Below are 62,500 nucleotides of genomic sequence, written 5' to 3'. Positions count from 1 at the left end.
ACACACATTTTATAAGATCAAAATAAAACGCTCCCTCTCTGAATTCAATTCAACTAAATGAGCCTTATTGACATGGAAAAAAGTTAGTTTATTTTAAATTTTTATTTCAACTTTTTTTTTTTATTAGTATTTTTTTGTATTTATTCATTTATATATATATATATATATATATATATATATATATGTTACTACTTATATTTTACTGCTCAGGCAGATCAGTGTAAACATTGTACTTAAGAAAAAATAAAAATAAAAAAAATTATATATATATATATATATACTATGTGTATATACACTCTTATAACCATGGAAAGTTTCCTTTAAACATTGCTGTTCAACAGTCTCCCTCTCCCTCCTTCAGAGTCAGTACCGCTTTGTGTGCGAGGCCATCCTGAAGGTGTACGAAGAAGGTCTGGTGAAGCCGCTCCGGACCAGCCTCTACCAGCAGAGAGAGAGAGACAGGGAGGAGGAGGGGGGAGGAGGGGGAGGAGGGGGGGGAGGACGTGGACGACAAGAAGAGCAAGAAGAGAGAGAGAGAGCAGCCGGGCGACCGAGAGGGAGCACCGGCGGAGGAGGAGGAGGAGGAAGAGGACGAGGAGGAAGCGGGCGGTGCATCCAGCGCGGAGATGGTGGACGTCCACCTGAGCGAGGTGGACGACGACGACGAGGACGTGGAGGTATTGGACGTAGGGGAAGTGGTGGACGAGGAAGAGGAGGAGGAGGAGGAGGAAGAGGAGGAGGAGGAGGAGGAGCTCGAGGAGCCGAGTGTTGCCAGCGCTACCAGTGTGACCAGCGAGACCAGCTTGAACCCTGAACCCCGACCGGAGCCGGAACCGGAGCCCCAACCCGCCCCTGCTGAGCCTTGACCTCTGACCTCCACGGCCGTTCGGAAGTGGCCCGGAGGAGAGAGAGAGGGAGGGAGAGAGAGAGAGAGAGCGAGAGAGAGAACAAAATGCACTGTTGCACTTTACGCCGATTTAAAAAAATATATATATAAAAAATAAAAAAAATAAAAAGGAAAAAAAATAAAGAAAATTTTAAAAAAGGTAAAAAAAAAAAAAACTGACACGAAAAGGACAAAAAAACACAAAGGAGCGGATGAGTGAGAAGTGATGGACGAATAATAATAAAGAGAAAACAAGAAATCTAGCTGTGTTGAATAGGTACCATTAGGGGAAGTTGTGTGTTCAGGGTAAACTTAAAAAAATAAAATTTAAAAAATACCAAGTACAGAGAATGAATTAAAAGAAAAGAGAGGACGTAGCGGAGGTGGAGGTGGAGTTGCTGCAGTGCCATACGTGCGGAGGGGAAGGGTCGGCCCCGCCCCTTCCGAGCGACTCAGAAGGACTTGCCTTTTTCTACTCTGATAAAGAGATAAATCTTATCTTTTTTTGGGGGGGGGGGGGGTTTCTTTCTTCCTTTCTTTCCATCTCCAAGAGTATTTATTGTTTTTATTATTTTTTTTTTATTTCCGTCTGAACAAAAGATGTTGTGCGTCTTAGAGTCCAGCTTCCCTGGTGAAACCTTTAGCGTTTTGAAAACCAGCGTGGTTCCTCCTCTTAAACTTCATTTCTTTTAGTCCTTAGCGAGGAAGGAAAAAAAAAAACCACAGGTGGTTTAATTTATTGTTCTTGGTTTTTTTGTAATTATTATTATTATTATTATTATTATTATTATACATTTTTTATTTTTATTTTTTACCTTCTTTTTTTTTTGGCTTTTCTCACCTAGATTCCCGACCGACCGACAGACGCACTTTGTGTCTCATCTCGTTCCTCGCTAGATTCTCGCCCTCCTGCTGTCGTCCACAAATCCACAGCGGCCGACGCTTGGCGTTCGGTTCCAAATCGACCGGTTTCGCTCTCTTCGCTCGGGACGTTGAAACGAGAACAACAAAAAAAACAAAACAGAACTTAAAAAAAAAAAAAAGGATTCAATAAAATCACAGAACAAGAAAAGGTCACGCTGCTTAGTACGCGTCGGGGCGTGGAATCGAGTGTGGTTCAGTTTTACATGCGCAGTCCCATTTGCATTCTAGAAATAAGGGGTGGGGTGGGGACACTTTTTATAAAAAATATTATTATTTTATTTTAATTTTTTTTAAGAACAGACTTGGAAGGCTGGGTGCATCGAGGGTTAACCCCGAACCGGCCCCGCCTGGTTATGATCACACACGCTCTTTAAATGGCTCTCTGAAACGCTCTTATTTGCATATTATTTGCATATGACAACACCTCAAGTCATTCTGTGATTTTGTTTTTTATTTTACTTATTGTGGGAATCTCCGATGGAGAACCCTAACCCTGCAGCACCCGGCAAGGATCCTTAGTCAATAGTCGGGTTGGAATCCCTCCCATTGAGCGGTACCTTCTGATTGGAAATCTTTCTATTTCTTTTTTTTTTTTTTTTTTTGAAGACGGTAGATTGGAATCTGCCAAATCAGCTTCAGTTTGAGTCTTTTATTTTCTCCTATTTTAAATACGGAATGAGTTTCTCATACGCAGCTTTTAGTGAACGCAGTCTCTGGTTCCTCCAAGGCACTCATCCTACTGAACAAACCTACTGCCACCGTGTGTGTGTGCGTGTGCGTGTGCGAGTGTGTGTGCGAGCGAGCGTGCGTGTGTGTGAGCGTGTGCGTGAGCGAGTGTGTGTGAGTGCGCTTTTGTTTTTTTTTTTTTTTTTTTTTTGCATCCTCCTCATCTCCTCATCATTTAGTGAGTCAGCCACTGATCCATGAACTGGAATGAAAAGATTGTTGTGTCACAGAGATCCTCAAACTCCTGGAGATGAAAGTGAATCTCTCTCTCTCCCCCCCCCCCCCCCCCCTCTCTCTCTCTCTCTCTCTCTCTCTCTCTGTCTCTCTCTCTCTCTAACCAGAGACTTATCTCATCCATCTCCTAAATCTCCTCTTTGTGCTTGGCCCTCCGCGCGCAGACGCGCCCGGGCCCCGGCCCCAGCCCCGCCCCGCTCTCTTCCCCTCGGGACGCTTTACACCGATCCCGCTCTCGCAGTTCAGCTTGGGCCCAGCCCGCCGGCACGTGACGCGTCCCCAAACCCCACACAAATAAGAATACAGACGCGACAACTTTTCAGCAGATTGAAGTGAGCCACATGATTCTTGATTGACAATTTCAAAAACACGTTTCACGTTTTTTGTTTTTTTTTGTTTTTTTTTTGTTTTTTTTTAAGATGGAATCCCTCATGAACAAAACACAATCTGTCCTCGAACCTTTCATTGTGGCTCCTCTTATTATTAGTATAATTAGTGTTAGTATTGTAATATTGTTTTGTTTTTTTCCCCCCAAAATTTGGCACTAGAGCCTTTCAACCATGTTTTATTTTATTACAAGGCCTTGAAAACCTTGAGGGCAGTGATTGTGTTAAAGATCATCACAAACAGGAAGGATAAGAACGACATTACAGAAACGCTTGAAATCAAATCAAATCCAATCAAAGGGGTCTGAAAGGGGGACGCGGTGCTTGTGGAGGTTTAGATCCCCCCCCCTTGTGTTCCAGGTTGTTTTTCCCAGGTCGTGTCTGAGCTCCCAGGTACTGAGTGCTGCTTCGGGTTTTCCCAGTTGTATTTTTTTAACAATGAAAGCGCGCTCCAGCCGCATAGGGACGGGACAGCACTTTGGCAGGTAGTGCTACTGAATAAAAAAAAAAAAAACTCGAGACATAAAGTGGTGTTGAAATGGGTTGTATTTTTTATTTATCATTTTTTTTTATTATTATTTTTTTTTTATTTTATGTTTGTTTTTAAAGAGACACCTGTAGGGAACAAGAAAAGAAAAAAAAACCTCCTAACTACACAGTGCCACTTGTTAATTTTGTGTAAATAATACTAGACAATGTAAATACAATGTTGTATATGAAAAAAATCTTTAAAATAAAAGGGAAAATCATTTGTGAGTTGAAACATTTTGTTTAGAATTTATGTTTTGGGATCCCCCCCCTTTGTGGATGATTTTAATGTGACACAGTGGTGTGTATCTCTTAAAAAAAAAAATCTTTGGAAGAGGTTTTATTTTAGGCTGAATCTATTACGGCGCGTGTATATACGATGGAACTGGGTTTACTCCTCTACCTGTGTCATGGAAGAATCCTTTGTCTCCGGTTGCTTTGTTTTCCTGCTCCCGTGGTCGTCCCCCCGGTGCTTTGGACATGTCTCGAAGCTTGATTGTGGACAATTAAAGCTTGTCTGTCAAAGCATGCACACGTGGCTTCAGATCCCCTTGCTGTTCCACCACGGTGAAGCTCCGCAGGACAAAGGGGGTCGTCGTCGTCCCCCCCCCCCCAAAAAAAGGGCCTCGCTGGAAGTTCAGGAAGAACCCTGTAATAATTTGGAGAAATGCAAGGACTCCAACAGCTGGAGGCAGAAGGCTTTCTTTTTATTATTATTATTTTTTTCACCATTTAAAATGCTCATGTGAACTTCTAAATCAGCTATTGGAGGCTATAATACAGCGCTTATTGATTTTACTGCTACCATGACAAATCACTTTTGGGAGGTTATGAGGGAGGGGGAAATTAATATCAGTCACGGACAAAAATGGAGGAATTACTGGATAGCACATTGCACAAAATGATATTTATCTTAGAAGACACGAGTATGTATTGAAAAGCATTGCTACCACTTTAATACCTATTCAGCCCCCACAATAATCCTGCAGAAACCTTTTAATTGCAAAGGAAAATTGTCTGAGAGCTCCAGACAATACGGGCGAGAGATAACTCGAACTTGCCTTAATCGTAGCCTATATTCTGCTTCCTTTTGGAGGTGTGTTTGACCTGCTTGAACTCATGGGTGATGATTTCTCATTGACTCATACACGGAGGTCGGTGTGTGGCTCTACCTGGAACCTGCAGTTCTCCAGCCGACCAGTGGGGGGGGGGGAGCAGCAGCTGAATGCATTGTGGACGACAACGTCGTGGGCGAACTCGAAACCGATTCAAGTTTTTCGCTGGGAAGTTAAGAAAATCCGAAGCTTTCGAAGGACGCGTCGAACGAGCAATCGCTGTCGTGGTGATTGGCATTGATTTGTATCTCAGGAGAAACGGCAGGAGCCGTTCCGTGACCTCTTAACCCCTATTCCCCGGTCAGGTTATACTGGACGCCATTCGGGAAAATTTGAAATTAATCAAAAAAAAAAAAATAAATACTTGCAATAATAAAATGTGACAAAATCGATCATTTAAATACATACCTAATAATAATAATACAAATAAAAAACAGATAAACGCCATATTGTCCCTTTAAAAATGCTAATCACGCCTTGTTGGGGATTTGGCGTGACGTCACGTCCGGAGGGAACCCCGCCTCCCACTCCTTGTTGGTGGACTTGAGGCTGGAGCTGCGGTTTGCGTCTGGAAAGCCACCAAAGTCCTTCCAAAAATGGGGATTTGAAGCGCTTTCCCTCCAGCCCGGGACCATGCAAGAGGACGTGCTGCTGCTGTGATTCCACCCACCGCTGTGCGCTTTTTTTGTGAGTATTAATCCGGGAGTTTTGTGTGGGGGGGGGGGGGGGGGGGGATCTACAAGTGGGAACTACGTACTGCGGAGCCTTCTCGTCATCAGCGGCAGCTTGGAGGCTACGGGGTGCGCTCGTTTTGTCAGGCCGGGGCGCCTCGCGGCGGTCACGTCGTCGATGTCGAGCCCGGCACCGCCCCGCCGCCGGCGTCCGGGTGCAACAAAGCAGGCGCTCAGCAAGTCGGCGCAACCTGTTGCCGCTCCGAGGCCGGTTTGATGCCTCGTCAATGGGCGGAAAGATGGATGGAAAGTTCGATGAATGGATGAATAAATAGATAAATGGGTAAATAGATGGATGGATGGATGGAAAGATCGATCGATAGATGTATGGATGGATGGATGGCTTGATAGATATGCACACACGTTATTTATCCCGGGAAGGAAATAAAGCTAACGGTGTTACTGCAGCACACATCAAAACACCAGGCAATAATAATAATAAAGTAGTCACAATATAAAATGGAAATATGTGATGAACCTAAGAGACAAAAATGAAATGAAGAACGGAAATAGTTGGCAATATGCAATACTTAATGAAGTTAAATATACAGTACATATAAACTTGTATAAAGTACATACTAGCTAGTACTACGAGTAGCTTTAGCTTTCCAACGGGTTGCCTCAAGATTCAAAGTTTTATTTGTCGGTGCTTAACAATAGAGGAAGCATCGTGATGGGAATGAAACTTGTAATTAGGTAATAGAAACACAAGTTGCCCTGGGGAATCAAGCTAAAGTGACTACAACCAAGTTAAATAGGCTCAATTGAGTTCAAGCAAAATACACAAGTTGAATGTTAACATACATGAAGAAAACAACTACATCCAAATCGGTCTATCGCTTTTTTCCATCTCTTTATCGCTTTTTTCCATCTCTTTATTGAGAACCGTTGTCTCAAAAAGGATTTTGGACCATTCTAAAAGGATTGAAGTTTAGTGCGGGTCGAGAACAGGGCTGGGCAATATTTCAATATTTTTATATGGAACTAGATAGTGACACAGCTTTAGTTTTTTGTAATATTGTGAATTTTTAGGTGTTGTCGTTAAGGGTGTTTTACAGTGACTTATTACATTTTTTTCAACTACATAGACTGTTCTAGCTGTCCCAACCAACGCGCCTGGTCTTAATATCCGCATTACTCATGAGCGTATACCTCTCCTTTGCAGGTACGGTAGCGTGACTCCCCCTCCTCACCCCCTCCCACAGTCAACATGCTGAGTTTCCTGCGCAGGACACTGGGGCGGCGCTCCATCCGGAAACACGCAGAGAAGAGCCGCCTGCGGGAAGCCCAGCGCGCTACCACGCACATCCCTGCCGCCGGGGACGCCACGTCCGTCATCACCTGCCGCGTGTCTCTGCTGGACGGGTCGGACGTCAGCGTCGACCTGCCGGTAAGGGAGCCATGACTCCTGTCCGGGGGGGAGGGGTTCTACGTATCTGGACATGCTTGGAGTGCTGGCTTTGCAAAAAAGCCAGCCAGATCTGATCATAACACCCCCGAGACCAGATCTAGGGGTGTTATGATTTCAGTTTAAGCTTCTCTCAATTGAGATGCTATTGGACAAGAGTAGAGGAACTGTTTACATTGGCCCATCAGTGGGAGTGGGAGGGGTCGAGATCCACAAACGTAGAAAGAATGGAGTGAAGTGAGTTTAAGTTGAATTAATGGAACTACTGAGTGAAGTTTCAACTAGGGCCGGCCGATAGTGTCAAGAACAATATTTTACCTTCATGCCTCGATATTGATATTTATTAAAATATTTACACACAAGAAATTTCTGAAAAACAAGACCACTACTATGACTACTACTCCTAATAATAACTTAGAAGAAACCCATGGGCACTTTGCAAAGAAAAAAAAATAAAAAGTCATTCGTAGCGTGGATATTATAACAAGCAGATAAGTACTGGTTAGAACAGCTAGAAAAGTCCATGAATTTGAAAAAATGTAATTTCTTTAATCTAATGCAGTCTTAAAGACGACGTTTAACTAGATCACAATATTACAACAACCGAAATCCAAGACGATATCGAGACTCGTTTCATAATGTTGTTACTAGCCCTACTTGCAACAGGTAGACTTGAGCTGCAAGATACCCTTCTTCATCAAGTTCACAGCTCATTCCGATGTGATTTGTGTCACAAATGCAATTGGAATATTTTTGTCTACTGCCTTGAAACCATTTTATGTGGTGTATGCGTTTCAGAGTAGAACCCATTTTCAGCACTAAAATGTGGCCTCTGTAGTATAATGAGTAGGGGCTGTCATGATTCTCCAAATCCACTACTTGATTTGATTTTCGATTTAAACACAGATTTTTTTCAGCACTGACATCTATACCATTGTTCGACTGTCGAGTCTTGATTTTTAAAGGAAAACACTTGTTTCTCAATAGGCAACTTTTATTTGAATATTATAAATTATAACAAAAATAGGATATTTAAACAACACACCTAAACCATTAAGAGCTTTTGGAAAACAAGATTTGTAATAATAAACAATAAGTTACTTATTACACTACTTTTAATTACCTCGCGGTCCCGGCACGGTTTGCGAGCCGGTGGTTGAGAACCTCTACACTAGAGGACATTCCATCGGTGATGGTCGGGTTTATCTCGCACTTTCATCGCCACGTCTTTGGAATTACTGGACATTCTGGTCAAAGGCGAACTCTCCCTTGTACACACAGTGAAATGCCGGAAGAGAGGGAAATGCGCTGGTGCACTGACTTCACACACCATTACCGGGAATATCTCTCTCTAATGTGCGTTCACTGTGCAACAAGATGGAAGAACTTATATTGACTTCCGTGTGTGTGTGTGTGTGTGTGTGTGTGTGTGTGTGTGTGTGTGTGTGTGTGTGTGTGTGTGTGTGTGTGTGTGTGTGTGTGTGTGTGTGTGTGTGTGTGTGTGTGTGTGTGTTAAGATGTCACTATGAGTACTGCTGATCACCTGTAATTCCATAATCCCCTCTGGGAACACACATGGTCACATGACACGTCGGGTGCATGGCCAAGTCACCTTTTTTTCCTTATTTATAAAGCATGTTTAAAAGTCACTGGTGGAGACCAACATGCTACCAAGCTTCAGATTTTAGCTATAGTGATTGAATGAATTAATTAAAATACAATTCTGAGTTAAACCTAAGTGACAATTAGATAAATAAGGGTAAAACACAGGGAGGTACACAAAGCTAGAAGTACCTGGCTACGGCAGACCTCGATCCATTTCAAATGCCAAAGAGAAAAAATGGGATTTCATCTTTCATAATTTTGGGGTTCTAATATAAAGGTGTGAACAGAATTACAGTTTCTCTTACTTTTTCCTATGACTATTTTACTTTCCATTTTCCTGTGCTCTTCCTGTCTTCCCTTTCTGCTGCTTTCTCTCTATTATAGTCCTTCTAACAACTGTGTGATGGTATAACATATCTGCTTCATTTATTTTTTTCTTCCTCGTTGTACTCCACTATCCGATTTGCTGGGTTGGAATTTGTCTGAAATTCCACTTGTCAAACCTTCCAACATTCCAGCAAGGCCAATATCCTTCTGGTATTTCACTTTCCTGTAGGACAACTTTGAGCCTTTTGAATTTAGCCAACTGAAACACATCTAATTTTGATATAGAGAGTGGTTCTCTGCTCTGTTTTGATAACATTACAAATATTGTTGGAATTGCAATAGCACTAGGTATAAGTGATTCTTTATCGGATAATCAGTAGTTACTTATTGTTTTACTCTAGATGCTAGCTGGATATGATTATTTTTTTTTTTTTATGGATTTCTAAACGTGTGACTAAATACATTGATGTCTACACTGTTGACACAGGATTTTACAAGTGATTTCCAAACTCAAGTCTAAAAGTTTGTTATCAAACATAATATTACAGCAAGTGTTTTCATGTGGGCAATGAAAAGCTTATACTTTTTGTTAATTCTCAACAGTGTGAATGTATTATTAGTTGCAAAACAAGTGTACTAACTTAAAACAACATAAACAAGGTAAAGAAGTTACATTAAGTAAAAAAAAGAAATGGTATTGGCTCAAATAATGGTGAAATTAGAATATACAAATCTAAGCGAAATGTACAAAAAACAAAGCTTTAAGAACAGCAAAATTTAGCAGCCACAAGCAGAGAGAATTAATTTGAGATAAAACTGAACAGCAAAGTGAATGCTTAAGTGTAAACATAGATGGGGGGCGTGTGTGTGCGTGCGTGCGTGTGATTTAACGCACAGTACATTAAGTTATGGTACATCAAATTGACTTTTCTTCTTCTATGAGCCAGAAAATTCAGATGAAACCTTACTCCTCTTATGTCTCCGGGATGTTTTTCTCCCATGCACTCGCTTCTTCCTCAAAGAGCTTTTGTAATTTCCAAGTCTATCCATCATGTTTATTGTTGGTTGGTCGGTGAGATTTACAGGCTCTTAAACAGAGTTGGCCGCTGTGAAGTTTTAACGCTGCATTATACTGACAGTGTTAATTGTTCTTGACGAGCACCATTTAAGGACACAGCGCCTCTATGCTTTAAACTCTGACAGCACATGTCTGTGTTTGATTAACAATAATGTCTGAATACATTTTGAAGGCCCTGTGTGCAGTTATATTTGGTCACCTGTGATCATCTTGATTCTCACCTCCGGCTGAAAATATATCATGATTCCACTTAATTTACGTAAAATGTTCCTAAAATATCCATCTTTAGTTTTAGCTCAATGATGTGCATGTGCAGTTTGTGTAGAATGTGCTGATTGGTGGGCCTTGTTGGCCACTCTGTTTTTGCAGTTGCATCACCATTTAAAAAAAGAAGAAAAAAAAAAAGTTTCAGTCTTTGATGTTTTGGTTCTCCTGAGATCCATGTCTAGTAAGCAAAGCAAGGAGTAAAGAAAATAAAACAAACATGGGTAAGTTATATCCTATTTGACGCCCAAAGGGCCTTGTTTTTGACAAGTGGAAGTTTTCTGGCCTGTATTTTTGTGACTGTGTGTGTGATCTCTTACATGAAAAACAGCACCAAAAGTTTCCACGTTTACCCCCAAATAATCTGCCAACACTAACCTCTAACGATCAAGGTGGAAATCTGAAGTTGGATTCAGGCAATATGTCCTTTTTTAATTTTGATTTTTGAACTTGAAATAATTTTTAACCTTTGCCTGTAGCTGAAAGCATAGAAACAGTCGAGGCACCAATTGAGCGTCTAATTGGTTAAAAGTTGAAGAACCTTGTGGCATTTGTCCACCCATAGGGAATCTTGGTTTCCTTTGTTCAACTATTCTGTGTGATCTGCTCCAAAATGCTTTCTTGTCTGGGAACCAAGCTACACTGAAGTATACCAGAACAGTGTGAACACAAAGCAGCATGAACACAAAGCGGGGCAACCCCACTGGTTAATAGAAAGAAGCTGAGATGGCGCAGACCTCCTCCTCTATCAGCTTCAGCCAAACTTATCATTTAGATAAACAGTCTGTGGAACTGCTGGTAAACTTAGCGCAGTGCTGGCTGTCACTGACCCTTTGCCTGATATGGAGGCATGTCACTGTCTGTGGTCATCAATTACAGTCAGAATGAAATGTATTCGCAAAGTGTGGTTCACATACAATTATTTAACTCATTACAACGGTGCTCAAAGGTTAAATAGTCATGGGACTCTTATATAATAATGAATGTACATTCCAGGATTAATGACCAGATATATGAATATACATGACATGGCTATGCTAAGATGTGTATTCTCAGAATAGTCCAGTATTGCATGCATGAAAAGAGCAAAATAAAAAAACTAGGAGTTCTGACGAGTCTTGAACCAGTTACAAACTGGTCAAATTATTAGTGTAGAGTAGCGTTGCGTCCCTTGCTTGGAACAATCAACACAAAAAAATTTAGAACTATTAGAAAAAATTGAAATAACATTACAAATAATACAAAATAATGCCAAGTGTCACACACAAAGGGTAACTAAACAAGTAACTAAGGTATAACCTGAAATCGGATGAATTGGGGAAATTATGAGATATTCAGACAAATACGTGGCAAGTCACATAGACCACACTGTGGTCAACCATGACAGCCTAGGATCATTTGATTGGTGGGTTGGGACCTGAATTTTATGAACCAATAGTGGAACCGCCTCAGATCATCCTCTCTTTGACCTCTGCTTGTCATTGGTCAGGTTGTGGCTCATTTCCCCCTTCGGAAACCAATCATTGGTCATATCTTGTGCAGTCTGCCTGCTCCTGTGTTGTAGTTGGATCCGGTTATAAATACAAAGACATGGTTATCAGCCAAGAATGTGTTGGTTTTTTTGGCTGAAGCGCTGTGGCTGACCACACAGTGCAGCCTGTTTCAAAAGATGTTGAGGTGGTTGTAAATAACCAGACATGGACTGAAGCTGAATAGAACTCATTGACGTGTGTGTGTGTGTGTGTGTGTGTGTGAGACCCTTTCTGGTATGTGTGGCTATTGGCCACCCGGGGCTGTTTCCCTGGGAAACCTCTGTGATGCAGCAGCCATGTCCACACATAGTCTTGTGATATACCTCCTGTATCACACATGCATCCATGTACCTTTTTTTTTTTTTTTCTTAATTTGTTTTATCCTCTGGAACTCCCTCCCCTGCTTTTACAGTCCCCACCTACTCACTCCTTCCTCCCATGCTCTAATCTGAAATTCAATGTAACACTCTCACACAGTGCCAACCAAGTGCCTTGTCTGTTGCCTTAAGGATACATATTTCTCCTTAGGTGCAGTTAAGTGTGTGCAGTTAATCCGTTGACATGCATGCTGCAGGGTTTTCCAGGTAACCATGAGCTGGCAGATGGGCTGATGTTCAAACCTCCAAAAATTTAACAGTGGGATAAAACCTACAAGCGCTGCCCAAAATAATACTTATCCATTTAACAAGGTATGTTTTCCAGGAATTGTTTTCAAATCCAGGAACATATTGACCTGAATTTGCCCCCAGGGGTTACTGCAGTTATAGCTCGTGGACATGTAGTAGTTGGTGGACAGATTGCCAGAAGAGGTTTAGCATTTGGGGTTTGAGTTGGTAGTTTCTCAAAATGGCATATCTAGTCATACACATGTACACTCAACAGGGTGTGTGTATGCATGTGTATGATTTGGCTCTGTGCAGCAATATGCCTTTTTTTTTTTTCAGTCTGAATGGTTTTCCACCCCTGAACTACATGTACACCTGCTGAACCTGGCTACTAAAATTGGCTGTTAAAGTAAATTATTTTGAATAAAATCATCAGATTTTAGAAAGAGAACATCTAGAGACTGAGATGTAGCCTGCATTGACTGACAGAAAGACAGGCTGGCGGAGAGAGAAACCGTTCTTCTGAATGAAGTATGGCTGCAAACATCAGGGGAACAAATATTGCAAGAACCATTACAAGGCCTTGGGTGCAGCAAAACACAAACACTACACCACACACACATACAAGCACACAATGAGTCCTTTGTACTCCCTCTCCCAGGATGCATTGTCAGCCATGCCAGCTAGCATGGGGCCGGCCTCCCCGGGCTCCCCAGGAGAGAGGGGGGGAGAGAGAGGTTGTGTTTTTGCTGGGTTGTGACTGCTTATGTGGAATCGACCTAGGAAAGGTCTAGGTCTTCATTCTGCTCAGCTCTGCTCCATCAATCTGGGCTCTGTCACTCCTTTTAAGTTTTTGTATTTCTTATTCTAAGCATTGCGGTATATCACTGGACTTTTGCATGCATCATTGGTATAGTTCCCAGCAGGTGGAGTTGTGTAAATGTCCTGTGGGCTCAGGTTCACAAACAACATTATAGGCAAACGTGTTGGATGTGGGGTGGAAACAGTCACTCCCACAAGTTGAGTGCAAAGAAAAGGCTGCCAAAGAAGGGTTGATTTGGTCAGTTGATGAGGGGAAAAAGGAGAGTTGGACAGGCCCTTAGCACTTCTGATGTGTCTCAGCCCTGAAGAATGTCTTTGATATGTAAGGATGGTCAATCGGATTCATACTGAAGAAATTAAAACTGCTTTGCATGCCCCCAACCCTCTTTTCACATAAAAAGTGGTCACAAACTGCGTTTTTGATCAATCTGATCGAGAATATTTATCATAAATCACACTCCTTCAGAGTGAGGTTAGAAAGAAAAAATATAAACTATTAAGAAAATTATAATTTTAATGTATTGAAAGTATTAATCCCCCTTGTTCAGCCCTCTGTTGAACCACCTCTTGCAATTAATACAGCCAGTAGTTTTTTTTGTCAAAGTCTCTTTTTCACATTGTGATGGAGCAAGATCTGCCCATTCCTCATTGCAAAATTGTTCAAGCTGTGCCAGGTTTGTTGGGGAGCAATTTTGAAGTCTTCCCTCAGGTGTCCACTGGGGTTAAGGTCAGGACTCTGACTGAGCCACTCAAGAACATCAATTTTTTTTCATTTGAAGCTACTCCAGCACTGCTCTGGCAGTGAGCTTTGGGTCATTGTCTTGCTGAAAGACAAAATTCCTCCCCAATCGAAGCTTTCTGGCAGAAGGGAGCAGGCTTTACCCAGGATCCCTCTGTATTGTGCACCACTCCTCTTCCTATCAGTCCTGACCAGACCAGCAGTCCGTGTTGCTGAAAGCCATTCCCATTAACATGGTGCTTCCACCATACTTTACAGTGAGCAGGGTTAAATCTGCTGATGTCAGAGTTGCCCCTTACATACTACTTGGTGTTCAAGCCAAAAAGTTCCACATAAGGCGTTGTCGCATCGAACAGTTCTGGGGACTCCCTTAGGGGATCTGCACTGGAACTCTTAAATGATGCTGAAGTGACGTAAGCCATTAGGCTTTCAGCGTGAGTTCTGTGTTGATTTAACTCTGTAACTTTTACTTATTTCACCTTATTAATTCACCAAAATCTGTTTCTGAACATATTTGAGGCGAGAAACAAGCAATCCAGTTGCTGAATCTTCACTCATATTAAATCTACAAGACGTAATTTAAAAGTTTGCTTCGACTTTGGTAAGGCTAGGGCACATATTGGAGCAGAGCAGAGAGATTTTGTTTCATTCAATTAATGTTGGAAAATAAATTAAATACATCTACAAAAAATATATACAATTTTTACTGGCTTTAATTTTTATTGGTTATTTTTTATTACCACTGAGTGTACATGGGCTGGTCTGCACCCAGAGCTATGCTACTCGATCGGGCAGACTGTCCTTTGTGCGCCGGGGGTGAGGGACCGTGGACAGAATTGTCTGGACCAATCGCCGTGCACTTAAATCACTGAAGGTTCCTCTTTTGCCAGTTAGGCCCTGGAGTAGGAGCTAAAATAGTCCCCTCAAAATGCAGTTCTAAGAACTACAAACATTCCTAGTTCCTGCAGTGCGGACACAAAAAAAAGGGACGGTTCCTCCAAACGTTCTTAAAACTATGAAAAAGTTCCTGCGGTGTGAAAACACTTATGTGTCATCAGACCACAAGACTTTCTGCCACATTGTAGTATTTTCCAAGTGGCTTCTTCCATGCAACTCCTTCATAAAGGCCCTTTTTGTGCAGTGTCTTGGAGAATGCTGAGCCACTAATATCATGCTCAATTTCACGAAGGGACTGCACTGAGCTCAGAAGCATGTTTCACGCCTTTTGAGATGGTCTGTACCCTTGCGCACCAAAATCTAGGAGTGCATTTCTGTGAAATTTGTATGTATTTCCACTGCGGTTAGCTGTCAACAAGGCTGCTCCGTTTACTCTAGCAGTGATATGTAGTAAAATGCTTATGAAGTGTTATGGCGGTGGAGATGGAAACATTAAAACAGATCAGTGGATAAAATGGTGTATTTCAGCAACTTTTTTTTCAATTTTGTGTTCTCAATGTGTCTTCTTTTGTGTTTTTGTATGAACACGATTAGAATCTAAGTATTCCACAGCCAAAGCAACAATTTATGCACTACTTTGTGTGTGGAAGGACATTGTGCCAAGCTGATGTTTTGGAATATGAAAACATGTTTGGAAAGGATTCTGTTTGTGATTGTGACGACGATAAAGATTGCAGATGAAACCGTGAAGAGAACTAGAGTGGGGATGGAAAGAAAGCCAGCAGGACTTTGGTTCCTGGCTAACAGCTTGTACCAGGCCCAGCAGACCAGAGGGTCACATGGTGTACGACTGTCTCTCTCTCTCACACACACACACACACACACACACACACACACACACACACACACACACACACACACCTCTCCTCTCCACCCTGCTCAACTGACGGGCGTCTGGGGCACTTCAACCCCCCTCTGTTACCACGGCAACCCCATTGCTGTGCCTCTTGCTGGGGCTTGGAAGTGTGGGTGTGTGGGGGTGGGGGTGCAAGCGAGTGAGATCTCCCAGTGCTGAGTGAAGGCCCGGCAGAGACTGGTACAGTGTGGCAAGACAGAGGAAACACCCAATCACACCTGGATCACTTCTCCTCTTCCTCCTCCCCCTCCTCTTCCAAACGTCTCCGGGAGTATCTCATTTAAATGGGTTGTCTCTTAATCGGAAGGTTGCTGGTTCAATCCCTGGCTCCTCCTCACAGCGTGCTGTAGTGTCCTTGAGCAATACACTTCACCCCTAATTCAGTGGTACTCAACCTTTATCAGCTCAGGAGCCACATTAACAAAAAATATTTAGCAAGAGCCAAATTTCTGAAACATCCCTTTCCTCCATCAAACCATTGTTCATTTTGCATAATGCAAATAAGGCTACAAGTAATATGTTATTAAGGAATGAAAAGCAAGATGTATGCAATCATTAGAATTTATTATTACCATTACCAATTTATTATTACCATGTTTTTATTACCATTGCAACCACAAATGTATTATGATACACAAATTATTATAATACACATTTGTATAATTATATATTATTATACAAACCGGAAATAAAGTAGAGAAAGCGATGAGCTAACTCTACTGCACATGTCTGCTGCGGCTGCTGAGTTTTTTCCCTGCAGTGGTAGATGCCATGTTCTGTGGAATATCGCACTTAAATTAAGTTAAATGGCTTAAATAAAATACGTTAATTGATCTAAAAAGTTTTTTTTATTTTCCAACCGGCTGTTGTGGCGCTTGTAGCGTGGAAGTCGATGAAGGATTTGGACACGTTGGTCTCGCGTGGTGCGGTTGGTCCAGTGATAAGTTGATCCAGGTGATTACTTATATCTGGTAATAACATAATTAAATTTAAATGATTAATAATAAAATTGACACTGGAAACCAGGTGATCAGCCATTGATCACTCCCAGATCTGTGTCTAATGGGAAATTCAGTTTTAAATACTACAATGTCTCCCAAATGTATTGAAATACTCTTTTAGAATTATTTTTATTTAATTTTAATTAACACTTTAAAAGAGTCACAACTTGTTATAAAAGAGGCGTATGTATGCTGCTCACAAGCCGCGAGCAGCATACATACGCCCTAATTGCTCTTGATGGCTGCGTTCATCAGTGTATGTATAATTGTAAGTTGCTTTGGAGAAAAGCGTCTGCTAAATGATGACGTTAAGAAAAAACAACTTAATGTTTTGAGTCAGTCATAGGCTTTTGACTAGACATGGCCCCCATCCCATAACAGCAAAAAATACAGTAAGAAAAATGTAAGTAAGAATGGATCCTCTGGCAAATCTTGTGATATGGTTGGTTATATTTTTGTGAAAGTTTTTTATTCCTGAAAAAAATGGTTCTGTACAAGTTGTGTTGTTGGCAATATATTTGTTCCTCTAGCTATTTGAGGTATTTGAGCATTATACTTTTAGATGACATCGAGTGCATCAATAAAAATAGCTTGACTCGTTTATTACAAACAATGCTATGCTATTGAATCCAAGGCAGAAAGAAAGATCACAGAAGATTAACTTTTTTTTTTTTTTTTGTCCGTCCTGTTCAGAAAAAAGCCAAAGGTGAGGAGTTGTTTGAACAGATCATGTATCATCTGGACATCGTGGAGAAGGACTATTTTGGACTACGGTTTATGGACTCTGCACAAGTGCCGGTAAGTAGGGAACTGTCATCATCTAATCCAAACTCGCCTTTGTTTGCTGTTTGCTGCTGACCATTGTGTGAGTGCACATTGACCCCCATTGAATGAATGTATTGACATATTACAATGCATTACATATGGCAAAAGTCATTGGTGTAGTATTTTAGTTTTTTCTGTTTTTAGTCATTATCTAATCAGCACAGTCTGGTGACAGATTCTGTACGATATCCAAGTCCCAAACGCTGTTCAGCCATTTTGACGTGAGACGTCAGACTGAGCAGCTGGTGGTTAACGGCCCTAAAGCGATTGGTTCTGGGTCTGTTGTCGGCAGGGGAGTCAGACTGAGCTCTGAGAGGCAAAACCCTTTCTACCCGGTCGGCCTGCCAGCGTCCCAGTCAGATCACACTGATACTCTGTGAAGGCCGAGGAGGGAGAGGGAGAAGGGGGGGGATTAAGGAATGTGGGGGAGTGTGTGTGTCTGTCTGTGTGCACACTTGTCTCTTTACAGTAGTTTGGAAGCACAATGTGTCTCAAGTCAAAAAGCAGGTGGCATAAACACGGTTATAAAGTAGACAAAATTCCTCTGTTGGATTGGTTTGATTCTCTTTCGTGAAATGTTGATCATTCTATTTGGATGTTTGGAAAAAGACAAAAATTACCATTTTTATCCTGTGTGTTTCAGCATTGGCTCGACGTGACAAAAAGCATCAAGAAACAAGTAAAAAGTAAGTGGACGCGAGCTCGTGTGGACTGTATACATTTACTTGAGTTGTGTTATTGGTAATTTTAATTCAGTTGTGGCACGCGTTGGGGCTGGGGACCCACAGGGGTCCCTCAAGAGGTTCCAGGGGGGCCCCCAGCAAAATGATTAATAGTTAAACCTCCCGTGATTTCATTTATCAAGACATTATAGAAAGGATAATAATGATTCATAGTTTCACTGTTCTCTCTCTAACTTTAGTATAGGCAGGTATGGAGGTTTGGACTGAATCATATCTTATAATAATAAAAACCTTCTCTGATCGGGGTCCCAGTGACTAAATCTTATCAGATGGGGTTCGTGGCCTAATGAGTATCAAATTGAGGGTCCTTGATATGAAGAAGGATGAGACCCACTGGTCCAAATGAATAAGAAAATATGGCTTCTAGAAAGATTTCTTACAATAAGAAGTTCGAAGCATTTTGCGGAGCTTTTATTTTAAAACTAGCACTTTGATCAGATTGAATGTACATGATGAAACCGCCTCTGGATTTTTAAACATAAAGTTAGTGTCACTTACTCTGGTTCTTGTTCTGTCTAGTTGGTCCTCCGTACTGCCTCCACATGAGGGTCAAGTTCTACTCCTCTGAGCCCAACAACCTGCACGAGGAGCTCACCAGGTGGACAGACACACACTCTTACAGCCACAAGAGAACATTTATACTTTTTGTTTGTTTGATTTTGTTGTTTTTTTACACTTGTGGGTCTTTTCAGATTTTCATATCCCTATACAGTAGGTTTTATAATCAAATTTGTTTTTATTATTATTTTTTTTAACCTGTGCTGTCATCATGCGGGGTATACAACAAAGAGCATTTGTATGCCATTGCATCTAGGACAGAGTTAGTCGGCAAGTGGAGTTCAAGTTCTCAACCTGCAATGCAACTCTTTATTAATTCTTGAATCATCATAGTTTTTATAATCTTGCAAACCAGTAACAAATACGCTGTATTAATAATATATATTTTTTTATTTCCGTTTAATTGGAAATGGAAGTCATCGTCTATGATTTTTTTTTTTGTCTTAAGTAGGCTAAGCCTTCAGAGATTTGAAGAGCAGGTACAACTTTTTCATTGCCAATTTACGAGTTTTGTTTTTAAGTGTGGGATGATTATTGACCCGCTTCCATTACTTCTGCTGAACCATATTGACTTAAAAAGTTACTTAAGCTGCTTTCACACGTGAACTCCAGACAATGCCCGGATAATCAGGTCTGGACATTGTCCGGAGTTGCCCTTTCACACATGTAGTACACAACCAGAGATTGTCCCTGTCAGACGTGTTTACACCTACTGGAAATACTCAGTTTGGGTTGGGAGGGGGGAGGAGCCTGGGTGGAGCGTGCCGAGGCAGTACGCGCCGCTTGATGCTGCAGAGTTTTACAGCACACCCAAGATGGTGGAGGAAGCGACCAACTTATCAGTAATTGTGACTTTTTTTGCATTGATACTCCATGTATTTGGATGTATCCACAATATAAGCTGAAGAGTGCAGAGGAATACAAAGGAAAGGAATACGGAGCTGCTACGCTCCGTGCACAGAGATCCCACCGGAGAAAGAAAGCTGCAGCGTTGTGGATCCGCCACTTGGCATGATAGAGACGTTATCAACACGCGATTAAACTCTGTTTAATGTCCGGTCCAACTGATTCGGACATTTACATTCACACATACAACTCCTCTGGATAATTTCAGGGTTGCAGTGGATGCAGCTTTTAGAAAGTTACATCCAACATTCTTCTATGTGCCAAAAAACATTAAATAAAGTCTAATTTTTATGAATATTTCAGGTTTTCCTTTTCCAAATGTTTCCTCTTACTTCATAGAAAGATGATTTCATTGACAATTGGTGTCCGTTATGACAATTGTTGATTCCGTGGTGTGAATGTCTCATGTTTTATTATTTCTCTTCCAGATATCTCTTTGTATTACAGCTAAAACAGGACGTCCTCAGTGGCAAGTGAGTAGCTGTTGTGTCAGACCTATTACTTTTATACAAACTTACAATCAATATTCAAATATTTCAATGTAATATTTAAACACTGATATTTGAGCGAATAATGGACATGCATTCCTGCTAACTTCCATTAAGACACATTGTGCATACAAGAAGGAAAAAAAACTATTTTAACTATTTAACTATTTAACTATTTTAATATATATATATATATATATATATATATATATATATATATATATATATATATATATATATAAAATGGGAAACTTATCATTAAAGTTATTCCTCAATTTGGATGTCTAGCCATATGTTAACAAAGTTTAAATTTAATGATTTATTTATTTATTTTTAGGCTAGAGTGTCCGTTTGAGACCGTCGTGGAACTTGCTGCCTTCTCGTTACAAGGTAAGCATTCTTGAATTTTTTATATATTTTTTTACTTGTGGACCATGAACTTCCTGCAGTTATCTCAAGCCTTGAGCTAATCAGTTGGTACTTCCCAGACTGTATGCCAAAATCTGTACATTCTGAATGGAGTTGGAGTTTCTTGAGTGTTCGCTGACGTAGCGTTGTCCTAGAATGTTTCGGAAACTACGGGAGCGTTACTTGTTTTTTGGGAGTCTGCTTAAGGTCAGACCCTGCCAACAAGCGATTGGTGCTGTCCCCATAGCAACAATAAGGAATGTGCTAGTTGGCTCTACTTACTTAGTGGTGCACATCACTGTTTTACAACACGTTGAACACACAGCGGTAGCAGCCTGACCGTCAACAGGAACATCTATCTATCTCTCTGTCTGTAATGAAATTATCTCTGTGCATCTTTTTTAGCTGCTAACGATCTGCATGTTTACCTCTTAAGAGTGTGATCTCTCCTCGTATTGTACTGTGTCCAAATTACTGAATGTTCCGTGTTTTCAGCTGAATTGGGCGACTGCGATCCAGCAGAACACGGTCTGGACCTGGTGTCAGAGTTTCGCTTCATCCCTGAGCAGACTGAGGACATGGAGTTAGCTATTTACAACACATGGAAGGAGTGCAGGTAAAAATCCCACTCTGGGTCTCTCCTCCCTGAAATCCAGAAATGTTTCTCACCAACGGAATAAATTGAACTGTCAGCCGGCTCACCCCATGTGGTCCCACAGTATTTCCAGCCCTAGAAACAGAACGGTCTCTTCTAATCAGACAATCTAAAGTGGACTTTTAGACAGGATCCATCTGGAACATATCTGATAAATTTACTCTGCTGCTTCTCTTTATGGGAGCACGAATGTTGAATTTGGATCACGCGATTGTGTGAACTTTAAAATGATTCAGAGACGATCGTCTGTGAAGCCAAGAATGTCTGATTTCTCTCAATTATTATCTTAAACTTTGAAGATTTTTTAAGGCAATTCATCCCTTGTTAGGTTGCTTAGTTGAGGTTGACGCTCTAATGAAAGTGTTTCTTATCATTCTGGTGGTTTCATCCTGGAGTGGATGACACTCTCAAGGCGAGGCTTAAAGTTCTTGGGTTCTGTGCTGCTGTATACCAACCGTGTAACCCGTTTTCATTTAGTTACCAAAGTAAGACAGTTGCATTAAGAAGAGATGCTTTGAAAACTGTGGCTTATGAACCCGGTGGGAGTCTTAACTGACACCATTCAGGATCTTGTTTTTCACTGATGTCTTTGCAGCGGATGCGTTTGATTTTCTATTTTAATCCAAATGCCCGGACAGGCAAATCTTTTCAGGCAAAGTCACTTCTCTCACTCCACGTGTTTCATCCCCCGCTGTCCCCCTGCAGGGGTCAGATGCCCGCCCAGGCTGAGATAAACTACCTGAACAAGGCCAAGTGGCTGGAGATGTATGGGGTCGACATGCACATGGTCAAGGTAATTAAAGAGCCCCTCAAGCCGGAAGTTTCAGATTCTCCCACCCACTCTGTTTCGGGGGGAAAAAAGCTCAGAAAGTGGGTGGTCAGTAGATTGTAGACAACGACCCTTCTCAACTGAACTGATGAAGTGCTCGCAAATGATTATTTAATATATATCATTTCTGTCTCGGAAAAAAAAACTATGCCTGCTACAGACCTTGATATTTTACATGTTTTGGTTGTTTTCTTTGATAATATTGCAAACAATGTCTAATTAACAACCATAAATTGTTAAGAAAACAGGATCTTCAGTGATGGCCCTCTTCAAAGCATGCAAAAGATCAATGAAATTATAAATTCATTATATAATCCCGCCAAGTTGAACTTATGCACGTCAATTATTGTAAAACACACATGTGAGTTCGCCGTAGTCTCGTCTTATCATGGCTGCCGGGGTCAAACAGGAAGTACTTAAGTGTTGCTGATAAAAGGCAGGAAGTCAGAAGGAATGTGCCAGAGTTTGTCTTTCCCTCCGCTCTCTCTCTTCTCCAGGCCAGAGACGGAAATGAGTACAGCCTCGGTTTAACCCCCACCGGAGTCCTGGTGTTTGAAGGCGAGACCAAGATCGGACTCTTCTTCTGGTGTGCATGCTCATGTCTTCTTTCATCTTCTTGTTTTAGTTTTTTTTTTTTTTTTTGTGTAACGGCATCTGTTTTCGCTTACATCCATATGGGGGAAAAAAAATTAACACCGTGAGGAATCGACCTTAAAATTATCTCCCGGTCCCAGTCGCGCATATTTTTGTTTTATTTAGTATTCATTGGTTCCATTTGAAAAGGTGAAAAATACCGTTTCCTTTATGTGGAATTAAGAGAGGTTTCTCAGCATATTGCTTGAATCCTTCAAAATCCTGAAATACAGACAATGTTAAAAATATAAAACTGTCAGTTATCATGAGGAAAATAGTCATTGGTAAGATAAGATGTATCTGCTGACTAGTAATGCCTCATGGATGTGTCACTTTTTTTTTTTTTTTTTTGTTTTGGGTTTTTTTTTCCCACTCTTGGTCCATTCTAGGCCTAAAATCACTCGTCTGGACTTCAAGAAAAGCAAGTTGACTCTTGTGGTAGTTGAAGATGACGATCAGGTAAACCCAAACACATGTGCGCAAACACACACAATTCTATCCATACAGTGTGGTGGTTAGTGATCAGCACTCTTGCCTCACAACAAGAAGGTTCTGGGTTTGAACCCGCCCGGCCTCTCTGTGTGCAGTCTGCATGTTCTCCCCATGTTCACGTTGGTTTCCCCCCTCCCTAAAGACGTGAATGTTAGGGTGAGACAATCCTGCCAATGCCCCTGAGCTAGGCATCGGCCAAGATCAGGAGTTGGTTCACAAGTACGACAATGTGGCAGCCCACTTGCTCCTAGATACCTAGGATACTGGGATGGGTTAAATGCACAGGAATAATTTCCCCGAAGGGATTCATACAAGTGTATATAATCCAACAATACAGACCATTTAAAGTGCCTCATATAAACTTGAATGCGTCATTATTTCCGAATTATGAGCTCATATTGGTGCTGGCTAGATGCCTAATCATTCTATTTCTATAATCCTGCCTGCAGCACTGCTAATTAAGTGAATCAAGTTTGTATTTTATAGTCTTTAATTTGAATTGGTAATTTGAGCTGTAGGGGGGGTTTTGGTTGTTTTTAAATGTTGTCAATGTGGATAAATAAGTTCACGCATCAATCCTTTGTAGGCGGTAGATGACCTCAGGGCTTCTTCGGAGTTGGAGTTCTTGTTCCTCCGAGAACGGAGAAAATATGCTGCTAACATTAAATATCAACTCGAGTGATCCCTGACTTCTTCATATTTCTATCAGTCTGTTAATCACAAAGTTCATGTAACGCTCAGATCACGGTGGCTCTGTTATCCCAGAGGTTTTTCTTAAGGGATGTGTTTGCTGCTTTTCAACCCAGGTCTTTTTAAAGTGTTTTTCCATCGTGTTTAACTGTTAGTAGCACGGCCTCTCTGAAAGCTTTACCATTAAGAAATGTACCATTATGTTATTTATGGGAACCAACATTTTAATTAGCCTGTCCTTTAAATACAGACAACATTGGGTGACACATAATGGCCCGTTTTGTGTCGTTTCTGTTTAGAATATTCTATAACCTTCTATACCTTCTGTTCTATAATCGTCCTGATTGTGGCTGGTGTGGTGAAGGTACCCTGAAGTCACCCTGAAAAATAAGACGATAGAAAAGTAAATCAATGGTCTGTTTCACTTGGCTTTTGCTTTAGATGTTATCAGCGCTCAGGCAGTTTCTACAGACATAGTTTTACACTGAAGTGAGGACCTTGTCCTCATAAAGGGGCTTTTGTTTCCCACCAAAACAGAAACCTCGCTCCTGTTTAGTGCCTCCGAAGTGAAAGGGAGATCCGTTTGCCTGCGTGTTTGTGTTTGAGTGTGCATTCCCCCATGTGTACTTAATAAGATGCACAGAGGGAAAGTCTGTCTCTGTTTATCCCAGAGGTGATATTTTTTTTTGTATGTACAGTACGGCGTCTTTATGTTTAAGTGGAATTTTTAATGGGGGCATCATCTGATCATCTAATACCTACCGTATGACCTTGGTGTTTACCTGCTTGCATGTGTTGGGTCCCTCCAGGAGCACTGTATGCGAATCTGAGTTAATAAAGTATCCTGCTTCCTCTGGCATCTCTGGCATGCACCCCCACATGCTCTCCTACACACACACACACACACACACACACACACACACACACACACACACACACACACACACACACACACACACACGCTATACAAACATACACAGACAAGCGCACGTGCACGCCTCGCTTACAACTCCTGACATGAAAAAAAGTCATGTGCTTCTTTGCTACATGCACGCCATAGATATTCATTGCACATGTATGACATCTGCAGAGTCTAATAAGATACCGATTTGTCTATAACACACACACACCCTCCAACACACACAAGCAAGAAACACATTTTTTCAGCCTTTGCGTTCATGCCTGTCTGGATATTCAGGAGACCTCTGTGTGATCTGCAAAGGGCTGCTGCGTGTCTGAATGGTATCATACCTACAGTATGCAGTCACTAAAATCCCATCCATTTGATGGTGAACTAATGCTTACCAGTAGTGGCAGGCGGCCTCTTGGAGTGTTGAAAATGCTACTGCAGGAAAAGTGTCTTTCTGTGTGTATTTGAGAAAAATGATGATCGATTTTTAATGAAACAAAATGTACGCCTTGGAATCAGTGTAGCAGTTTAGCCAGCAGGTCGGGGACAACAAACAGGCTTTCACCTCATTCACAGCGTGAAATCAGATGAATGACCCTGCGCTCTGCAGCGCGGCCTCAGACAGGAACTACAGTAGAAGGGGACACCTAGTGTAGTGAAGAGATATCAACAAAATGAAATGCTTCATGTTTTGTTATATCAGTTGCCGTTCACATCAGCCTGGTTGAGAAGTCTCAGTACTGCTGTTCTGTTTTTACACTTTATTGTGCTATGAATTTCCTTGGGAGGAAATATCCAACGGATGCTTTGTATTGTTTCCTGTAGCGTTCTTTAGATGTTGGGGGCATTATCCAGACCTTCATCCCTTCTTGTTCTGCAGGGTAAAGAGCAGGAGCACACCTTTGTCTTCAGGATGGACCACCCCAAGGCCTGCAAGCACCTGTGGAAGTGTGCGGTTGAGCACCATGCTTTCTTCCGGCTGAGAGGCCCGGTGCAGAAGAACTCTGCACGCTCCGGCTTCATACGCATGGGATCGCGCTTCAGATACAGGTAGCAGGCAGACACGCTGGCTAATTTAATACAATGACACTGCTTTTGGCAGACACCGCCGTGTCAAGCACAATGCAGTAGCAAGCTAGCTCCCATTCTGTGTGTGTTTAATCATTAGCCTGTTGGATAAGCACTGGCAGTAGGTCCCTTTCTGCATGCTGTTGGTTTAACGCAGGGGTTGCAGGGTTTGTTGTTAGTAAGAGGTTATCGCAGGTTGGATGGCCACAGAGTTCAGCAGAGGTTACCCACTGTGCCGAGTGACCGCGTTTTTGCATACGTTGCATATTTTCCGGAATGTAGCATGTGAGCATTGTTTTCATTTTCTTGCAGGAGCAAATCAGGTTCAGTAGTAGGGCGGGGCTTTTTTGTGGTTAATGGTGATGCGTGCGTACATAACGATGTTGAAAATTTAAATTGCTCTGGTATGTCAACATATGTCACTGTTCACTGTTATACTACAAGTCTCAGAATTCCAATTGAAACTGCTACGTTTTCTTGGATATTTCTTGTAATTGGCCAGCTTAATAAATTTGAGATAAATACAGAACATGGGATTTATTTTTTACAAACAAAACTTACCTGATTACTACTTTAATTCATCATAATTATTGTGCCTCGACAATAGCTACCACAATACCAAATGGGATGATTTTGAAGTTAATCGATTTGGGGAAAACAGAGTTATCTTGGCAAGAACTGATGATTATGAAAGTCTGCAGACCTTGCATTGCTTCCGTGAAGGGAAATTACCCGTAAAGAAAACATAGCTCAATTAGAATAAGGTTCAGTGTGTCACACGAGGGGATAAAGTCAAGGTTTGGGAATGAGGGGGAATATACGGTATATTGGCTTTGAAACTGGCAACAAACTAATTGTTTGTCTGTGTGTCTACCTGACTTTCCAGTGGCAAGACAGAGTATCAGACCACCAAGGCTAATAAAGCCCGGCGGTCCGCCTCTTTCGAGAGAAGACCAAGTCGACGCTACTCCAGAAGAACCATGCAGAACAGAGGTGAGAGCCACATACCCGAAAGTCAAGAGAGTTCTGAAAATCAGATGGGGAATGTAAAGCAATTTGATAATTTATTTTATTTTTTTTATTTTTTTAATGCGCTATGGGATATCACAGGATCTAAATTGTTGACATTTCCTAGCTGCATATAATAAAATGTTTTTAATTGTGTATTTTAATGGATTGGGCACTAATGAAATGTCTGAAATATGTTGTTTGTTGTCCGTATCTTTAACTAGTATACTAATATACATAATACATCGGTGCTAAATGATTTCTGAACAGAACACCCTGATTTATTTATTTTTTTCTCTGTGTGTTCTTTTACAGGACCATTCAAACCCCAAGAGTGAGTACTTTGTTATGTTAACTCAAAGTTTTTTGATAGCAACTGGTTGAATGTCTTTATCTGTCCTCCCGGCTGCACGGGAACGTGACTCCGCTCCACTCCTTGTTCCCACCGACAAATTCATGTCTGTTCCAGCAGGCCTTCACAGGGTACTGCTGTACAAAGCTTATGTGCTTCTGCAAGTACATTGCTGTTCTTTATTTCTACCATAAGTGTAGCTGATCCAGGGGTGTATAATATTCTCAATGTTTATTGGATCAAATCACAATTTGATCTTTTTTTTAATTCAGCCCTTCATGCAAAAACATCAGCACCATTACATCCCTAAAGTCACTAAAGGATGTGAAATTAGCTTTCATGTCCTCAGATTTATTATAAAGTTTTCCTGACCCCACAGCGGCCTTTTTCAGTCCTGAATATTTTTCTTGTAAATAACATTTGAACCTAACTAATTTGGGCTCAGTGCTCAAAGACACAAGCACTTTGTTTTACAGTTGAATGACTAACTTTGATGACTCCATGAAGTTGCAAGTTAGTGTTTTGACCCGCAAATATGTTGATAAGATGAACTCATCTGTGCAGACAAAACTAATGTATAAAGCAAAGTAGTCTCTCTTTTTCCTCATACCCCATAAATCAGTCAAACATACAACACATTATATCAAGTAGCATAACAAGCATCTCAGCTTGGGAATCACTGGTATAAGGAGTGTTATTTCAGTGATTACTTTCAACTTCAGTTCTTTATAATGGGCAATATGATTTTTTTAAAGTTGTCTTTGTCTTGCGTTGTGTGTTCTCTTGTGTCTTTGCAAAATCGCCAACACAACCTCTCAGTCTCATCACAAGACCCAGATATAATCTCGGTGGCAGCCTTTTGTTAGCAGAGTAATGTGCAGCCTGAAGACGATGAGGTCATTCACAGCTGTAAGCTGTCATGGGATTAGCTGAGTCAAAGCATGGCGAGGTGATTGCCAGTGTTGGTGAATAATAAAAAGGTGAATAATCAACCTCACGCTATGATGGCCAGCTTCGTGCCGTTTAATCCTTGGAAGACTGCAAAGCAACGGAGTATAATGGTTAGGTCTTCAAAAGTGTGGGAAAATGTATTTTGCAGTCACAGTGAGGGCATATTCCATCAAAAATGTTTGTGTTGATTCAAATATTTATTTCGATATTTCCAATTAATATTGGAAAGGGCACAATTCAAGTTAATCCTTTAAATTTAAGTTAAAGTTTATTTTTCCATTCTATAGTCCATGCTCACTATAGTAGCATGACCCCTCTATTATTCTGTAACTTCTAAACATTCCCACATCCTGCATTCATTGTTTTATAACAATGATAGTTTTAAGAAAGTGGCACTTTTCAGATCTTCAAAACCCCCAGACAACAATTCCCAGAATGCAAACTGCGGGGTCCTCTCGTCCATTTGCATTCTGGGAATTGTTGATTTTAGGGAGCACCCACCGTCCGCTGGCTCCCGCTGCCGGTTGCCAGTTCCGCAACATGACCGAGAGCTTCTATATAATCCACAACACAGAGATATGTTTTCACAGATAAGTGAAATTTCTTGCTTATGGTGTTTGTTTCTTTAAAACATTGTTACGGAAGTGACATCAGCTCTTATTCGTGAACTCTGAGAACATGAAGGGGTTTTTTTTTTTGTTTTTTTTAATCACACAAAGAATACCCGGTGTAGTCTGGGCTAATTTATAACCTTATTTTATCAGAACATTCACTTTGTGACTTGACATCAGGGATATCGAAGGATGATCTTAATCTGCATGTGTGCATCGAAGGAACCGTGAGATCGCCGTCCGTGCTGTTGTTCAGAGAAACTCGAGAAACATACAGTATACACAATTGGGGGGGAAATATCGTACATTTTGAATATCCAATGGCCCCCCATGAACATTTTAGTCCTATCTTGTCAATGAAAACAAAACACACATTTTTTCAGTTTTTATCAAAGATCTAATTTTTAGCTTGTCAATGTCTTGTCTTAGACATAGGAAAAAATAAGGTCACCCAAGTACAAAGGAGGAAGTTTTGCGGCAGTTTTTGTACTGTGAATCACGTATGGTGTTCTGTGAAACATTTGTCGTAGATCAAAATAGATGTATAAAATTGAGATGAATAGAAATAGATCGATAAAGTTTCCAAAACAAGCGTGTGTGTCTGTCGTCCGCTGACAACGACGCTGTGTTGCGTTTTGTTTATGGAATGGGTTTCATCCGAAACTCTGGAACAGTTGTCAATGAAACGAAAGATGCAAATTGAGAATCCCGCCCACACAATCCTCTGCAGACGAGACTAAAACAAGTGTTATTTGTTGACAAACTATAAGTATTTAGTAATCCTCAAACTGTTGTCTGTTATATTGAGTGAGTTCTTCACCATTTCAACTTTCGTAATATAAAAAAAAAACACGTAAAAAAAAAAGCCTTTCCCTTGAATTGCAGGACTTCAGGTTTGCCAACTTGGCACACCCTTCACCAGACGCTGTCACAATGAAGAAAACTCAAATTTTTTACATTTTTAACAATTAAGAACGAAAAAGCAAACAGACAAAGCACTCAGGATTTACACTGCAGTCCATTTTTATTCAAGTCTTTATGATTTGTCCAGTTAATAAAATTAGTTTCTCTTGTTGTGCAGGCCTCTGTCCTCAATCAGTCCACACAACAATGGAGCAAGCCCCAGCAAAGTCACCAAGGTAACCTTTTATAATCCCCCTTTCATTTTCAATAGAAAAAAATCATATGACAGGCTAATGAAAGGTTGGGTATGTTTTTCATTCTTGGGTATGTGTCGATACTGAGTACTGGCTCGGTTACTGAAAATTTGAAACACAATAGTCGTAGGATCGCCGATGTTGAAGTCCTTGTGTGTAAACTATTTGAGTAATTGATGTATTTATGCTTTTGTGTATTTAAGTCATCAGGAAAAATTTTAATTTATGCAAAATTGTTTGCTTTATTGTCATAGAGCCCAAACTAACTGCCAGAATATAATACTATTCTTCGTGGCTTAATATGTGATCAAATTGCCGATCCCAGTTGAACCTACACCCGCAGTCCGTTAAGATAGTGCCTGTGTACAAAATTTTATGATTTTATCTAATTTAAAAAAATATTGTGGTGTGGAAGGATGGGTGATTTAACCTATGCTCATCGATTGCTCAAACGAGAAACAGGTGCACAACAACCCCTGATCCCGGGCCCAATTAAGTAGACCCAAGACGGGTGGATGCTTAAACCGCACAACGCCCACGCCATATACCTCCAACACCAAATTGAGGCCAGGGATTCTTCCTGGATTCTCTGTTCAGCCGCCAGTGTGACAGTGTGACAGTTCTCCTGTCACACCCCATCTTAGTGGCTTTTTTTAGGGGCTCGCCGACACAGGCAATGATGGTCAAGAACAAACTGATTTATTGCCAAGATGTAACACGCAGGAGGAGATGGAATGGTGTCATGACAAAAATGTGTGTGTGAGGATGGGTGATTTAACCCGTGCTCCTCGATTGCTCTGATGAGCAGCAGGTGCACAGTCACCTCTGATCAAGGGCCCAATTAACTAGACCCAAGACAGGTGTGGGTGCTTAAAAAACACCACCCCCACACCCTTAATATATAAGGGTATATATATATATATATATATATATAATATATATGGGGATGGTAGCTCAGGAGGTAGAGCTGGTGGTCTAGTGATCCAAAGGTTGCTGGTTCGATCCCAGGCTCCTCCTGCTAGCATGCTGTAGTGTCCTTGAGCAAGACACTTAACCCCTAATTGCTCCTGATGGCTGCGTCCGTCGGTCTTTGAACAATTGTAAGTCGCTTTGGATAAAAGCGTCTGCTAAATGACTAAATGTAAATGTAAATGTAAATAAGACTACGGTAAAACCAAATTATTTCCGTTGTTCTGTCTCACCTCCACCCCTCAACTATACCAGCTGTCCACCACCAGAGCAGCCTGGTCAGGCCTGCCTCTGGTCAGCTCCGTCCCTGCTGCCGTCTGCGGACCCATGGAGATCGAGGCTCTGCCCAGGAGCCCAGGAGGAGAAAAGAGGAGGTACATTTTTTTGGTTGTTTTTCTCCATAAGGCTGTTTGTTCTCTGGCCTCACATGATTGTGTTCTAGCATTTCCCTTTTTCTAAATTTAAAGTTTGGTTTGGTCGTTGAATTTAGAGCCTGAATTTAAAATATAGCTCAACCCTCTCGGACTGGCAATTGGGCAGAAATTTCATGATTTGATTTTTGATACAAAGGGCCATGATTCAGTATCAATATGATCCTGTATTGATGAGAAGGCTCATGATTCAATTCTATATTTATGTATACCGATCAACCACAACATTAAAACCACCACTAATAATCACTAATATTGTGTAGCTCTCCCTTGTGCCGCCAAAACAGCTCTGACCCGTGGAGGCATGGACTCCACAAGACCTCTGAAGGTGTCCTGTGGTGTCTGGCACCAAGACGTTAGCAGCAGATCCTTTAAGTCCTGGAAGTTGTGAGGTGTGGCCCCCATGGATCAGGCTTGTTGTCCCAGCACATCTCACAGATGCTCCATCTGATCAGACCCTAACCCCTGCCATCCACATGATGTAGAAGAAAACGTGATTCATCAGACCAGGCCACCTTCTTCCATTGCTCCAGTTCTGATGCTCACGTGCCCATTGTAGGTGCTTTCGACAGGGGTCAGCATGGGCACTCTGACCGTTCTGCAGCTACGCAGCCCCATACACAGCAAGCTGTGATGCAGCAGTTCCTTTTTCAGCAATATGTGATACAGTAGCACTTCTGTGGGATCGGGCTAGACTTTGCTCCCAACGTACATCAATGAGTCCATGGGCACCTACCACCCTGTCACTGGTTCACCGGTTGTCCATCTTTGGACCACTTTTGGTAGGTACTAACCAGTGCATACCGGGAACACCCCACAAGATCTGCTGTTTTGGAGATGCTCTGACCCAGTCGTCTAGCCATCACAATTTGGCCCTTGTCAAAGTCACTCAGGTCCTTACGCTTGCCCATTTTTCCTGCTTCCAACACATCGACTTCGAGAACTGACTGTTCACTCTCGCCTAATATATTCCACCTCTTGACAGGAGCCAACTACATGATCAATGTTATTCACTTCACCTGTCAATGATTTTAATGTTGTGGCTTATCAGTGTATAGACATTGTATAGATACCAAGGAATGCTACCAACTTTTCAGTAGAGCATGTAGCCAGACTTTTCAAGAGTATTTCACCAAACAAATTCAGTCTAACACAGATGTTCAATATTTTACCAAGCCATTGTTCATTCTGTATGATGCAAACAGTGTGGAACTGTGTGGTTGTGTGTCACAGCTGAAAAGGCTGCTAGCTAGTGAAGGGTGTCGTTCATGGTCTAATGCCATAAGAGTTTTAACGTGGCTAATCTGCTGACCGGCCCGGCTGTCAGTGTGTGTGTGTGTGTTTGTGTGTGGGGTCAGGTGACAATAAAAAAAAAAAATCGTTTTTTTTTTTATTGTACACAGGGCTCAACACTAACTTTTTTTCAACCAGGCATCAACTTTTGGTTACTGAAACTGAAAATGTGGTCGTCATTTTTAGTCACCTTATATTTTGAGTAATTAAGATAATATGCAGTTTTATGTCAGCTTAATATAGAAAATGACAGATGAAATAATGTTTAAAAGCTTTAATCGAGTAACCGAACAATTCTTTGTAGTTTCGTGTTTCTTACCCTCTGAAGATTCAAACTCTGTCAAGTATCTGATAAAACACAGTCAAGACCGACAAGAGCTGTCATAACACTACTCCTTTGCACGTAGCCTGTGTCTCAGTCTCTCTCTTACGCCAATATGTATATGCTCACCACACCGACGATAAGAATCTCAAAAGTCCTGTTTGTCCCTTCATTGTTAAGTTGTTTGTTGTTGTGTTTTTTTTGTTTCGTTTTAACTTAAATATTTTTCACAGCTAGTTTTAGTTTTGAGTTGTGTTTTATTTAACTGTACAGGGATGCAAACACATGTATTGTGAAAAAAGCTCTGAAATATACTTGTGATATATTCGGCAAAAAAGCGAGTTGTTTCCATCCCTGACTGTAATAACCGTGCCCTACTGCCGTCCACTGTGGTTGACCTTTCGGCTGACAACGCTGTCAACCGCCCGGCAGTAGAGACGTTCCGTAGTGCGCTGGGATTTTAGAACTCCACTTTAAGCAGGACTCGCACTCTTATTTTCTCTGACTGCATGGAAATCTGAGCTTTTCACAACACAGATGATGAAGAAAGGGATTAAAACATGAACAGGTGCCTGTGCCCACGTGAGTCAACGCATGTGCAGCGTTCTGTTTCCGGCCGTAACAGCAATATATAAAGATTACTTATGCAATAAATGTATTTATTTTGGGGTGCATGTTTTACTGTTTGCTGTCCATATTTTTAATGTTCAAAAGTGGTTTCCAAAGGGGGAAACAGAAGTCCAGAAAATGGTTGCCAATTGACTCAATCTGGTTGTCGAGGGCAACCCATTACTGTCAAGCCCTGGTACACATTTTTCTTTAGCTCCCTTGACCTGATGATGGGAATTGTGTGTTCATAGAATTCAGGGTGTAGCAGAAGCCTGCTGCAGCTTTTACCCGGACTGCAAATTTGTGTTTTCGCAGTGGGCTTTGACACTTGCATTGTGGCATACGCTTGCCAATGTAGTGTGCAGTGTTGCTATATAGGCTATAGTAATCCTTGTACTTTTCGCATTTTCGCATACTATGGTTTACATTAATTTGTCATAGGAAATAGATTGCTAGGTCACTCGGCTTTGGCAGATTTACGATTTAATTGGCGATCGACCTAATCGATTGCAATTGACATTGATGGACAATTTTTATTTCTACCTTCCAGGACAAATCTGGGCATTGAAACGGTGTAAGTGCAGTGATTGGAATTTTTCACGATCGCCCAAGCCGTTGCCGTTCCTGACTCTGCAAAAATAAGAGAAAGATGTTTCCCAGATAAATTATGGCACAGACAGTGGAACTGGAGGATTATTTTTTTAATGCTAAGAGAACGGTGGATTCAGAAAATGCCATAAACACAGCAACACAAGCGAGTATACAAAGTCATAACAGCGGAACAAATAGAAGACAATGCTTCAAGGTAAAAGCAGACAGGCCGCTCTGCAGAATTCCCCTTCTGCTGGCTTGACAAAAACAATCTCACCAGTTGGCTTCATTTCTTAGTGCTGTCTGTAGCAGTGGGGTATTTTTCTCCCACAAAACTTTTCTTTTTTTTTTTCTCATCTTCTATCTCGTCTTTATCCCTACTGGATTACTCGCTGCTGGAAGAGGCCTCCCCCTCATCTTCCAAAAAATATTAAAGAGGGAAAAAAAAGTGCTCCCTCCAAGCGTTTTGCAAGTGTGTGTGCGCTGGAACACCAATTTAGTTTATGAGCTATGTGGCTGTTCATGTGTATTGTGTATTGTTTATGTATATGCATTTTCATCCTACATACACACACACGCTTTGTGTGTGTGTGTGTGTGTGTGTGTGTGTGTGCGTGCACATGATTTGTGTGTGTGTGCGCACATGATTTGTATGTGTGCGCCCATCCCCCCTTATAAATGTGTCCCGTTTGTTTCAGTATTGTGTTCTGAGGCCAAGCAGGCCTTGTCTGCAGACAGGCCAGGTATGTACAATCGTCCAAACAGCCTCGCTGCGGCTCCTGAACCAATCAGCTTTTTGCTGCGCGGTGGTCGGGCTTTATGATTCTGGCTTTGGGTTTCGTTTCTGTAGAGTCAGAACCTTCTACTGTGATTTGCTGTCTGTCCGCTGATTGTTTGGCATGCAGTTCCAACCTAATCAGTAAGGGAAAACATGCTGTAACTCTGGATTCAACGCTGGGATCTTTTGACTGATGAATTGGGGAGTAGTACCTCGGTGCATTATGGCTTTGGGTCTGCTTCATCCTCTCGTGGTCTAACTTCAATGTCCTTTGGGTTTGGTGGTTTCCTTTTCAATCGTCTAAAATGCTGTGCCTACTCTGAATCAGTTTTATGTTATAACAAACCCCGGGCCTCCTATCTGTCTATTCATGTTGTTTTATGTATTTTCTCTACATTTGGGGGAAAGAAATTTGGTACGGTAGATTATTGAAAGATATGAGACGCTGCACTTAAAATCTTGGGATTCAGCTTCCAGTTCCAGTTGAAACTTTCCGGGAATCTGGGGGAAAACCTGGTTTAGGTTTCCATGCCGATTAAGTGTACGGGAAAGTCCTTTTCCGGTCAGTTCTGAATCAGAGGATTGTCCATCGCCGCCATAGGCTGCTGCGTTTACATGGACTCAGAATTAAAACAATTCAGTCATTCCCTTAAAAAAAATGTTTTTCGAGTCATGACGGCCAACATGGGCCCTAATGCATAGAATGATCACCTGTCCAAGGACCCTCTTGCATAGGTCCACTTATCTCAGGGTTTTGTTTCACGGAGGAGATGCTGCTTTGGCGGTCTGGGAGACTTCCCAGCTTCGAAATATTTTCAAACACTGATAAGATAGTGCCAGTTCCTGTGTATTTTGTCAGTGCGAGGCAGTGATTTACAATAATTTCCAGTTACCTCTTGTTATCAAGCTGTTGCAATAGTTTACAATGGGTTGTTAGGAGTGTAATTTAGGCGGGTTCATGACAAATTGGTACTCCTAACCTTCAATTATAACTGGTCTTCCAAGCCACAGATATTGGATATTGTTAGATTTGGGGGAAAAAAGGATACTATACCCCCCCACCCCATCTCTCCTTCTTCCAAACCCACTGTGATTTTGCATGGAGCCCCTTTTCCTTCCCCTGTCCTGAAAATTACTAACAAACTAGCTATGTCACATACTGTATATGAAGCGAAGTTTGGGACTAACAACAATCATGATTTGAAATGGAGCATAAAACAATGCTTGATCTTAAGAGAAGTAGTATTTATGATCCGTGTTTTTACTATGTTACTGTATTGCTTTTCCTACCTGTTTTCCTTATCTTGATGCTTATCTGACTTTTGGCTGTTATGTTATACCCTTATGGTTCATGGTGCTGCTTATGTCCGAGCTATCGAGTCCCACTTTCTGAACAATTTGTTGCCCTCTTTGACCCTTGTGTCGTGCATCGATTACATGCTCCAGCACTCGATAAAATTATCTATCCTGCATATGCTAAATGAGAGTAGATACTGTCTTATTTATGAATGACATGATTTATGTGCCAGAGTTGAATGGTAGGGGGCAGAATGGGGAAATCCTGCGCAGTTATCACAAATGATTAACTTCATCTTCATCATTAAATAAGCAGTTATGGGGAAAGGACGAAGCGATTTACTTGGTGTACCAGCAACCCATCTGGTTAAACTTTTACAAGTCTCTTGCCGTCCCACAATGCTATTATTTCAGCTGTTTGCTCTCCAGCCTTCAGCTTCCCCCAAACACGCACAACTAAGTGAAGCTGTCAACATGAGTAAAGGTTTCTGGCTCAGATCGTACGACAAAAAGTATATAAACAACGGTTTGACGAGAGCCATTAGACTTGCAGCTCGCAGGGGCGGGAGGGGGCAACGACCGGCCATAGACGCTCCTGGGAGATCCTCCTCAAGTTCACTCAAGTCAAGTGCTCATGTCACAACATTTTTCCTAGCACAGTTAAGTGCTTGCTTGTGTACAGCGTAGCAGGGTACTGACTGCGAATGACATGGCTTATTCAGCAGGCTGCTTTCCAACGCCACTAGGATATGGTTTACTTATTAACCAGATCAATTTGTGTCTCCTAAAGTTAGAGTTGGCTGATCATTCCTCACAGAAGAACTGTAGCTTTAAATCAGTACATTCTGCCCCCAGTCGCCCCTACTGCGTAGTGTTGGCCCTCACAATGCATTCCCATGGAGGTGCATATTGACCCGAGTTGACTGCCGCGGTTCTCCGACATGCGTTTGACAGGAGACATCTTTAAACCACCCCGGCCTCCGTTTTCTTAAATGGAAAGGAGTCCACACAGTTCTGTCCAGCTGCTGAGTGTGCTCGTACACCGTTTTACACAGTCCGTGGTGAGCTGAAAGTGAACCAACGTTTCAGATCCACACTAAGGCCACATGTTTGGAACCCCATTACAGCAATGTTTTTTATAATAATTATGAGGTAGTCAGGCCTTTTTAATATTAAGGCGTTGGTTTATATGCACTTGCCTGCTTTAAAGATAAAATGCACACATGCTGTAAAAGCAAAACCAGGTTTAGGCAATGACTAGTATGATAAATATTAAAGGGAAAATAAATTTAATTAAACAGTCAATTATCAAATTTTAGTTGCCGAATATTTGTCATACAGATGATTGTGATTAACAGTTTGGCTAAGAAACAGCCATTTATTTGCATTGAATATTGTAAAATTAAAGTTCAGATCATACATTTTCCTCAACTGAAAGCCGCCAAATTTACGTTCTCTCCGTTGCAACATTTTAAACGTTACCTCGAAATTCCCCCTTAAATTTGGATGAAAACATAATGACGGAAGCAAACTATTTTGCTCAGAACAAATAATTGCGATCAGGCAATTTCGCAACTAAAATTGGGACGACTCTCTCTACAGTCGCAGCATTTAGAACTGGAGCTTATCTTCTCTATCGCTGTTTTCAGTTTCTCCTCTCTGCTTTCTCAACCTCTCCTCTTCCATCCTCCCATCCGATGGTAAGCCAGCTTTTCATTGTGCCCCCCCCCCCCCCCCCCCCCCTCAACTTAGGATTTACACCCTCTTTTATTTGTGTACTTCCATTCCTCCTCTTTCTCCACCAAATCCTCCAACATCGGTTCCCTCTTTCCTCACACCCGCTCCACCCTTCCCAGCTCCCCTCTTCTTCTGGAGTTCGGACGTCTCACAGGACAACACCCAGCACCCATCGGACAGAACAAGATAAAATTCGGAGAAATGGAAATGCTGCTTCTGCAAAATCTTCTTTGGTTTTTGGCATCGGCCAAACCGTGTGTTTGAACACCTGCAGGCAAATACATGTGCCCCCCCCCCCATACACACACACACAAACACACACCCACGCACACACACAGATATCAACCCAACTATAAACTTTTAATATTGGCCCAAGTCTTGGTCCTTGCTGTTTCAGAGCAGTGTTGACATTGTCGTTTTTTTATTATATCTGTCCCCCCCCCCTTCAAAGCAGCACTATGTGACTTTTGGTATTTTGGATTTAGTGCCCCTACAGTTTCTGAGTGCAATTGCACTTTTACACCACTGTCGTAAAACTTGGTCCGATGTCCGAAAATAATTTTGTTTTACCAGACATATTTGAACCTTACCGGTCACATTTCACAAACAGTCTGTTACAAAGGCAGATATAATGTACATCGAGGTTACAGCGTCCCTTTGCACGGGCCTCACTGCACGGGTCCCTTTGCACGGACTCCAAGCAGTCCACGGCTCCCCCAGAGAGGGCGGGGCCAGGGACGGGCCCCTTGATACCGGTGTATTTACCAAATGTGCTCGGCCTGTCAGATCGGCTCGCACACGCTGGTTATAGGGTGAAACAAACCCCGCAGGGCAACGAAAGTGAGGGCAAGCGGGCGCTGGCTGGGGTGCGGGTGCCGGATGCACCACTGGCCCGTCTCATCCGCGCCGTCGGGGCGGCGGAGCGGCTATGTTTTATATGAGCATTGTTACTGGACATTTTGACAGGCAAGTTAATAATTTGTCAGGGTTATTATTTTGTTTTAATAAACTTTACCAGGCAAAAAAAATTGAATTACCGGAGCCAAACATCAAAGTGTGAAGTGACGTAGTGCCGCAAAGCCTAATGCACTTTTCCCGCTGTTTCGTAACCAAACACCAATGTTACATAGTTCAAGAACAGGCGTCTGGGAATGTTGGTGGGAATGAAAGAGGTGCCATTCTCCATATTACAAGTCAGTGTACCATCAAAATGATTTTGAAGCTGTTATTTTGAGGTTAAAAAAAAAAAAGTGACCTAGTGTTGCTTTGACCCTTGTCCTCAAAGCAACAGAACGTCACTCGATCTCAGCTACTGCCCCGCCCTCTAATTGCCATTTTAATGTTCTCCCTCTTTTGCCCTCTGTGTCCTCTCCCTCCACCCTCCACCCGCCCTGCTGACATAGTGATACTGGTGGGGGGGGGGGTCGGTATCAGCACCAGGCTTTGGAATGCACCTCCATGCTCGAAACAACAAACGATGGGTCACTTTTGCTGTTCTTTTTTTACCTGGAGCATTGATTAAGTTTGCATCTGCTGTTCATGTTTATTTTTCTAAAGTTAGATTGTCTGTGTTTCCTGTTTTGTATTTCATAAACTAGTGTTGTATTCATTTAGCATGAATGAGGTCCATCAAATGATCTTTATTTAATTTTCACTTTTGTCTTAATACTGAACCTCGTGTTGCTGCATTTCATGCACATGTTGCACTGTCAAAAGGTTTAAGAACTCAACTTGGAATTTATGGAGGGGACGACGTTGAGTACAGTGATTTCAATGTGATCCACTTGCCTTAACTTAATTTAAATAAATCAATTTTCTACAACATATACAGAATATATAGATATACAGAATTTTCCCTCCACTAACACTTTTGATTTTTATGTGAATTTGAACTGATTATTATTTTTTTTTTTAACCTTCAACTACGCCATTGCACAACTGTTACTCGCACAGCTAAGTCAATAAAGATGATTTTTTTTTTTAATATGTTTTTTTAGGCGACTGTTTACAATCTGTGACCAAAGGATCTGTCAAGCTGTATATGTGTTTTAGATTTTATGATTAAAAAAATAAAGAAGCTTAATCGTATAGTATGGGAAGGTCCACGACTCTGAAGCTGTGTTTGTGCATCTTCCTCTGTGTGGGAGCTCAAAGGTCTTGAGCGCCGCCATAGAGTAATTATTTACACCATTTACCACTAGACTTTAAACCCAAGGAGGGCAGATAATGTATCCATTCACCCAGAGTGAAAATAAGATATTATTGCAATAATTTTAAGGGTCTGACTATCAGGCACATGTTATTTATGTATTTAAATGATCAGCCTGTGTAAATATTCAACATTTTACAACATACTTTATATCTTTTTTTTTTTTTTTTTTTTTTCCCCAACAATGATTTATCAGCGGAGGGACAGCCAAACAAACATTTTGGACTATTCGCTGGAATTTATTTTCCTCTCTTCCAAACTATATATTTTGGCATTTTGAACTTTGTTTTATTTTTGCATAATTTTTTAAGGTTTTTTTATTTTTTTTACTTCTACCCTAAAAACAAAGGAAAAATTTCCTTGAATTCTTTGCTAATGTGTCTACTGTGGCCCTTTCAGCAGCACTTTGTCCAGGTCATGATGGATAACACTGTGTAAATTGATACCAGGTTTATCCAAAGTGTGTGTGTGGGTGTGTGAGATGCCTGCATTCCTCCTCTATATTTGATCTGCAGGTCTTCAGGCATCACTTGCCTCTACATTCTCTTTTATGGTGTGTGTGTGTGTGTGTGTGTGTGTGTGTGTGTGTGTGTGTGTGTGTGTGTGTGTGTGTGTGTGTGTGTGTGTGTGTGTGTGTGTGTGTGTGTGTGTGTGTGTGTGTGTGTGTGTGTGTGTGTGTGTGTGTGTGTGTGTGTGTTGCATGGCTCTCATGTTCCACGGTGTCTTCAGGCTACAATTGTATGAGCGCTTCACAGAGAACTTTTCAAAACCCACCTACTGTATCAGATGACTGGTTTTGGGATTCCCTTTGATTTAGACAATATGGCTTTTGTTTGATTCCTGTATTCTGGAGTACAGTTTGGGAACACCCCCCCCCCCCCCCCCCCAGGGTGGTGAAACCCCACTTTACCTCTGGGAAGATCGCGGTGGCACTCAAGCACCGTGTAATTTTCAGCATTCCGGGGCTTTTTAGTTTTTAAAGATGAATGAACTCCTCATACATTTCTAATCTGAGATTGTCATATTCCCACTTCCTCCTGAGCCTGTTCATTTCCTGCCACGTTTGAGGGAGATGAGTTGTGACTGCGTGGATGTAGTTGGTGCAGAGTTCCATCCTGGAGCTTGTTTATGCATCTCAGAGCGTCAATTTACATTTGAGGATTGCTGGAATCACTGGAGTCTCCTAAGCTATTTTACAGGTTGACTTTTAACTCCAGTATACTGAATCTTTAATTTAAATGGACGCTTAACCTTTGATAGTTTATAAAAACAAACAGGACATAAGTGTTCATTGTGATCATCTTCTAGTTACAAACTCATGATAAATTCCTCGATTTTATGTAGAGCAATCGTTGGGATGCTCTTAGAGTAGTGTCTCCGGGTCACAACCCGCAGTCGTGTCGCAGGGTAATTTAAGTGGGATTTTAGTTATTTAACCTTCAACCCTCACAGGCCAGCTCACGTAGAAGAGGGCTACTTTATCTTTATATATACTTTATATACTCATAATGATGGACAATAAAAAATGAGAGCCCCTAAACGTCACCTGAATGCGATTATTGGGGCTCATTTAGTTTGTAAATATCGCAATCCACAATGGTTTGTCTTTTGGTTTTTTTGTTGTTTTTAAAGGGGGCCCCAGAAAGTGCATTTGTAGAACGCTGCTTTAGACTGGTTCCCCTTTTTTCTTAGATGGGTGGGGGGTGGGGGGACCATTGACATCCTGTGGATGCTGTAGGTGAGTGTCACATTCACTTTTTGTCACTCAATATGACACAATTGGAATGAATATTGGAGCACATGGTTTCTTATCTTTTCCTCTCTCTCGCTCTCTCTCCCCAGTGTTCCCATGGTGACTGACCTGCTAGAGACCTGCATCGATGATGTCATCAGGACTCCTGTTGCTCCTATGGCGACTGCGACAGAAGACGCGGGGCCCAGCGGCGCCCACTCCGCCCCCAGCGCCACCGCCGAGGATGCTCTGTCTCTATGCGGTGAGGATGCAGAAACACTAGCGCCTTACTTTTTTTTTTTTTTTTTTTAAACCTTTCACCAGAGTTAAAATATAAAAGTTGTTTCATATTGATGAAGGCTCAACTTGTTTCCAACATGTGGTTGGTTGGAGTTATGTCATCCGATCTGAACGAGTTTTTATTTTCTTTCAGACATGCTTTTTTTAAATAATGATATGACACTCAAGTGATTACACCCATTTTTTTATATTACATACACACTTTGTTGTTTTACATACAAACTAAGCAAAATAAACAATGTATACAAAATAGAATTAGATTTTATTTTATAAAATAATTAATAAAAATATAGAAGAATAGACAATATATACAAAGCAATTTATTCTGGAACAAATACAGTTGTCTGTTTATAATGTAAAAAATGGACAAAGAAAATGTATCTTGAATTAATGATAAAGAAATGTCTTTCTTTAAGTTCATTGCAATGCAGCAAAGTTTTCCAAAGGCTATTCTTTGTTAAAATACCATTGTTCAAACAGACAGAAACCAAATACAATCGCATAATGGTGTGTGTGTGTGTGTGTGTGTGTGTGTGTGTGTGTGTGTGTGTGTGTGTGTGTGTGTGTGTGTGTGTGTGTGTGTGTGTGTGTGTGTGTGTGTGTGTGTGTGTGTGTGTGTGTGTGTGTGTGTGTGCGCGCGCGTGTAGAGGCCGCAGCACATCTGAAGCAGCTGGAGTTGGAGAACGCCGCAGCTCCTCCAGCTCCCCCGAGAAACAACATCAACATGGCCATGAACAACCAAGTGGGTGTTCACTCATTAGCACTACACAGCGATGTGTCGGCCTTTTTTGCTGACCCTGGCAGCTAAAGAATAAATTACAAGGCGACGCCGCAGACTGTGATCAGCTGCTGACCTTTAGTGTCTAGGAAGAAAAAGACGTCCAGGCTGATGGAGAGACCCTTGCATGTTGTTGTTATTATTGTAATTATGTGTATTACCATCACATTGAAATGTATGTTGAGGGGGAACTACTTGTTGACGTATATTTATTTGACATTATTATTGTGTTCGTCCCCTCCCCCGGTGTATCCGTCTTGACTTGTCGGCGTCCTTTCAGGAGGACGTGGTGAAGCTGGCGGACAAGTCGAGTCTCAACAGCGTGGGCAGCAGTCCAGTGGTCGCTCCGCTACGCCCCCCGGAGGACCTGAAGAGTAACATCCTCAAAGCGCAGGCCGAGGCCGCGGCCTACAGGGTACACAACACACTCCACATAGCTCTGGTGATGCAGCAATAGGACATTCTTAGTACCCTGTCAATACATCAATTACTATTACGAAAATATGAAACACAGAAGGTGTTGATGTACAAATCTTTTGGTGCGCAGACTAAGTATAGTTTTGCTGTTTTTTCAACCTATTTTGTTTGGGTTTTTTTTTTTGCTTTCCCAGGGCTCTGTGGAAGACCATGTTGGCATGATGGGGGATAAGAACTGTAACCTGCAGGCCAGTCTGGGGTGAGAGCACACAGCCACGTGCACACATAATTTACACACATTTATACGCAGGACAGATTGGTTCAGTTAGTGTATTTTAGTTTAAAGTAGTTTTTCTAGGTGCACTGACAAAAACTCAACTTAAAAAAAAAAAGGCTTACATTTTTGAAATTGTTATTTCTTAGGTGTTCTGAATTTGAAATTGAGAAATGAAGATGTGTACTTTTAAGTTGAAAAAGCCTTGAAAAAAAAATTAAATCTGTGTACACACACAATTTCTTAACATATGCTCTCGTGGCCCCCGAGTGACACGCACTGCTTTGGTAATATTGCGCCGTTGGCAAAGCCCCGATTCGGGGCCCGGAAGGCGGCCGCGTCCCCGGACGGAGCACATTTGAAGGAAACAATCAGCATCTTTTTTAAAAGTGTTATTTTCTAAACAAAAGGATAAATGGTCCAGTAGGATCCATGAAGCCTCTTGCTCCTCATCATGCCTCACTGTTCTGGAATGTGACCAGGCCTCTTCCCTCTTTATCTTCCTGAGTCGCACCAACTGTCAGCTCTCGCTCTCAGCCAATCACGGCTCAGCAAGCTGCACAAGCAGCTTAGCCGAATATTCATGTGCTTTTCTTCGCCTCTAAATCTGTAATGACACCAATCTATAAATTGAGTGGGTTTCACAGAGGTTTGTATGAAGCGTTTTATAGGAAGCGGAAAAACTGACTTTGTGGACGGATCCCTTATAATTAATTGAATGTTCACAAATACTTAGATAGTGAATACATTCCTTGTGATTTGATACATTTTGGTTTTTTTTTTTCCTCAATTTGAGACCAATATGTATTTTTGATCTGTAGTTGTCCAAATTGTCACCTCACAAATAGACAGATTTTTAACATTTTTAGTCCATTGTTGAATATGCTCAATATAAACACAGGCAGACATCTTCAATGTGTAACTTGTGAATTTGTTATAAGGAAAAACACCACATAACCACACGCCTACTATAACTTTGTACAATTTTTTATTTTTTTGCCTGCCCACAACCCTTTGAGTCTCCACAAGCCCTAACAGAAGTGTGTTTGTGTGCACGTGGGCGGGTGTTCTGCAGGTTGAAGGTGCGTAGTGGGCGTTTGGGCAGCAACTCCTCTCTATCTGTGAGTGGGCGCTCTGACAGACAAGAGTCCTGGGATCTCCTCAAACCGACAACCAGGTGTGTGTGTGTGTGTGTCCCGTATTACACAACTTTGTGTGCTTATTGGTAAACCTGGTAAAAGGGAGATTAGCGCAGGAGGAGATCTGTGACGATCACTGCTCCTAATCTTCCTGGGAGCACTGGTGTACGCGCACACACATTTAGACACTGACATATCTGAGTTTTCCCAAGATCTGAAACTTAAGAAACAGTCAAATCATGATGACTTTAGTCACTACAGTAACTATAGTAGACACTGTTTTTTGTATGTTCCTGATCTCCCCATTTATTTATTTAATGCAGGTTTACTATCGGTTAGATCAAGTTATAAACTCATTATATTTTTTATCAAGATCAAATTAACACAACTCACAATAGATAGATGCCTTACTCATTCCCTGAGGGAAATTGCAATGCCCCAGCAGCTCGCACCAAAAACAATATTAACAGGCAGTACCAGTAGCAAACAATAGAATATAAATATAATAATGAAAAGTGGTGAGTTCTGGGGAAAAAAGTAAAAATACAATAAACTTCAACGTTGTACAATAACTGTACACAATAAAATGTGGCGGGATAATGTAAAATAAGAATGAACATTTTAAGCATTATAAACCAGAAAAAATATATGGCAGGATAATGGCAAAAAAAAACCTGACAGTTTTAAGCATTATAAACATGATGAATTAAGGTACTAAAACAGAATAAGCACAATAATAAACCAAAAAAAAAACTTAATTTAACAATACAGAGGTTTTACAGCATGTTTAGCATTTACTAACTACCAAGGTTAGGGTCATTTTTGTAATAATCATAATTATAGTTGCAAGCAGCAATTCACTGGTTCAAACCTTTTTGCTCTGAACAGAAGGAAGCAGGAATTTAAAGCCGCGAGCAGCAACAAGGTGGTTCCGGGCTTGTTTTTTCGGAGAACCCAGAACCGTCTTGCTGTAAGACAACATTGCTAACCACTGAGCCACCATGCTGCTGGAGTGTAGGTTGTCTCCTCTGAGTTTAATCAGGATTGATCTAAGACAGCTTGAGTTATGGCCTGTTTCCTGCTAATCCCCGCCCTGTGTGAGGATATTTTGATTTATGACGGCTATGTTTTTCGACTGATCTTGCTTATTTATTACAGCAGTGTCTCAATGCTGCAATGGCGTATACCAAATTTGGTGTTTATTCAGTCAAAATCCAAAAAAGCCTCTTGGACCATAAAAGTCTGCCATGATGGATTTTTTTTGCCAATTTGCCACATCTGAAAAACAGTAATGTTGAATAAACCTTTTTGGATTTTGACAAAATCAACACCAAATTTGGTATACAGCATTGCAGGACAGAGCCACTGACCATATTTTCAGATATTTTTGAAAAATTTCCAGGTTTTCAGAGACACGTTTGTGCGATTTTTGGTCCACCCTTTGGGTCAGGCTCATAATGCTTTGGTAGACCTATTCCCAAACAGGGACTAAAGATATCTACCGATATTTATGATGATTGCACAAATGGTTAATGAGTGATGGTCAATTTTCTGTTAAGCCCCACCTTTTGCAACGTTTTTTGGTTGATGGCCAGGTTTTGGACCGATCTTGCCCACCTATTATAGAAATGTGTATCTCACTCCCGAAATGCTGTATACCAAATTTGATGTTCATCCAGTCAAAATCTTAAAAAGTCTATTCAGGTTACTGTTTTTCACATTATGCAAATAAGCTAAAAATCCATCATGGCTGACTTTTATGATCCAAAAGGCTTTTTTTGTAGAGCACGTTGAGCTGGCCTTGTTTGTCAAATTGTAAGTCAATTGGAGTCACAGTGTGACGGGTGTGGCCTTTCCAAAATTGCGCATTTGGGCCTCAATTACAATGCCCCATCTGGCTGATTGGGCTCATGTTTCTTGGGAAGCATTTGCACATCATTTCCAGTTAATGGGCCAAGTTTCGTGTTTCTAGTGCATTCCAGCCCACGGCATTCTGAGACGCTGCACAAGTGAACAAAGAATAATAAACTGGCAGAAAAACAATGGGCTTCTACCCATTTGTGGTTTGAACCCTAATAGTAAAAAAAATAATAATAATAATAAATAGCAAAATGCTTTAAAAATCATGCTCAATTTTTATCTTGGAGTCACTGACTGAGACGTAGAAGGATCTCGATTCTCAACGGCCTCGTTGTAGATCTCTCCTGCCCTCTGCTGGCCGTGGTGAGTGTCACCGTGCAGCAGTGTAAGTGGAGTTCTGCCTGGATACCGTTGCTGTGTTGCTTAATAAGCGTGAGCTCTAGTAGGAAATTAACAACCGTTATACGGCCCCCGGGGTCACACTGTGAACATTGATATTATCCATGCTATTTTGTCGGCTGTGGAACCAGTAAATGGATGTTGCTGTAACGCTGGCAGAATGAGCACAGCATTAGCATGGCCCTAGGAGTCGCTGAATAAAAGGGTCTGTTCGTTCCCCTGCGCCAGGCTGCTCGCTAATGAATACTGTATTCTCTCAGATCTCTGCGGTAAAATCTACCTTTTATTACAAACACCAGTTGTCCCCCCCCCCCCCCCAAGGAGAATATAGACCGCTATCTATTCTTTCCTTTCTCACGTTTTTTTTCTTCTTTTATCTCATTTTTCGATTCACTTTTCCTCCCTTCAGTGTTGAAAGGCTGGCTGCAGAGCTCATCCCCTCCGCCCCTGTGGTGCCGTCGGAGTCTGCCACTGAAGGCCTGGCGCCGAAGGTAAAGCCACGGTGCTCGGTCACCCTCCATAACGCCGATACAACCTAAAAAATAACGCTGGCACAACGGTCTCTGCGAGCGCTGCTTCTGTATCTGTTCACGAAAAGTCCTGATGAATACTGGCGTTGTCTAAATGAGGCGCAGAATTAAATCTTCCCATTTACACCCATCGTATCTGACATCTGGAACCAAAAACGGTCTCGCCAGGTTTTTACCGTCTCCCCTTGGATAAAATATCGTCGCCTTTTTTTTAAAGAGCCCTTTCGTATTTGCATCACATTGACACTGGTGCCGATGGGAATTCCCGCATGTTGTGTTCATGACTGTTTTGGAAGCCGATGCGTTCGTGACTGGATGCATGCCGGGAAAAGTAAAATTGTCTATTCTGCGTCGCGCTGAGCAAAGCGCTGACAGTCGATTCAAAGTCTTCCAGGTTTGTTACCCCCCCCCCCCCCCTTCCTTCCTGTGTTGTTTGACGCTGAAGACTCTGTGTGACTGCAGGCGAAGACGGAGGAGGTGGAGCTGCAGTCCTGCACCCTGCTGTCTGAGAACCTGATCGACTTCACCGACACCACCCCTGTCGTAAGTCACACCGCGATCCACCACCACCCCCTGCTGTGGGACTGCAGGAGCAGATCGCGTTTCACCGGGTGGAGACGGCTGCAGTCCACATGCGCGGCAGGAGTTCAGCTTCATCGCTTAACGCGTCCATTTGTTGTTTCATCCAGAATGAGTCATTTGGTGCTAACCATCATATTGTCGTTTGGTTCCAGCTTCCACCAGTGCAGCAGTCAAAACCAGTGATCACACCACGCTGGATCATTCCTGCAACAGCTGTAAGTAGACTATAGCTGAGCTGTCAAGGGTTTCCAAACTAGGGTCGTTGGCCCCCTGGTGGTCATCAGATGAATTGCTGGGGCTCTGCGGCAAAACAACTTTTCAATATATTTAGTACATTTATTTTGGGTTTTACAGTTCTTTATGTTTTTCACAATATCAATACCTTCACTAATGACGGCCGGCTTTTGTGCACTTTTTAAGTGAAATGTTTAACCACATGGCGGTTTGTTATTGGCCCAGAAAGCTTTTTGTGTTTTGCAGGTTAGTCACCCCTGGTGTTCTGACCTCTGCTCCTTCTTAAAATGTCTAAATCAAATGTAAATTTTACTTAGTTAAGATGTTAAGCTTTCCGTCGACGTTCTCTTTAACCGTCTGTCTGCTTATGTGTAGTATCTGCCAAACACGCATCTAAAAACTGTTATGTGACAAATAATCTCTTGAACTTAAGAGGTTTTTGATTAAAGAGTAAAATTCAGTTCAGAGCAAGTAATATCATTTTTTTCCCTAACTATCTTAAATAATGTTTTTTTCTTACTGTGGAGAATGAGATACATATTCATACATACGAATACATACTTCCAACGTGGCTGATGTAGGAGTTAGGTAGTGACCGATGCCTCCTCATTCCTACCGCAGCCTCCCGGCGTCTTCACGAACGGCCTGCTTGACCTTGAACCGCCCAACAAGGCCACCCCGCTCCTGGCTGCAGACGGAGCGACTGCCCTCACCTCCACCCACCCCCACCTTGTGCAGACCCACAACGTCGTTTCCTCCAGGTAGAGACCTCCACCGATGGACCGTTTACTGTAGAAAACACAAGTGACCCACCGCATACTTTAGGGTCGCATTTCGAAATTTGATTTATTTTACTTTTTTTCACATGCGTAGAAGGTGTAGAACCAGAGCCTCAAAACAAAGTATCGCTTGCGGGAATCACAAACATCTTTTGGAAGCTATGGCTTAATAAAAATGAAGGTTTTAAACACAGAAGTACTGAGAAACCAGGTTTTAGGAAGGACTTTTGCAGAACGAAACACACATTTAGAAACACAGTTAGTGCTTCAATGAGATAATGTTAAATGTGTTTTAATTAAATAATATTTCAATCAGCCAATCTCCAGGTTTTAACTTTGGTGAACACAAAATTTACAGTGGCGGGGGATAAACCAAGATTATTCACATTTCTGTGTGAAGGTAGAAGAACTGGAAGTCCTGAACATATTCCAAAAAAGAGGAAACTCCCACGCACTGTCAAAACATTTAATTAAATATGCTTTCGGGATGAAGGTCTCTTGACCAAAGAGTTGACTTTTCTCTGCTTGCTGTTGCTAATTGGTGTAAAAGTTTCTTCACTTTTTCGTGTGTTTTCTTTTGGGCTTTGTTTGAGTCACCTTTTGCCGTAATTTATATCTTAGCGCTGTTGAGAACTGGCACAAGAACTGAGCTTTCCAGTGCCAGTGCGGCGCCTCCTGTGATGTTAAGAATTGACAGATAAAACACTGAACCTTGACCCTCGACCCCCTCCCTCGCAGCGTCACGGGGCAGCCGCCGGCTTCCGAGGATGGAGCCAAACCCAAAGGTCTCCTGACCACTGAGCTCTGAAGAGGAAGGAGAAGCAGCCTCCGCCCGCCCTTCCTTCCTCCTCCTGCGCCGCCATCTTCCTTCACGCCAGCCCGTCCCCCCCCCCCCGGGCTGGGAAAAAAGAACACCAACACGGAAGCGGGAGGGAAGCTGTTCGTGAGCCCCCCAAATTCCAGCTTTTGAAGCGTTGGCCTCCGTCGGGGAGCGGAGGGGGGATGTTGTCATACCTAGGATGTGGATGAGACCTTCCTCTCTATAAAACCCTCAGGTCGTATAAGCAGTGGGTTTATTTTGGTTACTTGAGTTCACACGAAAACATTGATTTGGGCCACGAGTTTGGCCTCGTGCTCAGTGTTGGAGGAGTGAACTGAGATGATTATATTCACTGAACATCACTGTGACGCCTCGTAACAGCACCACATTTTGTTATAATTTGCCAAAATGAAAAAGATTTGACCTTTATTATGTAATAACACCGACATTGTGTAATTACTTATTACAGGTTATTATTTAACGAGTAGATCACGGTGGTTTTTACACTTTATGTCACACGCGACAAATCGCCGTCTTCAATTTCTTCACGTTTCACACTTTAGTTCTTTTTTTTTTTTTTAATCCCTGCAATAGGTAATAAGCCACCATATGATGTAGGTTTTGACAAAAGGAGAAAGTTACAAAATGAAAATGTTATTACATCACGAAGGTCAAATGTAGAAAATGTCGTCTTGGCAAGTTCTGACCAAATGTGGCATCATGTCATGAGTCCTTGAAAGGCTGGAGATGGTGGAGTTGAGCCCCGAGAGTCCCCAAACAAAGAGGTTTGAACATCCTATAATAACACTGCAATCGGATCATAAGATTACCTCAAATAATTGGGGTTTAGCTTCTAACGCTCCCTCCGCTCTCCACCCGCTTTAGTTTACCGTTCATCCCGAAAAAAAAAGGAAGTTTTCTCCCTCTTCACTGGATTATTAGCAGCATCGGAGACTTATTCTACTTATTTTAGTTCCTTTGCGTTGAGCCGCGTTCCTGCCACTGGATCCCTGCGACGCCGCGCTGTGCACACACCGCTTCTTAGAGATTGTGCTGAAACACTTGAAGGGAAAACCGGGAACGAAAAGGTTTTTTCCGTGGACGGGGGTGATCGGGAACGGAGAGTTTTCTCATTTTTTTTTTAATGTCATTTCTCAAACGTCGGCACAGTGGCATGGGGCTCCCGAGGCACTGGAACCGGCCCGCCCTGGGAAGAACAACTGAACTGGAATCTCCTCCGCTGGACGTAGAACACACACGTTGGTATTTCCTCTAAACACTGGATTCAAACTGGACTTTTACATCACTGTTGTTTATTATTATTATTTTTTTAACAATTTGTTTTAAAACTTTTATTTTAATTTTCTTTTTTAATTATTATTATTATTTTTCTTTTTATTCCATTTGTTTGTTGCTCTGGTGGCGTCATGAAGGAAGTACCAGCTCTGAGATTTAACCTCTGTCGGTATGGGGGGGGGAAGAAAGTCTATCACTGTTTTTGGAGAAGCCTTGACACATGAGCTCAGCCAGAGACTCCTCTTCCACAAATGTGATTCCATTGTTTTGTTTTTGATTTTTTGAAACGGCGGTGAAGCCTCCTGGACGTTTTGGCTTTCGACGGAATAATCTGATTGGCTGCACCGAGACACCAGACAGAATCCCAACCGCTTCACACAGTGAACTGATCCGTATCTCCCGACCTGCCTTACTCCAATGAACGTTGTCGGTTTTTGTCTGGATTTCGGTTTTAAATGTGTGCGACGACGAGCTGGGAAGGCCTCCTCCCGCGACGACCGCTTCAGAGGGGAGATGTGTCGCTGGTTCTCTTGCTGTAAATTGTTTCTTGGTTCTTTTTTGTTTTTCCTTGAAAAGGCAAAAGAAAACACACAAACCCACACACACCGCAGTGTCGGCGTCAACTCTAATTTATACGACCACTTCTCAGTCTTCTCATACGATGTCACCTGAGTATTTTTTTAGGGAACGTGTACCTTTTAATACCGGGGCATCCACTGGATGTAGATATGAAGTAGATTTCTATATATTTTTTAAAAGCAGTGTTGTCACTACGCGCTGAGGAGAGGTTGCTGGTGTGTTTTGTTTTTTTGGGGTTTTTTTTTTTTTGTTGTTTTCTGTTTTTTCTCCTTACAAACTGGAGATGGGCCGTGTAGGCGATCGCACTCCAGAGGAAAACACGTAGATCTCGTGCAAAGGGAAAAAAAAAGTTGATTTTTCTTTTTGTATTCACTGTTTGAAGGCGACCTGGATGTTACGTGACTCAGGCTGGATTTACACCACAAACACACGCTGCACTGTGTGTGTGTGTGTGTGTGTGTGTGTGTGGGTGTGTGTGTGTGTGTGTGTGACTCCAGCCTGTTTTTGATACGACAAAGTATATCTACTTGGAGCTGTAGCTGGGATGTCAGCCCTATCGTAGTATTCTCGAGGCACTGCTAGTCGACCTGCTAGTTTAACCACAACCCCTTTTTAAGGACGTACGTGCGTAACAAAGTAAGTGCAATTTTTTTTTTTTTAATTTGTTTTGCTGTAGCTCCGAGTCTGAAAGGTTTAAATTTATATTTTGATTTATTCTAAGAGCACCCTTTATCTGTAGTATTTTGGAAGGAAATGTCAACTCTGCAACAGGTGTCTGTCTCTCTCTCTCTCTGTGTGTGTGTGTGTGTGTGTGTGTGTGTGTGTGTGTGTGTGTGTGTGTGTGTGTGTGTGTGTGTGTGTGTGTGTGTGTGTGTGTGTGTGTGTGTGTGTGTGTGTGTGTGTGTGTGTGTGTCCATAGAGGCCGCAGCACATCTGAAGCAGCTGGAGTTGGAGAGTGTGTGTGCTTTTTCTACATTGTGGCTCTTGTAACTGCTACTCCATCGCAGTAAATGACTAAGTCCACAAGGTTAACTGCTCGTTTATTTTCTTTTTCTTTTCCCAAAAGTGTTTCCACCAGAGAGACTTATTATTATTATTATAAAAAAAAATTTAAACTCTGACTTCAGACACATTTCAGCTCGTCCTGTGTCAGGAATGGGATGTGTGTGGCATCTGCGGCAGGGTGGACCTTTCCTGCATTCCGTAGCGCGTGACATCCTTAGCAACCATCACAACACACACACACACACACACACACACCCACACACCTGTCTCTACCCGTGTACTTTTACTTTCCCGTCAATGACTAGAATGTATTCCCTTAGACCTTTTGTACAATGTAGTAAGTTCTATAAGTAAAAGTATTGGAGACAAAAGTGTACATTGTTGTTTTGCTTTTTGTATTTGTTATTTCCACACGTTCTGTGCTGTGACCTCAGAAAGATTTCAACATGGTGCTGTAAGAGGTTCAATGTGTTTGCTCCTCATATTATGTTTTGGAAGTTAAGAGCATAATGAAGGTGGGGGGCATGATACCATATGATTGAATTTACTGGTCGACGTGTCACCCTGGTTTTGGGGAGGAGAACATATAAGGATTTGTGATAAGAGGTGTAGAGAACAACTTTACCAAAAAGCTGCAAAGTTTAACTTCGGACAGACCAGAGTGTTGAGCTTGTTTTATCTTTAAATTTAACTTGGAATACGTACATTTGTCAGTAGGAATCAAACATCATGTTAAAAAAAAAAAAAAGTACCAAAAACCAAACTCACTCTTGTGATTTTCGAGCTTGGTGTTTGTCTATATCCATCCGATCGCCATGATATTATAGCGTCTGCGGTGTTACATGATCTTTAATATATAGAATGGCTTTGGGTCTGGCGCTTGGTGTAATCACATGTTGAAGAAATTTGAGTGCAACTGTGTTTAATTTGAAGTAATTCTGTTAGAGGACTGTGACTGGGAGCCTCTGAGTTTGTATGAAGTGGCACTCCAGTACAGGAATTTGTAACTCATGCTGAAGTACTTAAATGTGTGCGTGTGCGCGCCGGTCTTTGTCTCAACACTGAAATACTTTTTAGTGTCGGGGGTAGTTAGACACAAATTATACTGAGAAGTTGTAATTTCAGTACATTCTCAAAATTATTCTTTTTATTTCCACTTCAGTGTATTTGGATAACCAACATACTCTTGACTCAGTCATTTTATGTCGGTCCCTTTCTCTCTACATTTTCATAGTACTAGTAACTTTCACTCAGTGCTTTCCGAATCCCGCTCGAGTTTTTATTCAGAGAACTGCTTTAGTTCATGCTCTAGTTGGTGTTTCTGACGACCTTTACACGAGCGTTGTTTTCAGAGGCCAACTCTGGATCAGTGCTTATTACCACCTGTGACCACTAGAGGGCAGCCACGCTCCATGCGACTCTTTGAACACCCTGCGAAACTGGATCGCTTCATCAACAGATGGAATAATCATCTCCTTATCTGATTTGTTTTTAATAACCTGCAGACGGATTAAACCTGGTCGCAAAACTTAAACAGGATATCAATATTCCCCCGCCGGATTCAGTTTCGCCGTGTCTGCAGAAAGCCCAGGTTCATATCTCAAGTTTAAACACGGTTAGGTTCTCAAATGGAGTCGGGGAAGGTCTCGTCACCACCTTCCAACAATGTGCATTGGATTAACTCGGTTATTGGGGTTGTATCTTCAGAGTGCTCCCCTACATTGCTATGGTTATTACTCACATTACAAATCATCTTTGTTTTATGTGCCAACAAGTTAAATGTCAGCTGAGAATTAATAATTGATTTTTGAACTAATTAATGAAGACGGAGCCCCACGGGTATCATCACACTTAATAATCACTGCATCTAAAACCAGTCAATACGCCGTGTGAACGGACGGTGAAGATATTTGAACTCGGTATTTGCCTCGGTGAAAATGCTAAATTGGGGATTTCTCTCTGAAGTATAATAAATACCGAGTTTTTGGGCACAGGGAGACTTTCCTCAGCAGATGGGCTGATTTAACCCTTCTTGGTTTGGTCCTCTGAGGCAATGAGACCGAAAACCGAGTTGTTGAATAGACATTACATAGACTGTATAATTGATATAGACCCCTCTGCGTTGGTGTCAATAAGTGTGTGTGTGTGTGTGTGTGTGTGTGTGTGTGTGTGTGTGTGTGTGTGTGTGTGTGTGTGTGTGTGTGTGTGTGTGTGTGTGTGTGTGTGTGTGTCCTTGGAGCTGGGTGGTATTCAAAATGGGAGTGTTGAGATGATAAAGACGTGAGTGAGTAGTAATTGATCCCTGAAGGGCTGCATTGTGCCAGTAAAAGGTAGAGTGTGTGTTTGTCTGCCAGGTGAGGCGTGGGCGTGCCAGATTCATAAAGAGCCTCATTATTCACGGCAGAATTGATACACTGAGTATATTCGAGCCGCTTCTCTGCCTCTAGTTCCCCTCTCTTTCCTTCTGAACTCGTCCGTGTCCGACTTCTGAGCCTCCATGTTCCCGTCGGCTCCTCGGGGGGGGGGGACGCTGAAGACGAGGGAGGCAGTTTGCGTACGTATCCCCCTTTTTAAAGCGCAGTACGATGACGTCACTGTATTGGTGCGCCCTCTCATTTTATTAACTACAAATCAATAAAGAAACGTCTGCAGGTGCAGCACTCACCTACACGAATAAGAGAGATATTGAGGGGGTTCCCTTAAGCACTTGGTTTGTTTTGATTATTTATATGCACATATATTTGTTTGTTATTTATATACTGTGATGTGAGGATGGCGTGGTTTGAGCAGCCGCACATGACCTGGGTCTAGGTAATTGCGGGCCCAGGATCAGAGTGGCTGCATACCTGTTTTACCTGCAACAGGTAAAACCCCCATCCCCACACACACACTCAGGAGAGGAGCCCCTGCTTATTCCACCCCATCTTGTGTCTCTGTGCCAGAGGTCACTGAAAATGCCATTCGGGGAGCGTGTGGTAGGTGAAACTGCCACCCTGGCGCCTGAACAGGGACTCCCCAGCACAGGGAAGGGACACAGCAACAGCCCTCTTCCGACTGGCAGCAGCAGCATCCAGGGTGTCCGGCGGAGGACCGGGGGGAAAGCGGCCGCAGCAGTCACCACAGGTAACCGGCAGCTAGCGACTCCGCCCAGCAGCCATCACTGGAACCGCCCAGCAGCCAGGCCGCCCCTCCAAGCAGCCCCAGCAACAGCCAAGTCCGGCCAGGCCATCACCAGCCAGCACAGCAGTCTGAGGCCCCACGCTCCGGAAGGGAGGAGGGGGCAGTCTGTCGTCACCCTGGGGGAAGGTAGCCAGTGGACCGTGCTGTTCCGGGGAACCAGGTCCCCAGGAAGGGGACCAGTTAATTTTATTAGGAACCCCGTGTTCGTCTGTATTTAAGGCATTTTTTTTTCTTGTTTGTGCTCTGCTTGGCCAGGTAGGCTTCGCCCAGGGATTCTCCCTGGCCTCAGTTTTGTGCCGGGAGTATGTGGTGTGGGGATGGTGTGGTTTGAGCAGGGTCTAGGTGATTGGGGACCCAGGATCAGAGTGGCTGCATACCTGTTGCCCGTTGGTTGGTCTAACCAGCAGCAGGCAAAACCCCAATCCCCCCCCACACACACAGGATAGGAGCCCTTGTTATGACACGTGTCCATCTGCTCCTGGGCTTATTCCAACTGGCCCACTCTCTACAATAAACTGGTGTCTACAACCACGTCGTCTGTGTCTCTGTGCCAGGTCCCTGAAAACGCCACTTGGGTGGCGTGTTGTAGGCGAAACTGCCACATATACATATATTTATTTATTTTTGTTTATATATGAAATATAAGCCCTTTTATATACTTGCTCCTAACTATGCTTTCGTTTGTGCACGATAGTTCCTTTGGAGTGTTGGTTGTGCGGGTCAGCATGAAACACCTGACCAGTGGGGGCAGTGTATCAGGATGTGACAGGCAGGTCACGGCGGAAAGTTTTGAAGAGAAACTAATGGAGCTCGGAGCTTGCTCTGCCCTGATCTCAACACACAATGTAGTGACGTCCTTGCGTGACGCCATCTTTATTAATGTTTACATTGTTGGAGGCAGATGATCCGCTGTGGCGACCCCCAACAGGAGCAGCTGAAAGAAGAAGTTGTGCAAATCCGGAAGTTCGCAAGGAGTCGGCAAGGGATGTGTCGGCCCCAATCTGCCCCTTAGTGGATATACTTTTTAATGCTCCACGTACACGCAAAGGTCGCAGGAGAGTATGTGAACAATGCCGCCCAATGTCTACGTGTTGTTAAAATCAAGTATATAAAGGACTCAACTGACTTTGCCGTATAATTCTAATTTTGGGCCTTCTGGGATGAATGGAACCGTCTGATAACTCAGGCTCCCATTGTCGGAGCAGAGAAACGTTCCACCGCTCTGCTGTCAAGTGAGCCGGAGTTTGAGAAAGAAACAAATCCCACCATTTATCAGCGTAATTACAGTTCTATCTTCAGGCCTACACTATCACTCATTCTAGGAACATGGGTAGAGAACTTTTCTCGATAGGTGTGCTGATAATGGAACTAGAGTCCTTCAAGAGATGTTTCCAAATGTTTGACATTTCGTAAAATAAGAACTTTCTCGACTTCCTCTTTCAACCTGCAGCCTCAAACCCAGTGTCTCTTCACTGTGTTGTGTTATTCTGTGCATTTCATTTGGAGTCAGTAAAGGTCAGCTCCAATGCAAAGAGAATATTTCACTTCCAGAAAGTCACTCGCCGCGGCGCTCAAAGCAGCTCGGTGTAAACGCGGCTGTTTGCGTATCCCTCCAACCCCGGATGAACCCCTAATCGGTCCGACAACTGCTCGGAACCGCACCCGGCCGCGGCTGTATTGAAATGTGGCCCCTCCAAATGTCAGCCTGGTCTTTTCAAGCCGTCCACGCTGACAAACGAGTGACGGATTCCCAAACGCACAAACAGATCCATATGAATGAGATTCTCTCGGCCCAGAGGACGAGGCCATTGTTGCTGTTATCAATATGCCAGGTTCAATAGCAGGCCACAGGCAGTTGTGTGTGTGTGTGTGTGTGTGTGTCAGACAGTTTGACAGAGCGGCTCTCTGGTGGCAGACCCTCCTGTGTGTTATCAACGACACCCGAACGGGCACTGCCAATCATCCTGCACACACACACACGCACACACCCTGGTAAAAAAAGTACACAAACATGGACAAATCCTCATTCTATACTACCTCTCTTTTATTCTCGCTCTCTCTCTCTCTCTCTCTACGCTGTGGGACCAGGTGTCACTCAAGTAGAAAGGCGTGCGCACTCCCGCCATTCCCACTGAATCCCTCCACACACACTGGCGGTTCAACTCGGAAATGATCTTCATCGATCCGCGACTAAGTAGACACTAAATATGAACAATAATAACAAACAAATAGTAAATATAAACTATAATCTGGATTTCACCCCAAGTCAACATGGCGTCCCAGCATAGCCTCCCCCTGTGGCACCACCGCTTGAACTGGGGCTGAGCTGCTGGTGTTCCTGTGGGCGAGGGAGAGAGAGAGAGAGGGAGGAAGGGGAGACGGAAGAAAAGGAAGAGAGAGAGAGAGAGAGAGGTGGGCAGACCAACGGAAAGAGAGAGACGGACGGACCGAAAGAGGGAGAAAGGGAGAGCGCGATGGATGGAGAGAGAGAGAGAGACGGATGGAGGGACTGAGGGAAAAAGAGACGGAGGGAGGGAAAGGGGGAGAGAGATGGACTGGTGGACGGAAAGAAAGAAGAGAGAGAGAGAGAGAGAGAGAGAGAGACGGTTTTCGTGGATGGTTTCACAACGCTGACTGGAGGGATCAACGCAGGTGGAGACCACCCAGGGATGGAGTGATGGCACCCGTCCTCCTCTTCCTCCTCTTCTTCATCCTCTTCCTTTTCTCGTCCTCTCCTCTTCTACCTGCTCTTCCTCTTCTAGTCCTCTCCTCTTCCTCATTCTTTCCTCTTCTAGTCCTCTCCTCTTCCTCCCCCTCTTCCTCTTCTAGTCCTCTCCTCTTCCTCTTCAAGTCCTCTCCTCTTCCTCCTCCTCTTCCTCTTCTAGTCCTCTCCTCCGCTTCCTCTTCCTCTTCAAGTCCTCTCCTCTTCATCATCCTCTTCCTCTTCTATTCCTCCTCCTCTTCCTCCTCCTCTTCTAGTCCTCTCCTCCTCCTCCTACTCTTCCTCTCTAGTCCTCTCCTCTTCCTCCTCCTCTTCCTGTTCTAGTCAACCTCCTCTTCTTCCTCCTCTTCTAGTCCTCTCCTCTTCTTCCTCCTCTTCCTGCTCTAGTCCTCCTCCTCTTCCTCTTCTAGTCCTCTCCTCCTCTTCCTCTTCCTCTTCTAGTCCTCTCCTCCTCTTCTTCCTCCTCTTCCTCTTCTAGTCCTCTCCTCCTCTTCCTCTTCTAGTCCTCTCCTGTTCTTCCTCCTCTACTCTTCCGCCTCATCCTCTTCTAGTCCTCTCCTCTTCCTCCTCCTCTTCCTCTTCAAGTCCTCTCCTCTTCATCCTCCTCTTCCTCTTCTATTCCTCCTCCTCTTCTTCCTCCTCTTCTAGTCCTCTCCTCTTCTTCCTCCTCTTCCTGTTCTAGTCCTCCTCCTCTTCTTCCTCCGCTTCCTGTTCCAGTCCTCTTCCTCTTCTCGTCCTCTCCTCTTCTTCCTCCTCTTTGTCTGGTTTTGCATCTTTTCTTTTCCTTCCGTTTCTCCCTCGCGCTTTGCCGTCGTGTGATCGCCACATCTGTGTCGCCGCGGAAACACAACTTTGTTGCCATGGCAGCCATCAGCAAGATGGACAGCTGCCATCTGCCGAGCGCCTATTGTGTTTGGAACACACACACACACACACACACACACAGTGGTTTAATTTCGGTCACATTTGCTTAACTGGAAACGCATTATTCTAGCAGTTGAAGCAGCAGATACTCATTATTTGCTCATTAACATGTTATTTTTTCCTCCCCCTCTCTCTCTCTCTTTCTCTCACACGCACACACTCACACATGTGCCCGTGCACACACACCCACACACACAGCAACACACCATTTGTCCACCAGTATCCAAACTGGGAGACTTTTTATTTTTTCCTGTTAATTAGCAGAGTATCCTCACTGTCTGTAGGTCTGTCTGTCTCTCTCTCTCTCTCTCTCTCTCTCTCTCTCTCTCTCTCTCCAGATGTGATCCTAACACCCTTAAAAAAAAAAACATCTAAATTATAATTTGACTCTGATCTGATCTGAGAAGGTGAATCACGTGCTGATATCATTCACAACAGGATCCAGCCAAACACTCCGGATTCCTTTCGGCAGGTGTTTTATTTAATGCACATTCAGCCCCCGATGAGTTGGAATGGGAGGTTATTGATTTACGCTCCGATGGAGAGGGTGAAGATAAGAAAAAGAATGACTGCACAACGGCTTTTGAAGCGATGGAAGCCGCAGTGATCTTACTCACTCCCAAAGAAAGACCACGTTGCCGGCGACGTAATTACAATTGAAATCAATTCAACTGAAAAAGATTCACGCAAGCTGCCGTGCCTGCTCACTGATCCAGTGTTAAACCCAAACCGGGGGCGGGGTGAGGATGACGGTGACGTTCTTTGGGGGAGGAAAAGAAAAGCAGATCTTTATATCGCCCTCTGAGTGTGTACATGTACGTTCATTCATTTGATGCAGGTTTTTTATGAGTTAAAGAGGAGCTACATGTACGAGTTTTAGCCCCATGGATGGATGCATGAATTTAGGGTTAGGACGGAACCCGTAAAAAAACTCACCGCACGCACGCACGCATTGCAGATTACTTGGGTTGTTCTCGGTCTCGTTCTTCTTAAGCAAACGTCTTGTTGTTGACTTGCCCCGAGCCACCTCTTTGGAGGATTTACCCAAAACCAAAACATGTCCCAGATCTGCTGATTAGCTACAAGAATAGAACAGATGGGGGAACATTTTAATAACTTTCGAATGGCTTCAGGCTGCAAACCCTGCTGAGCATGGAAATATTACCCAAATCAATCAAATCAATCATTAATATCAGGTAAATGATTAGATATGATTTTTAATATTCTTTCGAGTATCAGTTCTGTGAAACCATCATCAAATGTTTTATTTATTTATTTATTTTCTACTTTTTTCGCTCGAGGCGACAACTTTAAAGTGACACGGAAAGAGAAAACGTCCAGACACAAGTTTTGGTTAATTTCATGGAGCTCAGACAGCGGCACAGGGACGAGGATGGAATGATATTTACGAGGCCTCCTCTAAATCCCGCCCTAAGTAAAGTCATGTACAGGATGTTTCATCCGACAGAAATTCATTAAAAGTAATTCCGCGGAAGATGAATCGCATCGGAGGCAAAATAAAAAAGTAATTCCCCTGTGGAAGCAATTATACAGTGATAGTTTTTCTTTAATAAAAAGTGGAGTGTATTAAACTGTGTAGCTTGATTAGAGGCTCAATCGGGGTTTGGTAAAACAGTTGAGCGTTGTGAGCGTTGGAGAGTCGGGAAATCAAAGCGACTGTCGCGTGACGCTGACTTTGACTTTTAAGCAAAAAGGACGTGGGAACGGGAAATGGAAGGTTGGATTTCACACTTACACTCAGGCTTGTATAAATACACACAAACGCACACACTTGCACAAACAGAAAGTGGTGTGCGTGCACACACACACACAGGCACACAGACAGGCACACGGTGTCACTACGAAATCAACAACAATAAACAAGTTTCATAGAACAAGAAACAAGAAGAGGAGTGGAAATTAATCATGAGATCTATAAATAAATAAAAGTGGTATTTAAAAAGTGTGTGTGTGTGTGTGTGTGTGTGTGTGTGTGTGTTCACTCAGTAAACCGAATAGCTGTGGTCTTACGCTTCAGCACAAAAGAGAAAAGTTTGGACTTTGCCATTTTTTGTTGTTGTGGGGACAGTGTTGTTGTTGTTGACAATATTGTCGTCATACACTACTGGTTATGATCTGAAATGGACACCCCACAAAAAATGTGTCAACCATTTGGAAATTGATTAACCAGCTGTAATATTAGCGCGTCGGATAAAAAATCCCAAACCGTAGAAAACACTGTGTCTGCGCCGTCATCCGCTGTTTCCTGAGGAGACGATTTGAAGCCTCGAGTTTGGGTTCGCGCAGGACGGAGCCAGACCTTTCCAGATTTGGGCAGCGGGGCGGGGTCGCGGTAAACGTTGCTATCGGGACCGTAAATTCCTGCGGAAGAAAATGATTGACGAACGGCTCGTGTATTTCTGGGGAGACTTTTCTCCTTTTTCCATTGACTTCCACTCAGTTGTGTTGGTTTTTCCCGAGCCGGCCTCTAGTGGCCACGAGCTGAACTGCAGTTTATTATGTGATCATGGATTTATTTCCCATCCCGCTTTGTTCAAAATAGATCATGATGTTTTTTTAACCGCCGGCCGACCTTTTTGTAACGACCAGTACCCCCTCCTTACATTCACAAGTTTAAAGGCAACGACCCTTTGGTCAAGCAGCCGTCTTTCTATAGAAACAATGGTCAAATCTGATATTCAGATCC

At 42.5% G+C, this 62,500-nt stretch overlaps 2 protein-coding genes across 2 annotated transcripts in view; both read left to right on the top strand.

Annotated features, from left to right (window-relative positions):
• The window catches only part of LOC307243923 (tyrosine-protein phosphatase non-receptor type 4-like), a gene marked incomplete at its 3' end in the record, with an annotated part of 79,640 nt that extends 78,774 nt beyond the window's left edge, over positions 1–866 (top strand). The window contains 4 exon segments of the mRNA XM_080018892.1: positions 362–478; positions 480–507; positions 510–571; positions 573–866. Coding sequence (XP_079875018.1) covers positions 362–478; positions 480–507; positions 510–571; positions 573–866 — 501 coding nt within the window.
• Positions 867–5,407: 4,541 nt separating this feature from the next.
• epb41l5 (erythrocyte membrane protein band 4.1 like 5) lies at positions 5,408–50,075 on the top strand (the record flags this gene model as incomplete). The annotated part of the gene is made up of 24 exons (XM_080018891.1): positions 5,408–5,486; positions 6,696–6,920; positions 17,418–17,522; positions 18,193–18,235; positions 18,812–18,890; positions 20,185–20,229; positions 20,582–20,634; positions 21,148–21,268; positions 22,013–22,100; positions 22,634–22,722; positions 23,159–23,228; positions 25,742–25,911; positions 26,816–26,975; positions 31,233–31,351; positions 42,086–42,237; positions 42,923–43,017; positions 43,334–43,468; positions 43,665–43,729; positions 44,820–44,921; positions 47,552–47,633; positions 48,135–48,215; positions 48,407–48,469; positions 49,110–49,249; positions 50,006–50,075. The coding sequence occupies exons 2-24, from the start codon at positions 6,741–6,743 to the stop codon at positions 50,073–50,075; spliced, it is 2,307 nt and encodes a 768-aa protein (XP_079875017.1). The 5' UTR covers positions 5,408–5,486; positions 6,696–6,740.
• Between the last annotated feature and the right edge of the window lie 12,425 nt (positions 50,076–62,500).

The sequence above is a fragment of the Zeus faber genome (assembly GCF_960531495.2).
Source record: "Zeus faber genome assembly, chromosome: 18".
NCBI classification, from domain to species: Eukaryota; Metazoa; Chordata; class Actinopteri; order Zeiformes; family Zeidae; genus Zeus; species Zeus faber.
Note: the sequence above shows the minus strand (reverse complement) of the source record. Positions and strands in the feature narration are given on the sequence as shown.